The sequence below is a fragment of the Gordionus sp. m RMFG-2023 genome, chromosome 3, assembly GCF_954871325.1.
Source record: "Gordionus sp. m RMFG-2023 chromosome 3, tfGorSpeb1-WG-v2, whole genome shotgun sequence".
Taxonomy (NCBI): Eukaryota; Metazoa; Nematomorpha; class Gordioida; order Chordodea; family Parachordodidae; genus Gordionus; species Gordionus sp. m RMFG-2023.
In genome coordinates, this window is record NC_088777.1 from 23,985,684 (window position 1) to 24,051,753 (window position 66,070).

The 66,070-nt window shown below is 27.4% G+C and overlaps 2 protein-coding genes and 1 long non-coding RNA gene across 5 annotated transcripts; 1 reads left to right on the top strand and 2 right to left on the bottom strand.

Moving 5' to 3' along the window:
* Window positions 1–20,888: 20,888 nt before the first annotated feature.
* Window positions 20,889–49,821, bottom strand: LOC135927515 (cysteine and glycine-rich protein 1-like). 2 transcript variants are annotated; one of them, XM_065463542.1, is made up of 6 exons: window positions 49,686–49,821; window positions 41,939–42,059; window positions 33,115–33,292; window positions 21,614–21,737; window positions 21,388–21,481; window positions 20,889–21,226 (listed from the first exon to the last, which is right to left on the bottom strand). In XM_065463542.1, exons 2-6 carry the CDS (start codon window positions 42,054–42,056, stop codon window positions 21,153–21,155), a joined length of 588 nt encoding a protein of 195 aa, XP_065319614.1. In that variant the 5' UTR covers window positions 42,057–42,059; window positions 49,686–49,821; the 3' UTR covers window positions 20,889–21,152. The 2 variants fall into 2 exon arrangements, with proteins under 2 accessions (XP_065319614.1, XP_065319613.1); XM_065463541.1 differs by lacking the exon at window positions 49,686–49,821 and having other exon boundaries at window positions 41,939–42,145.
* Window positions 39,364–41,603, bottom strand: LOC135927517 (uncharacterized). The gene is made up of 4 exons (XR_010572107.1): window positions 41,576–41,603; window positions 40,093–40,298; window positions 39,712–39,826; window positions 39,364–39,446 (listed from the first exon to the last, which is right to left on the bottom strand). It is a non-coding gene; the product is annotated as an uncharacterized LOC135927517 (long non-coding RNA).
* Window positions 49,822–56,030: 6,209 nt separating the features above from the next.
* LOC135926321 (uncharacterized) lies at window positions 56,031–58,128 on the top strand. 2 transcript variants are annotated; one of them, XM_065462154.1, is made up of 2 exons: window positions 56,031–57,278; window positions 57,342–58,128. In XM_065462154.1, the coding sequence occupies exon 1, from the start codon at window positions 56,790–56,792 to the stop codon at window positions 57,270–57,272; it is 483 nt and encodes a 160-aa protein (XP_065318226.1). In that variant the 5' UTR covers window positions 56,031–56,789; the 3' UTR covers window positions 57,273–57,278; window positions 57,342–58,128. Both variants share the same exon structure in this region, with proteins under 2 accessions (XP_065318226.1, XP_065318228.1).
* The last annotated feature ends 7,942 nt before the right edge of the window (window positions 58,129–66,070 follow it).

Genomic DNA, 66,070 nt, shown 5'->3' on the forward strand with positions numbered 1-66,070 from the left:
ATCATAATTCATATACTATCTGGCTTTATACAGGATTTTTTTTAATTTATAAAGGAACTTAAAATTGAACGTTTAGAATATTGATACACCAATGAAACATTACTTCTATTTTAATAATAATCCTAAATTTAATTTTTAACACGTGATTAAAATACAGGCTTCACTATTCCCAAACTTAAAAAACACAACAACTAGCTTAGAATATTGATAAGAAAAATTTATTGATTAACCTGCAAATTTGATTTTAAAAATCTAACCTGTTTCTTTACATTTTTTGAAGTTTTATGGTTCAGAAACCCATAACTGACATTTTTCCGGGGGGTTACGCCAATGAATGATATATCAAATGGTGGAGTGACATGAATTCATGCAAATTGTTAATAATCTGTGATCAAATTAAAGGTCTTAATAGTTCAATTATATATCCATGATAGTAGTATTTATTAAAAATATCATGCAATCATAATAATAATGTACCTGACTATCCATTATGTTTTTTCTTATATAAATACATTGAGTATTCTTTAGTTGTTGGTGGTACATCGATATCCCATGTTTTATACAAGTATTCGCGACACTGTCTAACCCCGGCTATTGGCTAAATGTGTTTGATTAACAACTTTATAAAACTTACTTGGTCGATTGCCATCTATAGTCTCCTGCTTTCATTGCTAATAGCAGCCGCTCTTCTACTCACATTTTTTGCAACTCCCTTATCAAGAGAGACTTCCCTTCTTCCGGTGTATCTCGGTCTCTTGAACCATCAGGCTTATTTTAGAGATTGTAGCAGCCCAGATGAGATCAACAAAATTTCATGTAAATAGTATCGGTTCTATAACCCCTTCATTCCTCCAACATCAAACGACATTTAATTGTTAGCTATCAAAGGCCCGAATTATGCACAATATGCCGAGGTGCCATGCCTAGAGGTCTGCAATGGGCGGGATTTCGCCAAAAAGCCTACCCACTCGTTTTGAATTTTTTTAAACCCGCCCACCCACATAATTTTTTTAAAAAAATTTGCCCACCCGCCCATTTATCTATAAATTTTGTTTAACCCACCCTCCGGCTTAATGTTTAAAAATTATTTTTGGCTCTTTATTTATTTTAATATATATTTAATTAAACATATAATATGCAATATTATAAAATTAAACTATTATTTTTAATAAATTAAAGTCTGTTCTGCTCATTTTGCCTAAAGAATTCACCCGCTTAGCACTATAAAAATCTTTTAACCCACCCCTCACCTCAATGTTGAAATAGGAAACCAGACCACTCCCGCCTGAAGTATGGGCAGGCATGTGCATAAAAACCGCCCATTGCAAATAAATACTCATAAAACTTTCCCAAATTACTGAAGAGTGGCCCTTGTTTTTATTAAAGAATTGGACTAACTTCTAGAACAATTTATAAAAAATCTATTGAAACATTAATATAAACTATAGTAAGCTCTTCGTGGCAAAATTATTTGGAATTTATAAAATAAGTATTCCAAACATTATGCAATATATTTCCGGTATAATCAGATATTTAAATTTAAAAAAAACGCGTGCAAAAAATGAAATAATGTTTATTAATTTGAATGAATTAAAGCATTAATAAAAGATCTGAATGATTTTTTTGATATCAAATCTTTTTAACATATATATTTTTCACTATTTTTTAATTTTCAGATATAATGTTAAAATCTCCCGACTTCCTTTTTTTCTATTATTCTCCTGATCACTTTTATTATATAAAATAGAATGTGGCTTTGAATCAAAATGAATATTTTTTTAAAAAATTATTTAGGTTTCCAATTAATAATAAAAAGTTGACCCATGCAATTAAAATAGAATATTTTTAAACAGTATATGATCCCTTAGACATTAATATTGATTAAACTCATAGTTCCTAAGTATAAAAACTTTTTATTCATCATTTTAAGAGAAAAGAAAGCTTAAATTTAAAAATAAATAAATTAATTAAAAATATAATAATTTTAGGCCAATAATTATTTTTTCCATTATATAAAACTTTTATTTTGTAATTTATATCCCCAAAAAAACTTAAATGAATTTTAATTATATCATTTTATAATATAAAATATAATTCATATTCTACAGTGTTAAAGTAGCGAGCTACTTGTAGCGCTATCTTTTTTAGTAGCTATAGCTAATAGCGCGCTACTTTTTTTGTAATTATTTAATTTTTTAGCCCGCTCCTTTTTTGAAAGTAGCTAAGTAGCGCCAATTTGTAATTTATATTTCTAATTTGTATTATAAACCTAAATCACGTGTAAATAATTTAAAATGTCATCGCCTATGGATATCCATATCATTGAAAGTGAGTCAGACGATGATATGAAATAGCAAAATCGGAAAAAAATTTCGTCTGCGAAAACTACAAGATTAATATTTAATCTGATAAGAAACTATTAATGATACACCACGCGAAATTTCACAGAATAACTAATTCCATCAAATACACTTGATTTGTTACAATTATTTAATCACAATGGATTCACATAATCATTTTAAAACCTATAAATAATGATCACCATCAAAAATTCACTAATCTAGTGAAACAAATTCTCTAAAAAGATAACCACACTATTAATTATATATTTTCTTATTTCTCTATTCTTACCAATAATCTATGTAAATTACTGTCAAACAGTGGATGCAAATTCACTGCACTGTAGACGCTTATAGGGCGGTGGAGTGCCCACTTAATTGTGGAATGCCTCTCCAGTGTACGATATGATATTAATGAAATGGAAGATACCAGGGAAGAAAATGTTCTTAACCCCTTCGCGCCCGAAATATTTCCCGTGAACAAAAAATTATTTTTCTAAAACTGATTTAAACAAGATACAAATAACACATTTTCAACGTTTTTTATTTAAATATATATATATAGAATTATGAAATGTTACCAATTGTCTTTGGGATATTCTTATGTATAGAAATATACAATTTATTTTGAATGTAAAAAATAAAAAAATTGCAATTTTTATTTAAACATAAAGATATTTTACATTTTATACATTCAAATCTTAAATAACCATTTTTGCAGTTCTTGAATCTTTGTCTGCTTTCCGTCGATGGCTGTTTTATCTAGTCTAATCTCTGTGATTGGATGAAAACTATTCAATTCCCTTCTTTTTCACCATTTTCCTTTCCAACCATCATCAATCCTTTAGCTATCGGAGCTTTAAATACTAAAAGAGATACATGTTTACTATTTTTCTTTTATGTGGCATCTATAGAGCGACCATGAATTTACTATAACAGGAATCTAATAAATGAAAGAAAACTCGCATATAAAAACGCTTCCATTTTATGTCAGTTCTGCAGAGTTCAATTAACATATCATGGAAATCTACCCCGTCCATACCACTGTTACAGTCTTGAATTAGGGCCGGAATTTTTTCAACATTAAGAAATGACTTATCAGATACCAACCATCTTGTTCTTGATATTGGATTTATTCCCATAAATGATGATATGGTGATAATCGATTATCAAACCATTTGCAAATTATAATATTATTAGAATCTTATAATCAAGGGACCCTCTTCCTTTTTTCTTTAGGATTCCATCATCATACAGGTGGCATCCCGATAATCGATTAGATATAAGGGTCCCCGACACGATAAAGTCATTATCTTTGAGAGCAACTGTTAAATTATACGAAGAAAAAAGGTTATCCATGTAAATTTTATGATTTTTATGTGAGGGAACAGTTTCTAATAGTTGTATAACGATATTTCCTCTAATTCCCTTCGAAGTTTTTTTTATATTTGTTGATTTTCCTAAATATATTTCGAAATCATATAGCATTCCAGTTGATCCACATAAAGCGAAAATTTTAATTCCCCATTTATGCGGTTTTGAGCTAATATATTGTTTAAATCCATCTCCCTCTGGTATAATATATGTTGAGGTTATCTAAAAATTATTTATAAAAATTTAAAAAAAAGTATAATAAAAAAAAATTCCCATTTAACTTTTTGCAAATATTATAGTGGCTTTCTAAATGGAAAATAACCTATATTCAATTCTTACTAGAATTTTAAAAAATTTATAGAAAAAATTACATAAAATCCCAATGTTACCAATTTGGATTTACTTCAAAAAATCATAAATAATAGTGTTAATTTTTATTTTACTAAATATGAAATACTAGTAATAATCTATTATAAAAACATTATATACCTTTGATTTATATATATTTATATAGAATGGTTATCGGTGTAAAAGTGTAAAAATTTTCGTAAAATACCTTACTGATATAATAAAATTATGATTTTGACAGGTTAATGATAAAATATGAAATAATAAATATTGTTTTGTAAATCCATGCATCTAAATAGCAACCATGAGTTTTTAAATATAAAAATTAATTGATTAGAAATTTTGATGACAAATGATCTCGCTGGGCGCGGAAGGGTTAATAGCAATAATACAAATTTCCCATTTCCTAAATTTGAAAATTTTTTTAAAATTAATATAAAAACCAACACTGGCTTTAAATTTATTTATTTAAAATGTAAAAAAATATTTCCCAACTTAACCTCAAGAAACACCTAAAGGTAAATTGTCATTTTTAAATTCTAATAGTATTTATTTTATAAGAATGTTCATGCCAATAGTTTCAAGGAGATAGAAATACATCTAAATAATTTTGGTATAAGCGTCTACATTCAAAAAGACTAATTCAATTCAAACCAAATTGATTAATAATGCAAAGACCAATATTTCTCAGAAACTAGCTGATAAAGTTTTTTATTGATTTTATAATTGATACAGTTCAATCAATCTCCTTGGTTCATAATCTATCATTTACCATGATGATTAAAACTATCACCTGGTACAACAGTTTTATGTAGCCAGACACTAATGAATAAGATGGCAGATAACTAAAGTTATGAAAGATGCTCTAAGAGTTGTCGCAAATATCATATATATGTGCCACGTCAGATAGTTGAACACATAACAGAAGGTAAAATCTTATTTATATTTATGATCTGATAAATGTTTTTAGAACGTATTTGGGAATCACAGGCCAGTGGCTAGACCCTAGGACTTTAAAAAGAGGATCTGTATCATTAGTCCTCAAAGGGATAATGGGATGCCAGACATGCATTAAGTTGAATGGTCTCATATCAAACAAAGATGGCTTAGTTAAAACCACAAAAGTGACTTCCACTGATAATTTTTTGAAATAAAAGATATTATAATCCACTCGACGCGTTTTTTAAATCTAAATATACTCAAATGAGTATTTTTGATAATCTTTCTTATATTTAAATTATGTATATAAAATTAAATACTGCCTTGCCCTCAAGTTCTAGTCTTGAGAGATTATCTAGTAAGCGAAACTTATACTTTCTGATCGTCGCTCTAGACTTGGGGATGATAATATTGAAATGATTTTATTATTAAAATGCAACAAAATGAATATTACCATAAATAGTTATTTTTATTACAGAAATTTTTTTATAATCAAAATTAACTATATTTAAATATTTATGTGATTTTTATGTATTATTTATTATACAATTACATTATAAGCAAAAAATAAGACATGTTTATTTCTAAATTTTTTTTATAAAAAGTAGCCAAAACTACTTTTAAAGAATAGTAGCTAATAGCGCGCTACTTTTTTTATGCCACTTATTTTAAATTTTTATCTTGATTTATTAATTAGAGGAAAATGAAAGTGAACAAGTCAAAGTAAAATTTATTATATTGGATATAATTTAAAGTAATATGTCTAAATAAAAATTTTAAAATAGATACATGACTATGTTTTGCTTTTTGACTATATATTGTAGCTCCATGAAGTTAGACTGATTGGAGCACTAGCGATGAATCATATGTCATTTTTTAGTTCTTCGTTAGTGTTTCAATCCGTATAGTAGCCGAATTTAAGGGAAAAATGTTATAAGCAAAAATAAAAACTTGTGCCAACTTCCCAATAAGTCGATTGAAAGCACTAACGATAGATATATATATCATTCTTTAGTGCTTCGATGTAGAGGTTAGTGCTTCAATCACTTTTTATAGCCGAATTTAAGAATAAAAAGTTATTGGCGAAAAATCAAAAATTAAAGAATGATGGCTGTGCCAAAACAAAAACTATAGTGATACTAAACAAACAGTTTACGCCATTATTTAGTGTAATGCATTTAAATTCCGTTATTAATTTAGTTAACCGCCATATGAAAAAAAAGCTAAGTAAAAATTATAACGTCACGATTACGATTTTTACAATAATTACGGAAAGGAATAGGACACGCCATATAGACATAACGTTATCTTCCAAGGATTTCTTACCTAACATAAGACTTACTTTTTTTCATCTCTTAAATATCTAACCAGGCGTCAGGTGCATTATTATTAATATTGGTTACAATTTCTTAACACTATCTTGCCGGTAACGGAACTAATAGATCCCCTCTTTCTTACTCCTCTCTTCTTTACTATGCTAGCTGACTACATAGTGGTACCGTCCACTATAATAAAACAGGCAGGGGCGTCGCTAGCCTTTACAATCTCAGGGAGCTCAACTAAAAAAAAACTGGGGCTTCGCCCCCCATGCCGACTATTTGGGCCGGGTTTTAAATTAATATATTATACTTTTTAAAAATTTACTAACTTTGAATTCTGAATTTCATATTTTGTCATTTATTAAATTATGCATACAAAATAAACTAGCATATAAATAATTAAAACAATATGACATTTTTAAAAATATTATTTTTTAATACAAAATCTATTTATTACAGTATAAAATATTTTCGATTGCTGATATAAAAAATTTGCAGAATTACAAGTGATAAAAAAGGTTAATTAATTCATACATATGCCTCAATTGATAATGGTTTTTAAAACTATATATTATAAAATTAGCAACTTACATTGACAAAAGGTCAAGAAACAAATATAACACTCTGTTACCATTTTTAGACAATGTTTTATAGAATGGACTAATAAGGAAAAATTTATAGGCCTAACCAAATCAACAATTCTTGGAGCAGAGAATATAAACGACCAATCCAAATTATAAAACTATATGGTGGTTAGAGCTTCCTCTTAAATGCATGATGGAAGCTAGATAAGTAATTGAGAAAAAAATTGTTATATATTAAATTTCTAAAAGATTATCTTCCGGGAAAAAGAAAGTATATTAAACAACTACACAGTTGACCATTATTGTTTATAAAATATGCAATCATATGCTCTAAGCAGCTGTAATAATAACCTTAAATTACATAACCACACAAATAATAGTTCTGGTTAATTTGCAGTCATAGCCATGACACTCACTATATTAACTTATAACAGAATTTATTATGCTAGATAAATTGATAAAACAAAAACACTAAAAATCTTTAGAATAAATTATGCAAATGTATTGAAGCCTTAAGTTTACAAGGCAGGGATGCCATATTAGAAATGAAACATTAAGAAGTGATATGATATGATAAAAGAAATTAATTAAGATTTTATATATTATTGTCGCACCACCTCTAGTTGGTATATTATATCTTAAAATAGTAGTAGTTTGTAATAATATAAAAAATATACTAGTATTAAAAATTTTACTCAAAACTGTGTTTCAAATAAGAAAAAAATAGCTTTCCTAAAAACACGTAAAAAAGAGAAGAAATGTTATCTAATTTATTACATCCATTCTGGGAAAAATAATATGTTAAATTTTTAAAAATATTTCTAAATAAATAGATGGCGTTAAATATTTGATATATTTATTATCAAAAGCATTTATTAGTAAAATTTATTAAAATATTAACTGTAATATATTATATAACTGTCAAATACGTTTGTAAAAATGGTATTTAACCTAATTTTTTTATAACCAATTATATCTAATAGAGGATTATGAACTATATGTTTACTTACTTTTTATAAATAAATTTTTTATACTTATTTGGATTTGGACCTTGTAAATAATTTTAAAAAGAGGCATGTTATTTATTTAAATATCAATAATATAGATGATTAGTGATTTTGAACTCGGCTAATTACAATATTAAATTTGTTAATTTTCAATTAATATTTATTTAATTAGGGTTATATATTAATTTAAATAATAAAAGTCAATAAAGCTTCAACTGTTAATGCTAAATTAATATTTAGTGAGTGATATTAATATTCTATTTTTAACACAGAATTTGATTGGAAGCTGACATAGTGAAAATATAATTTATAAGTATTAATCTAATCTAATAATTAAAATAGTATTCATTTAAAAATAATTTAGATAGACTTATTAATTTTTAAATTATAAAATTAAATCTATATATTACTCAGTAGAATTATAAAAGAAATTCAGTGGGCAATCAAAAAAATTTATTTTTAGTTCAAGGGATAAGGAGCCGTTAAAAAAAATTTTTTTCTTCAGGGGGCTATTCAAATTTTTCAGGGGGCTCGAGCTCCTGCGCCCCCCTAGAGATGCTACTGGTGAGCTCAGATTAATTCTGATTGGGATTTAATAGGAAATCTCAAATTCCTAAGATTATTAAAAAATACCGTTGATTTTTATCATCTCAAAAAGAATGAAGGATATAATTCTTTTTCTTCTTAGTAGTTCAATATAAATCATTTGATTGGTAGTGAAAATGATAATATTGACATATCTTCCTTCAAACAAAACAGGCGTAAGAAATTCGATCATAGATTTCCAATCACTAAACTTTAGGATATAAATAACTTAATTTTTCAAGTATTATATTAAATATTTATTCTAGGTGTTATGAGCACTTTCTTAATAAAATATATTATAAACAATTATCTTAAAGAAAAATGTTAGGCCAGCATTTCAACGTTGAATGAACTGGAGATTCCCCAAGAAATAGTAGACTATGAGAATGTATAGAATCAAATTATATACAAAGATTAGTGGATAAATAGTCATCCCATTATCAGATTAAGTAAAATGATACATGGAATCATCTGGAACAAGATGTGATATTTATTATTTTCTCCTTCTATCAACTTTTTTAAAAAATGGGAACTAAACTTCCAGTTTTAGTCAGAAAAAAATTATATGTCCTAGATATACGTGTTGTAATATTGTAATATTATTTTGTTTATTATTTTTATATTTTTTGGGATTAATTGGTTGTTATTTGCAATAATTTCAAGGATGTATTTTATTTTTATATGAAAATGAGAAAAACTAGATCATTTATTTTGAATATATTAATTTTTTTTTTATTTTCGCGAAAAATTATTAGAATTTTTATTATTATCGCGAAAAGTTTATATTTTTTTTGTCGTAATTGGATTTTGATATAAAATAATAAAGTATTTAAAACAAAATAGATTTTATTGGAATTCTACGGAAGTTGTTGGCAAAATATTTAAATCAAAATAGATTTTATTTTAAGGGTTCTATAAAAGTTGGTGCCGGCCAATTAAATAAAGAGCCTGGGACACAAAAAATAAAAAAAACAAAACCATAGTAAAAATAAATAAAATTATTAAGATAAAAGGTAAAATAAAATTTATTATAATAGTATTAATGTATATTTGTATTGGCATATTTTTTTACAATAATAAGTATAATGTATATTCTAACATTTAGTAGTGTTAAAATATTAATAAAATTTTTGTAATTAAAAAGGAATATAAATTAATTAAAGTATATAAATCTGGAATAATTTTTTTTAAATAAGGAATAAATGTTTAATTATAAAAAAATATCAAAAATGGTTCCATAAAGGAATAATTGTATTATAACTGTAGTAGTTGTATTATGGATAATTGCTATTGTGTTACATCGGAGAAAAATGAAAAGAATTATAGAAAGGGATAGATAAAGATCACGGAGGAAATATAAATTAAAAATAATGGAAGGGAATTAGAAAATATTAATGAAAATGAAAGAATACGGTAGAAATGTTAAATCTAAAAGATGAAATATGGAAAATTTTAAATGAAAATATGATAGAAGGTATGAGAAAAAGTGTTAATGAGCTAGATAAGTAATTGAGAAAAAATTGTGAGATATTAAATTTCTAAAAGATCATCTTCCATTTTTAATGATATATAAACAACTACATAGTTGACCATTATTCTTATAAAATATGCAATCATATGCTTTCAGCAGCGGTAATACATAGCCACACAAATAATAGATGCTGGTTAATTTGCAGTCATAGCCATGACACTCACTTTATTATCTTATGTCAGAATTTATTATGTTATATAAATTTATAAAACAAAAACACTAAAAATCTTTAGTAGAAATTATGCAAATATATTGAAGCCTTAAGTTATTTACAAGGCAGGGATGCCATATTAGAAATGAAACATTTTTTAACTATAAAATAAGAACCAGAGTGATATGATATGATAAAAGAAATTAATTAATATTTTATATATTATTATCGTACCACCTCTAGTTGGTATATTATATTTTAAAATAGTAGTAGTTTGTATTAATATCAAAAATATACTAGTATTAAAAATTTAACTCAAAACTGTTTTACAAATAAGGAAAATATAGCTTGCCTAAAAACAGGTAAAAAAGAGAAGAAATATCATACCTTAAATATATTCTCAAGGTCCAAATAAGTATAAGAGATTTCTTTATAAAAAGTAAGTAGACATATAGTTTATAATCCTCTACTATATACAGTTGTTTATAAAATATTAGATATAATGCCACTTTTATAGACGTATTTGACAGTTATAAAATATATTATAGTCAATATTATAATAAATTTTACTAATAAATGTTGATAATAAATATAATAACAACATTCAAGTATTTAACGCCATCTATTTAGTTAGAAATAATTTTAAAAATTAAACATTTAATTATTCATTCTGCAATAGATGTAATAAATTTGATATCTTTTCTTCTCATTTTTTACATGTTTTTATGAAAACTATTTTTTTTCTTTTTCGAAACAGTCTTGAGTTAAATTTTTAATACAAGTATATTTTTGTAATTATTAAAAACTACTATTATTTTAAAATAATATACAAGGTGGTGCGACAATATATAAAATCTTAATTGTTTCATCATATCATTCTGGTCCTTATTTTATAGTTAGAAAATGTTTCATTTCTAATATGGCATTGCCTTATAAATAACTCCTGGCTTCAATATATTTGCATAATTATTTCTTCCAAAGATTTTTAGTGTTTTTATTTTATCAATTTATCCAACATAATAAATTCTGATATTAGTTTACATCGTGAGTGTCATGGATATTACTGGAAATTAACCAGCATCTATTATTTGTGTTGCTATGTAATTTATGATTATTACTATAACGGCCAAGAGCATATAATTGCATATTTTAGATAAACAATAATAGTCAACTGTGTAGTCGTTTATATAGCATTTAAAATGGAAGATAATCTTTTAAAAATTTAATAACTCACAATAATTTTCTCGATTACTTATCTAGCTTCCATCATGTCATCTAAGAGGAAGCTCTAACCACCATATAGTTTTATGATTTGGATTGGTCGTTTATACTCTCTCCTTCAGAAATTGTTGATTTGGTTTAGGCCTATAAATTTTTTCTTATTAGTCCATTCTATAAAACATTGTCTAAATGGTTACAGAGAATTATACTAGTTTGATAACCTTTTGTCAATGTAAGTTGCTAAGAATTATATTATTGCATTATGTGATTTTTTATATGCCTGTTTATTTTGTATGCATAATATTATAAATAACAAAATATGAAAATCTGAATAATTATTCAGAGTTAACAAATTTTAAAAAAGTATAATATATTAATATAAAACCCGAAGGCCCGCAAATTGGTATGTATGGGGGCGAAGCCCCCCATTAAATTTTTTTAGTTGAACCCCCTGAGATTGTGAAGGCTAGCGACGCCTCTGGTTCTTCCAATCGTTTGACCAACTTCACGGAAAATAATTTTCCATAATTATTATAAAAAAAACATTTTGAATAATTTCTAAGAAAACTTTAATGAAGACTAACGTCATAGTTTTATATATATTTAGACACAAGTTTAAGTGGGAAAATGAAAATTAAAAAAAAAAACTTACAGAAATTTTCTAAGATGTTTACAATAACTTATCTTTAAAAATACATTATAAATGTTTTTAAATATAAAGTATTCCAATATTTTAATTTTACTTTTAGTCATCTAAAAATTGGAAATCAGGATATGAAATTAGAATAATTTCTTAATAAACATGAATGAAAATTCGAATTTAGAGTTTTCACTTCATTCTTATTTGTTTAGATTTTTTTATTATCAATTCGAGACTAAAATCTATTTATTATTTATTTATTCTATTTTAATAAAATATTATACAATACAAATCAATTTTAAATTCAATCATTTAAACATAACTATTTACAAACATTGAAAAATAAATACAAATGATAATAAATAACGAGATGAACAAGCTAATGTGAGAATGATGTTCAAGCTAATGATATAGACGAAAAAGGCATACATCCGAATGAAGATAAAATCAAAGCCATTACAAACATGCCAAAACCAACTACAAAAGAGGAGTTAGCAACATTTTTAGGCATGGCTAGTTATTACAGAATATTTTTGTGTAACTTTGCAGATTTAGCAGACCCGTTATATAAAATAGTTAACAAAGAAAAGTGGATATGGGAAGATGCACATCAAAAAAGTTTTGATGATTTGAAAACGTTGATTAGTAGTCCGTCAACTCTAAATTTTTACAACCCTGAATTACATATAGGAATTGCTACTGACGCTTCGAAAAAAGCATTAAGTGCAGTATTATTTCACAATGAAGGCGATGGTAAAGAAATACCTATAGCATTTGCGTCGAGAACTTTAAAAGCTGAAACAATTTATACAAATATTGAAAGAGAAGCTCTTTCTATAACATATGCTGTGAAAAAATTTCAAGAATATTTGATTGGGACAAAATTTACGATAATAACAGATCACAAACCACTAATATATATATTTTCAAAAACACTCAAAGAAAATACTTCATATCAATGCGATTACAAAAGTGAAATTTACCAATGGGAACTTATGATTACTCAATAGTTAGTACACAGACCGGGGAAACAGAATTTAGTGCCAGATTTTTTATCAAGATTACCATTGACAAATATAGAAAGCACGATAAAGAATATACAAGGTAAAAAAAATTGATGAAAAATTATGGGACATCCCAATAAACCTCAATAGAATAGTTAAGGAAACAAATAAGGATGAACAATTAATGGAAATAATTGATAATATTAGGAGTAACAAACCGATAAAAATAAAGCGTACAAAATGGAAATGGAATTGAGCTTGATGAAAGATTGTCTTTTTAAGGAAAACAGAATAATAATACCGATAAACATGAGAAAGGAGATCTTACGTGAATTACACAAGGGACATCTAGGAGCAGGCAAAACGAAATTGTTAGCAAGCGATTATTTGTGGTGGCCTGGTATAAATACAGAGATAGATCAAAAGGTGAAAAATTGTGATTCGTGCAATAAATACACAGATAACCCACACAACATACAAAACCCGTAGGAAAAAGTAACTAAGATTTTTGAACGCGTACACATAGATTTTGCACAATTTGGAAATAACAGTTTTATGGTATTTTTGACGCATATAGCAAGTTTCCAATAATAACACGTATGAAGAACTTAACGACTGAATCGACGGTAAAAGAATTGATGAGAATTGTTAGTTTATTTGGAATACCATACAAAATAGTGACGGATAATGGTACTAATTTTACTAGTTATTTATTTAAAAAGTTTTGTGAAGATCATAGTATCAAACATATACTCACAGCACCGCATCATCAACAATCGAATGGGTAATGTGAACGCATGATAAGAACGATGAAAATGAGTATGAAAAGAAATATGGAAAACAACAAGAAAATAGATGTGGACATTGCGTTGGAAATATTTTTGTTCAATGATAGAAATACGCCTAATGATACAACAAATATGATACCTAGCAAGTTGATGTTTTCAAGAACAATGAGGACTAAATGGAATTTAATTAAACCAATGGAAGAAAACGAAAATATATTAAGGAAAATCAAAATATCGAATAATAGAGAAATAGATGTAGGAAAAAATTTGGTACAAAACGTTTACAGAAAATATTTGGGATAAAGGAACAAGAAGGGAACTTTTCATATAAAATATATAATGGACATAATAATTAGGAGGCATTTAGATCAAATAAAGAAAAGAGCAACAAATATAACAAAAGATAATACTGAAAAAATTTTAAGAGGGGGAAGAAGTGAAAACAAGTTCAAGTTCAAGGTCAAAATTCGAAAATTCTAAGTCAAGTTCAAAAGCGAGAATATGACTTACGACCTAGAAAATTATTGTTATAAATAAATAAAAATTGATAAAAAAAAATATGTATAAATTTGAAAGCGATATGGAAATGGGATGTTCAATACAAACAGCAAATCAACAAGCAATGTTCAACCAACGATGTTTCACAAACGATGTTCAATAAACGATCCAACAAACGATAATTCGATGGTCAAACAAACAAACTCAAGACGTAATAACAAATGACTAATGGAGCAATTGAGAAACAAATGATTGGTGGTGAAAACTGAGGAAAGAAGTCACTTAAAAGAAAAAGGGAAATGTTAAAGATGTTTTGAATGTTAAAACTTTTTGTATATTTTCTTTCTTTTTCTTTTTGTAAAATAATTTAAATGACCTTTGACAAATAAGGTTCGGACGACCTTGTAATTCTTTCTTTTTCGTTTTTTGAAATTATGACCTTTTAAAAACTTTTTATACTTTTCTTTTTTTGAGATGTAAAAACTTATTTTAATTTGTAAATAATAACATTATATTTTATAGAGTTCTAAAAAGATATAATTTGAGAGTGCTAATAAAAAATAAATAAAATACAAAATCCATAGCCTTCCGTAGAAATTATTAATACATATTTATCACAATAGGAATAATTATAAATTTATAAAAGAAAATATATTGTGTAAATAATATTAAAATGGGTTCTAAATAAATATCCCACTTTACTGCAAGTTTTTTTTAATCTTGAAATTTTATTATGAATTGCTGACCCCTGAACATTTCCATATCATTAAAAATTTTACTAATTAATTATCCCTTGAAAATTCCAATTTGCTCTTTGTTTTAAGTGATAAAACTCAAGGGGATTTCCTGTAGAACGAATTTTTATAGAATGAAAAGAGCCAGACCGTAAGGGGAAATAACCAAGAGTGCTGGGTATAACTGAAATAAAGATGTGTGGTAGGATGGGAATATTTATTTTGCTGACTTCTAATTGAAGGATACGGTCGATAGATATTTGGGACAAAATTTTAGAACTTTTTAATAATTGTTTTTATAACCTTTGATAATTTACCTCTTTTTGTATAATTTAACAACAGATCCACAAATTCGATACTATATAATCAGATATTCACATAAAACCCATCCGATAACTCATATTAATCAGATGTTTTTATTGATTTTCATTTTTATCTATCTTCAAACAATGACTGAAATTTTTATAATAAATTCTTTGTTTAACGATATAAATATCTTTATACTTTACATAAAAAAGAGTCCTTTTAACTTTAATATTGGTAACAAAAAAATTATTCCTCGTAAAATTCCTTATCTAAAAATATAAATAACTTTATCCCTTATAGAAAAACCAGTCACTTTTCCCGATTCTGATATTTTCCACAAAAAGAATATTTCTTTAAATGAAGATAAAAAATACATCTCTAGACTCCTTAAAAAATCCTCTCTATTACACTTTACCTGAAACGATGCCTTTTCCTTGTTTTAATAATTTTGTCACGTTATTTTTTCAAACGCTTAGGATAGAAGAAACATTTATATATATTTTGACTCTTCATAAGATTCATACTTTACAATATAATTATCTTTGTATCTTCCTCAAAAAAAAGCATTATTATATAAAGATTTTTAATATTTTTGAAATGAATTTAAAATTTCAATTTTTTAATATACCATGTTTCAATGTTGCTAAAATGCGCTCGCTCCGGGAACGCCGCTATTTATGAGGGGAGCGGGAGCTAGCTCCTTGTTGGAATGGAGCGAGGAGGAACCCCACTCTTTTAATTTTATTGTACTAATTGTTTAAAAAATAATCTATTTGTTGAATAAAATAAAAATAACATATATTCAATTTAAATGTATGAAACCAGTGTTGCAGTCCCAAAATTTGCGATGGGGGCACGTTATTACTCTAAAAAAATAGTAGGGGGCACATTAAAATGGCAAATATTAATGACGAATTTTTGTTTTTCCAAGAATTTAAGACAAATTTTTTTTGAATATTTTTATTTTTTTATAAATAGTTATGTTGATGTATTTCATATAAAATTTGAATTGCAAAAAAAAATGAAGTATATTTTTATAATGATAAAATTTTTTAGATAAAAATGGAGGTAATTTATTAGATTAAACGACGTTATTTTTTAGTTTGTATTTGATAATTATATAAAATAATAAGTCGGAATAGATTAAAAAAAGGTGAAAAAACCTGATTTGCAGGCATGTGACTTGTAATTCAGTCTTAAATATATGGAGAAAATTCCAGACGGAAATGTTTTTTATCATAAGATTTGCAAGAAACGTCTTATTAACTTTCATAAGGTGAAGCGATGATCAAATTCCAATTATATGGAATTGTGTAAATATAATTTTAAAACTCTTTCGAATTATCGGTGTTTTCATATCAATTTTCTCATCCCATTTATTGAGATACAAATAGTCGTAAATAAATTTGTTTAATTTGCTCTTCCCTACAACGAAAATGTAGGAGCTACTAGCCAGTTATTTTTTTCTAAATATTCTATTACCATTTAATATAGTATCTTTAATTACTAAAATTATAGGAATTAGCATCAATTAACCTCTTTTATATTTGTCTATTAAGGTAGTAATGAATTAATTTTCGTTGATACAAGTGTTGTTTTTCATTAACTTATTGAGATATTTTCCGCCTATAGAAATCGTCGCCCTGAGAATTAAATTATACCATCTCGACTTTTTGAAATTTTACAGGCGAGAAATTTTCAAAAATTTTAATTTGTTTTCAATATGATGGTTAACCTTACTTAATTGGCTATAACTTTATTTTATAAATATCAGTTATTAAAATTTATTTATGTTAGAAAAGTCATTTTAACAAAAAGTGGATGTGGAATAACTTAATTCTCAGATATCGAAATATTAAATAAACATTCATTTAGAAATTACAAGAGATTTAGAACTTATCAGTCATATCCTTAAATGTTTATAATAAAGTCTAGACAGATTGGATAATTCAAACATCATAAATCAAGGCGAGATCTTATAAGAATTTAACACTTTTTAACTGGGTGAACAGCCCGTTAAATTTTTCACTGTTGCTAAAATTTGCTGAATTTTTGAAATGCGAATTATTCTAAATTGCCCTAATAGCACGGAGACTGTTAGATGTCCATCGTACATCAAGTACTCTTCCCATCTTTAGCAACTGAATGCTCAATTCAGATTCTATTTGATCCAACGCCTTGACTGTCTAAATAAACTATATAATGTGTCAATAAGGCTTTAAAGTGATTAACGCCTTTAACATCTTCTACTGCATAGAACATCGATAATCTAAAACGGCGATTTAAACAATGCCAGGGTGTAATAATTGGATATAGTGCACAAAGGAATCAATCTATATCAAAATAGGTTTTACCAACTGGAAGAAAGTTCATGAAAAATGGGCATTGAAAAGCATGATAATTACAGAATACATAGAAGACTAAGATCAAAAGATTTTTCAAATTTTTTTATATAAACTAATTAACAATTTGAAATTTTTTTTACCAAGATGACTTTTTAATAACATTACCGAAGAGGAATGATTAGTAAATGAAATTCAAGTTGTCAAAAAATTATTAGTTAAATGTTTAGAAAATAAAAAGATTGTATTACATCATATTTTGTCAAAATTTTTTATATTCAAATGCATTTCCAAATATTCTGCATCATCCACATCGAGTTGTGACATGAGTCAACCTTTATACCAATATAGAGAATTATTAAACAAGAAAAACGTACGAGTAGTGATATAAAAAAAGATAACTTGGTTTTACTAGGACATGAAAAAAAAAATGAAACCAGGGATCGAACCGAACCCGGAGAAAAAAATCCGGGTTTTATCTGAACCCAAACCGAACCTGAACCCTGTTTATAAAATTTTTAAAACACCGAACCGAACCCGGGAATTTTATCAGAACCCGGGTTCAGTGTATTGTTTGAAATCATATATTAAAATATTTGTATAATTTTAAATACAAATATTAATAATTTAATTGAGATTTTATAATATTTTCAAATTTCCAATAAAGTGAATTGTTAATATAGTTTAAACAACTTTATTCATTTACGCCATTTTTAAAATTTTTTTATTCTCAAAGTTTCTTATTGGAATGTTAAAAAATTTTAAACAATTAAATTCATTTACGCCATTTATTTTTAATTTTTTACTTATTCTCAAAGATTAGAAAGTGAACAAGTCAAAGTTAAAATGGGTCAACTTCACGACAGCCCCCCAACTTTTGAATTTAAAAATAAAAAGTGTATAGATCGATAGAAAATGATTTGTACCGATTTGTACCGTTTTCAGTTTGATTTATAACATTACTGTTTTCAGTTTGATTTATAACATTACCGTTTTCCAGCTATTAACCGTTAAAAATATGGCGCCAAAAATAAAAAACACTCGAATTTTATTTTTTTTAAATCTCTTAACGTACATCGATAGAGATATTTTTTCTCTTCCTAATGATGCCTCAAATTAAGTTTTATCTTCATTATTTATTTCGGGAATCAAATTTTAAACCTTATATTATTATTATAAAAGTAAAATTCACGTTTTCAAATGAAGAATATCTGGCAACCCTGGTATATATATATATATTAAGTAAAGCTAGTCCATTCAATTGATTTTCAAATGTCGTACTTCTGAGATAGGTTTTTTTCCTCTGTAATGAAGAAAAAATCTTTTCATTTCATTTGTACTATGAATATATTTGAAAATAACTATAAAATATAGTTTAAAGTATGTTTCCATGGCGTTTCTTGGAGGATTATTATATAATTTATCTCTCTAACCACGATTTTAAATTAATTATCCATCAGATACGGCCTTCAAATACATTTATATCCTTTGGATAAAATTTAACTAAATATTTAATTTCAATATAAAGATTTAAAATAGCCTAAGACGAGTTTCTATGTATTACACTTTAATATTGGAACGATTTTTTTCCTATATGCATGTCGAAGCTTACGAAATCAAAATCATATAATCTTGCTTTCGCCTTAATAATCACATAAATCTCAAAATTTTGAGTCGATACTATCTCTTAGTTTTCCAAATATAACAATATTCGTGTAACAACATCCAAATAATCCATATCATTTATTTTGAAAAATATTGCATATGTTGTATAATTAAATAATTTCTTAATACATATTCAAATGGGGAAAAAATCTGCAGTAATATTGAATCTAATGAATCCGCTTCAGGTGAAATATCTGGTTCAAGCCATTCTGACATTCGTCCAAGGGCAAAATAGGCTCTCCTAGATCCAAAAATGCTATAACACCTTGATGTCGAAAGCTCTATAGTGTAGGGCATGCTTTTTAGTTTTTTCTTCTTGTGGCACATAAGTTTTAATAATTCTATTTAGAAATTCTGTCTAAAAAATAAATACTAACTTCCTGAAGTGCTTATTTCTTCATCGCTCATCAGATTGTGAAGATGAATAATCATAATTTCTGGTATTGCGTTATATATGTTTAATATTAAATTATAATACTTTTAAATTTTTGGTTGATAAACTTTCTTATATCTATCAGTAGTGTTGTTAAACGGCTCGTTTTGGGCCGATTTTTAAAAACGGCTAACTCAATATTTTAGGCAGGAATATATTGCCTAAGCCTCGAGATTTCGCTAATAGATGTCCAAACGGTTGTTCCTTATGCAGACAAAATCTTCAGGCTTGCGTAATATTATTCTAGATTAAATATTGAGTTAGCCGTTTTTAAAAATCTGCTCAAAAACGAGCCGTTTAACAACACTATCTATCAAAGTGGCCTCGTTTATAGTAAACGTGATTTTTTCAAGCGGTTCGGTACATAACGCTGCGTTATTAGAAAATCAAGCCAATAAATATGGGGCATAACAATGAAAACGTTATTATAAACTTTGATAAACATATGATGCTACGTATACTTTAAAAATTATTAACGCTGTGAAGAATTAAGTGTGATGTCGATAGCGTTAAATACCGCACCGCTTGAACAAATCGTGTTTACTATAAATGAGGCCTACGGTGTAAAAAAAAATAAAAAATAGGCTTCAAATTTTATTAGAAAAAAATATTAATACACAAAAAATAAAAATTAATTTGAGTTTTTGCTAAAGCTTAAAATAAAATATAACTATGCCTACGGTGTAAAAAAAATTAAAAAAATGGGCTTCAAATTTAATTAGAAAAAATATTAATAGACAAGAAATATAAAAATAAATTTGAACTTTTTTCTAAAGCTTAAAATTAACCTAATATTTTGCATTTCACAATTCAAAAAACCTTCATATTTTTTTAAAAAAAATATGGCGGGTGGATACCCATTCTGTGCTGGTTACGAGCCTGTTTAATTACCATAAGTCATCTTCTTGCATAAACTTAAAAATAAATTCAATTTTAAATGCATTAAGTTCAAACTTTAAAAAAGCAGTCTATTTATTTACAACTATTCCAAGATCAAATCCATCAATTAGAATAAAAAATTCCTATTCATTTACAAAAATAATTACTTCAAATTTTAAAATTTTAATTTTTTACTATATAGACGATGATATTTTTTATTTCCATATTATGAATGATATATTATTCAATAGTAAAAAAAAATTTTCTAGGCAAAAATAAATTTTAAGTTTAGATCATGAAATTGGTGGGTAAAAGACAAAAAAAAATTTTTTACATCTAAGTAATAATTATATTATATTATTATATCCTTGACTAATCGCAAAGCCGAATTTAAATAAAAACGAATTATAGTACATTTAAAGCAAAATTGGTATATGTGACACTTTTATTGATATTTTTTAGAGATTATTTAGTGCTAAGACATCCAGCTCCAACTCCAAATCCAACCCCTTTCGGGCCAAACAAGCTTCCATAGCAAGCTAAATCGATAAAAAAAAATAATATTAACAAAATTTAAAAAAAACAATAATAAAACAAAGCAATCTAACTCGAATCTGTCTAATTTAAGACAATTTTTTAGTTAAAAAAATGGCTATCAAATTAGACTTGATTCTTATATATAATTGATATATTTGATTACATTTGCAATATATTTCTCCTTCATTATTAGCGACTGTTGTTGAATCTAAAGGCTTACCACATTTAGCACAACGGAAACAATTTTTGTGCCAAGGCTATATCATCGTTAATATAAAATTATATAGTATATAATACTTAAATAAAATAAATTATTCTTAATTCTAAGCATTCTTTTTATAAATGAGATATAAAATAAAAAAATTCTTGAAATATATTTTACAATTTACCATGCCAGCACCAATCAATTTTTCGGCAAAATAAACAGGTTTTCCACATCTGGAGCATACTTCATTACCAGGAGGGGCAGCGTTCCCTGTTGCATCTTTTCCTAAATGTGAAGTTGGAACGTTCCTTTTATATTTTTGAATAAATCATATTTAGCATACATTTTATTTTAAAGGGGAAAAATCCTGAAATGGAAATATTCTTACTATAAAAAATCTATGTTTACGTCAATGTCTTATTTTTTCAACTTTAAATCATATTTTTGAAAGCGTTTTTTTAAACTTAAAAATCTAATTTGTCTAAGAATTTTAGACAATTTTGCCGTTAACCTTTTGCATTATAGATTATATATATGTTATTTTAATAATAAATAAAAGTATAAAATTTAAAAAATATATACTAATTTATTTATTTTAAAATTTCATGGCAAAATTTTCTAAAATTCACAGAGTTGTTTTTCTAAACATGTTAGAATTCACTCAATAAATGATATATAATTGAGATTTGAACGATATATTAATACTTTAGGGAAATATATTTTTTCTATATAGATACCAGGTTATACATATATTCCAATTCAATTTTTTAATAAAATCTAATTCACAATACCAAAGTGAGAACATTTAAGACATCTATTCTATTTTTCAATCAATATTATTATTCATTCAATAACTTAATTATAGCGATTTGCGAGGATATGAATGTATATTTCTAATTTCTAGCGATTTTTCCGTTTTAAGGATTTACATATAACCAAGTAATTTAGAAAGTTTTCAAAAAACGTGGCTGAAATTTTTATTAACATAATTTTTTATGAAAATAAAATTATTGGAATATTTTTTTTACTATTCAAATGATATTCGTGTGTATTGAAATGGATTTATTTCTTCTCCGTTTTATGGCGATTTCCAGGTTTACTCAGGTAGGCCAGTTTTTCCTCTGATTTTTCTTTTCCCTTTTTGACGGTCCTGAGCAAGGTGCATCTCTTTACCCAGTCATCTTTTGTCATACGTTCCACATGCTCAAACCATCTTAGTCTATTTCATCGCATTACCACTCCAATCATTATACCTAAGCTAGCTCGCAATTCCTTGATAGTTTTTCTTTCTCTCAGATATACTCCACACATATAACTAATCATCCTCATCTCTGTTTTTTCTAATTTGGCTTCGTGAGTTGCTTTCATTGCCATGTTTCACCGCCATTAACTAAACAACTCCTCACACAGCTTACGTAAACTTTACCATTTAGTGAGAGACTTTTTTATTTTTTAGAATAGACGAATAAACTCTTCCATTCTTGTCTGACCCTTACAACAACGGCAGAATCTACACCAATCTGCGTTTAGCATATCACCCAAACAGTGGCGTAGCTAGGAATTTTCCTTAGAGGGGGTCCATACATATAAAAGCTGGGGGCTTCGCCCCCAGACCCCTTTAACGGGCCTTCGGCCCTTTTGTCCGGCCTTCGGCCGGGTTTGTCTTACAAATCATAACCATATCTTCGATAATATATAATAAATATATTTTTTAAATGCATCAATAATTTAGTAGATTATTCTCAATGACTTTATAATAATACTATCCAGAAAAATTTCAATAGTAATATAATATCCTTCCACAAACATCAAAACCAGAAAAATTTAATTCATATAAAATTACTTTTAAGTCTTTTGAACGTATAATCTAAAAAAAATTTTGCTCTGGGAGGGGTCCAAACCCGAAAACCACCCCCGTAGCTACGCCACTGCACCCAAATAACAAAACTTATCTATTTTTCCTGGGGTTACCCATTGCCAATATCCAGACCACCATTTTCTACGTTATTATTATTATGTACCCCCTTTATGCACGTTCTACAAATAAAGGTCATTCTTGCCAACATCAGACTTCCTTTTTACCCGCTACATCTATTATGTACCCATTTCTGGCATCTGCTGCATTGGATTGAATTTCTAACAACTCCTTTCCTCCATCTTTAGATTTTCCCCACCAATTATCACCTTTGTCTTTGTTGCATTCATTTTCAGGCCCTTTGCTTTCATAGACATCTTCCATTAACTAATTTTATCCATCAATACTCCCTCACTGTTTGCCATTAATACAAGGTCATCTGCATATAATAGCTCCCAGGGAAGTCCTTCATTCATTTCTCTAGCCACCACATTCATTGCTAAGATAAATAATAATGGACTCAATACGGATCCTTAATGAAGTCCTACCTTCACTTCAAAGCTTCCAGTATCTCCATCATCCGTCTGTACTGCAGCTTGTGCTCCCGCATACACTGACATCACTGCCATAACCAACCATTCCTCCACACCTGATTTTCTCAAGGCCCATCTAGTAACCTCGCGCGGCACTCTGTCATGCTTTCTCCAAATCAACAAAGCACAATACAGTTTCTTTTCCTTCGCAAGTTACTTCTCCTATATTTGTCTCACCATAAAAATTGCATCTGCCGTACCTTTCCCCGATGTATTGGTTTAAACTCATCAACACCAAGCGGTTAAATTCTAACGTTATTCATATAATTTTTTCTACCATACTGAATTCATCAATTTTAGTTTGTTTCCTTATCCGCTTCTCTAACACCCTCTCAAATACCTTCATTGCATGTTCCAAGAGTTTAATAGCTCTATAAGACCCGTAATCTAAAGGATCACCTTTCTCCTTGTATACTGGAATAATTATACTTCTTCGCCAGTCCTCGGGAATAGTTCCTTCTGAGACAATTCGCTTGGCTAAATCTATTAACCATTCAATCCCCAAGTCATCAGAATCTTTAAACATCTCTGATACCACCCTGGTTAAACTCGATGCCTTCCCTTTTTTCATCTTTTTCACTGCTCTCTTTATTTCATCCTTGTCAAATTTACAACCTGGACCTTCTACCTTTGTAAAACTAACATTATTATTCCATTCATTTTCTTCGTTCAAAAGTCCTTCCATGTAAATCTTCCAGGTGTTTTTAATCCACTACTATCAATCATCATTTTTCCTTCCATTTCAAACAACACCTACCACATCCTGCCTTTTTTGCTATCTGATTCGAATCACATTTCCCATTCCTTCAGCGCATTCCATTTCTTTAGCAAACTCCTGCCTTTTTTCTTCTTACGCCTTAGCTATTAATTTCTTAGCATTTCTTTTTGCCATCTTGTAAATATCGTCATCACTATTTTCTTTACTATTATACCATTCTTTGAATCCGTTTCTCATCCACAGCTTTCGCTACCTTAGAGTTCCACCACCAAACTCCTTATGTCTAGGCGGCCCTTTTGTCCATCCACATACCTCCTCAGTTGTCATCACCCAGGCTTCCCACTTGTCGTTTACCCCAGATGCTTGTGCCACCTCCGCCTCCCTTATCGCCAATGTCATATTGAATTGATGTCTAGTATTCCTTTTCAAACCTTCAGCCTTGACACAAACTTTCTTTTAGTGATCCTGGCATCTTTAAAAGTGAGATCTCCTATAACTAGTCGATGCTGATTATAATATTCTTCTCCCGGTATCACTTTCACATTATCACATATAACAAATAATCCACTGCACTTTTGGTACTACTCGATTTATAAGTCACTACTTCTCTGATTCTTTCTTAAACATTGTATTACAGACAATATATCCATAGCATCACTAAAATCTTCTCTAGATTTCTCATGCCGTACTGAATCCTCCATGTACTCCTTCATAGCCCTCACTACTTGCTCCAACATGTCCATTCAGATCACGAGCCAGGATAATCCCTTCTTCATTTGTCAGTCTCGATGTCACCCCCAATAAACTGTCCCAAAATATATCTTTCTCTTCTTAACTTTTTTCAACCTGAGGAACATATGCCGAGATAATAATATATAGCTTTCTACCAAAAATCATTTTGATAACCATTATATGGTTATCTAACCTTCTCACTTCGACTACTTTGTTCACCAATTTCTCCGCAACCAATACCCCAACTCCAGCCTTACCATCATTGCTTCCTTGCCAGAAGAATTTATACTTTTCACTAGTCTTGCCAATTGCTCTTGAGCCATTACCTTTACATCTTGCCTCCTGCATGCAGCACACATCTATATGCCTTCTATGCAATACATCGACCACTTTTCCCGCTCTTGTCATACTCCCAATATTCCATGTCGCCACCCTTACTCAATCCCCCGTAAACTGGTTTCTCCAATTATAATCGTTTAGGGCAGTCATAATCATTTTTATGAATCGTGGTTCCACCAGGTTACCCATCCTTCTTTTTGTCGTAGGCGGACGAGGAGGCCCACGGGGGTACTTTGGACAGTACCCCGCCCATGCTTTGTTGTAATCATATGGAAATTTTGTAGCAAGGTTTTTACAATCGAATGCCCTTCCTGACATCAACCCCTTTAAGTGGTTTTTACACCCCGTGAGACGGTGATCCTATTCTAGACCCAGATCACAGGAAACCTTTTAAAGCTACATTAGCCGCCAAAAGACGTTGCCATTCCACCGCCACGATAAGGCTGAAGGTATGATTTAATAGATTTATTTGAATAATAATAAGGAACGAATATCAAAATAATATTCGATTCGAATATATTAAATCGAAACTAATATTAATCAAATTAAATTGGCATATATTTTATTTTCATAAAATTTCATAGACTGAGATGGTTTGGGTATGTGGGAAAGATAAAGGATGACTGGGTAAAGAGATGCACCATCTCGATGAAAGAGAAACAATACCTTAAGGAAGGCCTAAAATGACGTGTCAAAGTGATAGCGGCGGATATGGGAAAAATGATTTATATAAATAAGGAAGCTCGGAACCATCAAAAATGGATTGAGAAAAACAGACAGGAAGCTGGTTTACCTGGGTAAACCTGAAAACCGCCATTAAACGGAGAAGATATAGAGATAATTAACAATAAAAACCTTATTTATAAATTTTATAAATGCTTACATGCCTTATATAATATGGGTAAAATGAATAAATTATATCCACAATTATTAAAGATAATTTAGTAATTACACAAATCAAAATAACTTAACATTCGGGAATTAAATTAATCGCCATTTTATGATTTTTTCAGATAATTATTTTTTAAAGTTGTATATTTGAATATAAAAGAACTCAACCAAATTTTCTGAAATATAGTTGATTAGTAGTGAAACTATTTGTGATCATACATAGATCCAAAAATATAATTTAAAGTGAAAAAGAGGTAGGCCAAATATTTTTCACCAGACACATTTCGCTTTAATGGATGGTCTGCATCATAGGAGTAGCCAGGATTTTGCTAGGGGGGCTATTGGGATAAATTTTATTGGAGGTCTTTAGGTTGCTTATTGCAGACCTTTGTCTATAGTAGATTTTTATAAAAATAATTTTGGGTTTTCTCTTATTATTTATAAAAATGCTTTTCTAAAATTTTGATTAATAGTCGTTATTACTAATATTTTTTTCAAATTATTCGTGGGGAAAGAGGGGTGGAACGTGTGTAGGAGAATTTTATTAGCCAAAAATGATATTTACGAGAACAGGCAAATTTCCCTTACCCTTGCATCAAACTCTAATTTTGATTCAATAGAAAATATCTGAGCTTTTATAAAAAGTAAGAACTAAACATAGGCCTAAGGTACATGTGGGTCATTGACGATAAAATGTAGCCAAGCATTAGAGCAGAAATGTTTTTAATTCCTCGAGAGTTAAACACTACTATTTTAATGTATCATATATCTTATATGAATTTCGATAAATATTAATGGGTTCGATCAAAAAAGGCCATTTTCGTGGACCTATTTCAAATCGAATGAAACTTGCATGCTGATTATATATGTTGTGAGGACCCTTCCAATTTAATATTTTAAGCTATGACTTAATTACAGAAGATATCGCTATATACATTATTGAACTGCAAATTTGATGGTGATTCCGATATATATAAATTTATAAATATTTTTAAATTAATCTAAAATAAATTTTTTTTTACAATCTTTGCTCAGAAACTGAAAGTTTTTATCAATAATATTATTTTTTTTTACATTTTCTAAATTTTGCAAAACGCCCAATATCCATTATAGATTTTTGAGCAGCACGGTCTAAAATATTATGCATTTATTTATATTAAATAAATTTTAAAAAAAATTATTCATAAAGTTTTGAAGGAATGTAAACACGTTCACGAACGAGTTCCTTTTATGAAGATGAAAGTTAACCGCGAATGCGTTCACAATTTTTGTCAATGAACGTTGAATGTGTTCGATTATTTTTACAAATATTTTTATTTTCTACATGTTTTTATTATATAATAGGAATTAATAAATTAAAATAGTTATTAAATAGCAATATATTTAAATTATATTTCACGCACTCATTAAATTTTCTGTATTTATTTTATGAATGTTATATAGCTCCACCATATTCTTCTACAATTTTAAATTTATAATTATATTGATGTTATTATAAAATTCACTCCACCATATCCTTCTACAATTTTAAAATTATAATTATATTGATGTCATCATAAAATTCACTCTACCATATCCTTCTACAATTTTAAAATTATAATTATATTGATGTCATTATAAAATTCAATCATTCAAAGTTACCATAATTTTACATATTTTTAAAATGGATGCATCAACATTTAATAATTCTATAAATAATTTTAGTATTATAACAATAAATAATAAAAATAAAAAATCTTTTGTTTGGAAATTTTTTGGTTTCTTACATTTAAAAAGAGATAATAAAATAATTTCCATAAATTCGGAAAAATTTTATTGGCTATTGTAGACGATGAGGATTCAAATAAGCCATTTTCACAGTATATTTTTTTAAAATATTATACCCTCATATTAAGCCAAAATCTTTAATAAATTAAAATATAAGTTTTGTAAAATATAATCTAGCTATAGAATTCAAAACTTTTCAATCAATATTAGCACAGGAAATTTGTCAAAACACTTGACTTCTGATCATAATATTAAAGAAGATACTTCATCAAAATCACAAGATTTAAAAAAATATTTTATATCCAAACCAAAATTCCAGACAAATTCTAAAAAATGGCTTTTAGCAAGAAACTATGTGTTATTATGTTGTGCTGACTTATTACCTTTTCAATCAATTGATAATATAAGAATGGAAGATTTTTTGAAGGTATCAAATTTATAAAAATATTGATATATTATTCATAATAGATCTACCTTTATGTTGTTTTTTTTCTATTGAAATAGCATTAGCTGATGAGGAAGGTTTACAATAGTTGAATTTCATAGCCATGCTAATAATATGATTTACACATAGACATGAATGATTTAAATAATATTAAATTTGTCCTAATAACTAATTTATTGTTTGATATAAATTAAAGATATAATGATTTTCTGTTATAAATTTCAAAATACTTATTTTTAGAAATATCAAGTTATCAACTAAGATTCTGATTTGCCAGACAGGACAACACTAAGCCGTACTGCTCTTAATGATGTTTACCAATCAATGAAAGCATATGTACAAGAACAAATTAACTAAGGGCCAAAATTTTGCTCAATTACATTCGATATGTGGACAGATCAATATAGAAGAAGAAACTATATTACATTTACACTTCATTTAATAAATGATAATTTTGAAATGATTTACTTTACCACGCATATGAAAACGTTAAAATTAAATGTCCCAACACGTTGGCATAATATATTAATTATGCTAGAAAGCATATCGGGATTAAATAAGAATTTAATAAATAATGTTTTAAAAAGAATTGGGAAACACTTTCTAAAATTATCAACCTATGAATCTGATCTGGTATAAGGACTATTGGCATTTCTATCAAAATTTAAAGAAACTGTAGAATTTCTTTCAGCACAAAAGGGCCTACGTTAAACTTGGCGTTACTTTTTAGAAGTGAAATTGAAACACATTTAATAGTAAAGTGATAGTTCTGAAATAATTTCACTTAAGGAAAATATGCTAAAAAAACTTGCGTTACGATTTCCGGTTTGTGATCTGCAAGTAATAATATACATGTATATTCATTTATTTAATTTATTTTTTATTTAAAAAATTATCTAGGTATTGGCTTCTCTTTTAGATCCAAGATTTCAAAAATTGACAATTATGTCAAAGTATATAGAAGAGCAAAATTGCACAACTTCAGAATTTATAATAAAACATCTTAAACTTATAGAGAATGATGATATTAAGGTAGTAAATATAGCGACTGAGGATCAAGAGGTATTATCAAATTCAAGTTATTTGACAAAACTGGCAAATAAACATTCCACAATTAACAATTATGATTCCACATTAGGTGACTTAGAACAAAAATGCCACATTCTACTTGGAAAACAACATTTACAAGAAATGGGTGTTTTAAATTTTTGGAGAGAAAAGAAGAGTGAACTTCCCAATCTTTCCAGGCTGGCGAAAAAAATTCTATGTATTCCGGCGACTAGTACACCCAGTGAAAGAGTTTTCTCTACCGCTGGATTGACATTGAATTCGAGGAGGTCATCATTATACCCGGAAAATTTAAATAAAAATTTTTTATACATGACAATTATAAAATTGAATTTTTTTGGGTGTATAATGAGTTTTCTCATAAATAAAGATTAAAAAAATATGCCAAGATATGTGTAGTGTATATTTTATTTTAAAAAAAAATTATATAAAAATTTATAACTGCGCCGATTTACTCCGTTTTTGTTGACGGCGGCTAAAAATCGGCGCGCCGCCGGCCTTTGATAAAATTTTTGAAAATCGCGCCGGCTGCCGATAGTTTCGTCGGCGCACAGGTCTACTTATAACTCATATCCTAAACAATAACCTTTCATATAAAAATGTTCATAATTATTTCAATAATTAATTTACCTCCCAATGTCTGATATTTGGAACATTCAGAAAATCATATAATGAACGATTTTTTTTAAAATTTTGAAATATAATTGTTTTTAATAAAGAGGTAAAATTTTCTTTAAAAGTTTTTTATGAAATGGTTAATTCGTTGACAAATCGGCCTAAATAATGCGATTTTCTGACGACCATTTTAAAAATAGATGAAACTTGGCATGAAGGTTAAATAGATGGTATATTTTATATCAAATATTTCTCGAGATTAAGCCTTTTCCTCTTTTAACGAATATCAAAATACTTAAAATATTATTGGCCTAAAGTAACAAATTTTTTTATCATTTTGTAGCCCTTAAAATTCTCTTTAAGAAAATGCAGAAATTATTTTAAAAATATCTTCGTTATCGTTGTATTTCCGGTAAAACCAAAAATTATTTTGAAAAGTGTCCCGTTTAAAACAATGAAATTTATGAAATAAGTTTATTACCAATATATTTAAATATTTAAGTAAAAATATTACTAGAGAAAATAAGAATCTAAATTTAATTTAGTTTTTATAATTTTAGGAATAAAAAATCAATTATAAAGGGTGTTTGAAATGAAAAAACTCATCATGTATGTCTATTAGAGATCTGAAAAAGTAGGGCCTATTTTTTTTAAAAAAATCGGGTTTGGGCTGGGTCGGGCCTAATATTAAAAAAAATACAGGCTTGGTAGGGCCTTGGAAATCTTTTTAAATATATCTAAATTTCAATTTTATGTTGAATTTTTTGTGCAAAATAATATAACATATATAATTTATTTTGAGTAATTATAATATTTTAAAAGAATTAATTTCTATATTTAAATAAATTCGGGCCGGGCCTGTAAAATTTTTTAAAAAAAATACCGGATTTGGGTCGAGCCGACAAAACATTTTTAAAAAAAATTAGGCCGATGCAGATCACTAATGTCTATAACCAATATATTTAAATATTTAAGTAAAAATATCAATGGAGAAAATAAGAATACCTCAGTTAAAAAAAAATATTATATAATTATTTTTATAGAGAGCGCCCTCTATAATTGATTTATTTATTCCTAAAATTATAAAAACTTAATAAAATTTAATTTTATATTTTCTCCATTAATATTTTTACTTATATATTGGTAATAACATATTTGATGCGTTTCATCGTTTCAAACGCCCTTTATAATTAATTTTTATTTTCTCAAAATTATAAAAAAACTTTTTTTTCTCCATCAATATTTTTACTTAAATATGTAAATATATTGGCAATAAACATATTTCGTGAGTTTCATCGTTTTAAATGGGACACTTTTCAAAAAATATTTTGTTTTACCGAAAATACAACGATACTGAAGATATTTTAAATAATTTTTGCATTTTATTAAGGAGAATTTTAATGGGTATAAAATGTTATATAATTTGTTATAGACCAAAAAGTATTTGAATATTTTGAGATTCGTTAAAAAAGAAAAATGCTCTCATCGAACTTTAAGACCAATAACTCGGGATATATTTTAGGGCATTAAAGTTTGAATTTGTATGAAATATACAATCTTTAACCTTCATACCAAATTTCATCCATTTTTAAAATGGTCGTTTGGATCACTTGTCGATTTGTCATGGAATTACCCGAATTGTAAATCTTTTGACAGCAACACAAAATTAAGTATATATCTTTTTAAATGATATTAAATAATATTTAGATATTCTTAGCATACTATTTTATTGATAAAAAAATTAGATAAATTAAATAACTATAAAAAAATGGTTATCCACCACTATAAATTTATATTGATTTAACAAACATATTTACCAATTTTTAGAAAATTTAAAGGTCAAACAAATACCAATTAAAAAAGTCAGCCTTTACCTTTACAGGACACTTGAGATATTTTTTAAAGATTTTAATTATTTTTAAGATAAGAATTCAAGTGCTATCTAATGATACCAAATAGAGGTCTCTATCATTTATATATTTTTAGTAATATATATTTTCATTGGGTTTTCCGAATTAAGATAAACGTCATTTTTTAGCTTTGACCCACCATATCTCCGAAACTAATTATATATAATCATCATGCAAAGTTTGATTTGAATTGAAAGAAGACTACAAACCCTGATCAATTTTACGTGAAATAACCCTAATAAAAATATGCAAAGACTTCTATACTTCCCTAAGCCAATTGAATTCATACCCTGCACTCTTACCCCAAATCAAAATTGAAAAAAAAGAGAAAAGGAAATCCAAATAAAAACTCTCCCCCTTCTTTCAATTTCATTCTAATGATGATAGCATTTTAATAAATTTTTTATCTCCCTTTAATTTTAATGACGAAATTACATCATACTTCCCTTACTCCTTATGAGTGGCAGAAGTCCCTAAGCGGCTTATTTTTTCTTTGAAATGTAAAATATCCGAACAAATCCGATGACAATATTAATATAGACGCAACATTAATATTAATGAAATGAATATTGATAAAATTGATTGCCTTTTTTAAAAGAACCTGAACCAACATATCAAATGTGCTAATTTTTATTATTTAAGAAGAAAATAAAAGATTAAAATAAAAATATGCAACTTTCTTAAAATATTTTATTAAACACTTCTTTTAATTTCACTAAAATAATTATTTCAGCCTCGAGACAATATATTACGTCATTTCGCCTCCTTCATAATTGCCCAAATGGGTTCCAGTGTCCATGCTAAGTGCTCCAGCTCCCCCACCAAAACCGTAACCTTTAGGACCGAATTTTCTACCGTGACATTGCTTGCAATATAATTTTCCTTCGTGTTCGGTTACGTTAGTACTCTCGAGCATTTTGTTGCAAAGATCTGAAGTCATTTTTTTATTCAAGTTAAAATTAATATAAATTTGAAAATAAATTAGGTAACTTGTTTATCTTTAGGATTCAAACATTCAATTCCTTATAGAGCAATATATTTTGAAGTTGGGCCTGGTAAAAAATTATAAACCCTGTCCTAAAAGTAGCTTTTTATAAAACCTAGATTATTAAAAAATAATTTTAATAAATTATAACAATTAATATGTTGGTATATGTCGGTAAATGTTGTAAAGTTATCCTTTAACATTCATTATTACTTGCTCATATTTTTAATTTCCTTTTGAGAAGCTTACAAAATATGACCAATATTATTTTTAATAATTTTTATAATTCGGGCAGTAAAATTATCAAAATTTTAAAAAATCATCAAGGTCAAGTTTTAAAGAGCCTGTCCGGGTCAAAAATAAATATAAAAAATTCGGGCAAGTTTGAAGTCAAACAAGAAAAAAAAATTTGCTTGCCTTAAAAAATTAATTAAAATAAATTATAATTGATTTTTTCGATTATTTTTATCAATAATTTATGCCTTTATATCTTAAATTTATAAATATCCCCTCCCCGCAAACGTTTTAAATATACAAACATTATTTACAATTAATTTAGTTTATTTTTAATCATATGACTAACAACGACGATAAATACGTATAAATGAAATATGAAATGATTTGATTCTTATATTAATTATTCGTAGTGGTGTTGTGTTAAACGACCCGATGGGACAATTTAAAAAAACGGGATAAAAATTTTAGCAAAATATTTTAACATAAGATTTGAGATTTGGCAAATAGAGGTCCAAACCTTTATGCCATCTATGTGTAAAATCTCCAGGCCTATGTAATATTATTTTAGCTAAAATCTAAATAGGGCCGTTTTTAAAATTTGACCCAAAAAGGATTTTTAACACAATACCACTATGACAACATTAATTATTGGGGTTGAAAGGTTTTTAATCAATATCTTATTCGATTATTATACTTATTTAATTTTTTTTAGCAAGAGGAGGGGGCTAGGTAAAAGGTAATTTTAAGAAAAATAAAAAAGTGTGATATTACAAATGGAATGATATAGAATAAATATAATCCAGGGTAGAGGTCTGCATTGGTGGGGGTTTCAGTCCGCGGCGGGTTAAAAAAATTTGAAACTATGGGCGGGCGGGTTAAAAAATTTAAACAATGGGCGGGCGGGTTAAAAAAATTTAAAATTTTTGTTCAAAAACAAACTAAAAATAAAACTTAATTATTTAAATGATCAATAACTTCTTTTTTTTATTGTACCATTCGTTTTTTTTAAGTGAAGAACACTTACCTAACTATATTATGTAATAACACTACAATAAAACTTTTTTCTTAGAATAAATAAACTTTTTTGTGTATTAAAAATTTAAATTTCCTTTTATGGAAATGTAATAAAACTTTTCTTTTAAAATAAACAATCATTTTTGGATATTGAAAATAAAAATTTCCTTTTTTGGGTCTGCAATCTGCATTTTATTATTTTATTTTAGTAATAATTGTATATTTTATATTTGCCCTTTTCATTTTTATTTTATTATATTATATAATACATAAATTTTATTTTTTATAACATAATTTTTAATAAAAATATTATTTTTATTTAAAATTATATTATGAATAAGGAATATATCTAAAAAAATAAAAAATAATTTTTACAAGCTAAAAGATAATGAATCAGACAATAAATTCAAATGTTCAAAGTGGAAACAATTTAAATTCATTTTTGATGAAAATGACAAAAAGCTAGATTGGATTAGCTGCAATGATTTAATAACAGGCACATCCTTCTTCCTTCGACATCAATGTTCATTCGTAAATTATGAAGATTTTATAGATAATAAAAAAAATAACCGGATATTTTCAAAAAGACAATTCTCAATTAAACAAAACGATAAAATCGGGTCTAATTGCCATAGAGTGTAATGCTGAATTTATTTTTATTAGATGCTTAAAAAATTGAAATAATGGCCATAATTAAATTTTATAAGCGGGCTTGGGTTAAAATCTTTTATAAATAATGGGCGGGTGGGTAAAAAATTTTAGACTAATGGGCAGGCGGGTTAAATTTTTTTATAACATTGGGTGGGAGAGCTTTTTGTCCAAAAACCTGCTCAATGCAGACCTCTAATCTAGAGCGTATTTCTAAAAAATAATCAGTTGATTATTATTTTTACAAATTAAAGTAAAGCGTTATTTTTACATTACTCTTTACCAGGGATTCGAACCTAAATTTTGAAAAAAAATCTGAACCCGAGCCGAAACTGAACCTCGCTTATAAAATTTTCAAAACCCCGAACCGAACCCGGGAATTTTATTTGAACCTGGGTTCAACCGGGTTCAATGTATTGTTTAAAATCATATATTAAGATATTTGTATAATTGTAAAAATACAAATATAATTTAAGAGATTTTATAATATTTTCAAATTTCCAATAAAGTGAAGTGTTAACAAATTTTAAACAACTTAATCCATTTACGCCATTTAAAATTTATTCTCAAAGATTCTTATTGGAGTGTTAATAAATTTTTAACAATTAAATTCATTTATGCCATTTATTTTTAGGAAAAGGTGAACAAGTCATGTAAAAACTATAATATTGGATATGTTAATTTAAAGAATTCTCAAAATCTAACTTAAAAATTGTTAAAAAAAGATGTAGGGCAGTTTTTGTAAACTTTTGTATTTTTAACTATATTTTGCCTATAAATAAAGTAAAAAATGTATTTTTTATACCAAATTTATGTCTAGTTTTTTAACTATGATATAAATATAAAAAAAAAAATTCAATTCAAAAATTCTTAAAACTGAGCTGAACCTGGAACCAAACCCTATATTGAAATATTTTCCTGAACCGAACCCGAACCAAACCCACCTATTTATTTTTTTTACCTTAAACCAAACCCAAACTGTACCCGGGCAAAAATTTTGCAGGCTTCGCATCCCTGTCTTTACATTATATTTTTATTATGGTATTAACAATTTTTTATTTTTGTCTTTTTAAATACTCGCGCCGGGCCTGAATTAGAACCGAATATTTTAAATTGCCATATAAAAATTAAAAATAAATGTAATATATTTTAAAAAATCAGGGCCGGGTCTAAAAATCGTCTCTGATTTTTGTTAAAAACCTTAAACAATTTCCAAATTTGTTCATATATATATATATATTACACTCATGCCACCCTCAAGTAGTGTTCACAGATTAATAATTCTAAATAGTGGTCTGTTTAGTAAGCTATTCAGTTTTCTAAAGCACCCTAATAAGAAGGAGAATGCTATTTCAATTTTAAGAATGATAACTATTTAATTTTCTAAAGTTTGTAATCAATAGAATGTTAAAGTTTAAGAAATTGAGTTAGGAATAAAAATTTTAAAATTATACAGGCAATTCGAACATCATATAAAAAAATTATCATACCCCTATTTTTACGATTCTTTAAGAAATTATTAAAAAGAAAAATTTTTTACACTAAACTTATGGATTGTTCAGAAAAAGTCAGCGGAATATCTATAAAATTATTTTTAAAATCTAAAAAATAAATTTATTTGCTAATATAATTTTGTGTATCAATTATATCGCATAAATATATCATAAAATAATCGAAATTATTATTATTTTAACCCTTCACTACAAAGGTGGGGTAAATAGGACCCCACAACTTTTATAATCTTTGTAATACAAAAGCTAGAAGATATTCCGACCTGATTTTTTCAGTAGTTTAATATTTTGTAACAAGGAATACAACTTCCAAATTTCATGATTATTGATTTGATAGTTTTTGAGATATATGCTATTTGTTGAGCTTGGGGTAAAATATACCCCACCTATGTAATGATGTAATTTTTTTTTTAAATCCAATTTTTTTTTTGTTACTAATTATATTTATGTATGTCAGGTTAATAAATATAATTGAAAAAAATATAATTATATCTATTTTTTGATTGATATATATGACTTTAAATTTGAAAATTTTATATTATTTATTTTTTCGGTGGAGTAAATAATCATAAATTTAACATATGATTTTTAATTTGAATTATTCTAGTGACATTTTATACTTTGAAAATAGAATTATATGCTGGCAATCAGCCTGAAGGACCTTATAAATTGAGAAATAAGCCTTTTGATGTGGTTGAGAGGTTAATTCAGCCCATTTTTAAGAGTAATAGGAATGTCACCACAGATAACTGGTTTACCAGTTATGAACTTGCTATACATTTATTAAATTCCCATTCATTAACAATAGTAGGAACTTTAAGAAAAAATAAATAGCAGTTTCACATCATTTAATTTTAAAAAAAGATATTTGTTCAAGTTTATTTGCCTGCTAATATAATATGACATTAGTATCATATGTACCAAAAAAGTATAAGCATGATGCTTTCTACCCTTCACTATGATAACAATATTGATACATCAACTGGGGATTTGAAAAAACCAGAAATTATCACATTTTACAATCTCACCAAAGCTGGTGTTGATGTTGTGGATCAGCTATGTTCAAATTATTCAATATCCAGAATAACAAATAGATGGCCATGACAATTTTTTATAACTTGTTGAATATATCTTGCATAAATTCTTTAATAATTTATAAATCCAATAATTTAAAGGAGATTAATAGATCAAAGTTTATAAAATTATTAGCAATGGAGCTAATAACTCTATTAATGAGTAATAGATATGAAAACCCACATGTTAATAAACTACTAAGGGATAATATTGGGAACATGCTAAATATAGAGGAATTAAAACCTATTTCAACCAAACAAAAAGGAAGGTGCCCCTCTTGTCTAAGGGTTAGGGACAAGAAATCCTCATTTATTTGTTCAAATTGTTCAAAATTTATATGCAAAGATCATATTTATGTAACATGTCGTGAATGTTTTATTAAAAAAAATGCATGAACTTTAATATCAAATATTTTTTTTAATATCTGATGTTTTATTATAAAATTCATTTAATTATTACTATAAAATATTGAATTAATAAAATATATAATCAAATTTGCTTCCATTCATTTATTTTTGGTCATATCATATGATTAAGGAAAGTTCCAAAAAAAAGATTTTTTTTTGAGCAGCTTTAGTAAATATATCAACTTTATTTATAAATAAATGTAAATCTAAAAATTTTGTATTTATTATCTCTAATATTTTTACAATAAGTATATAAAATTTTAGTTCTTAAATTTTATTATTTTCTGATATAGCTATTTAAAATTTGGGGTAAAATAGACCCCACCTATGTAACCGCGGGAGTTTTTTTCACCTATGTAGTGAAGGGTTAATAAAAAGAATATCTGTAAACTTTTTTTGAATAAAAAGAAAGTTGTGATTTTTTATACAAGATATCCTTATGTTTTTACGCGGATTATTTTTGACTTATAAGATTTAGAAGGTAATATAGAATTAAATTCTTCTAATGAATGAGTAAAAGAATGATATTAAGTTATTTTGTTTTCTGGAAAGACCATCAATAATTAAAGAAAATTTATTCATTGATATAAAAAATATTAATTAAAAAATGTAAATCGCATGTGCATATTTAGTTAAAGCTTGGAAGGAACATATTTAATTGATTTTTTTCTAAAATGAATGTAACGATAAAAATAGGGGTATTGTCATTTTTTTAATTTTTTTTTTATGTTTAAATTGATTGAAAACAAAATATAAAAAATGTTGTATACATATCTTATGCTCTCTAATAAGAGTTTCTGTTCGAAAACAACGACAAATCCTGTAAATATATTTATTGCCTGAAAATATAAAATATTAGAAATAACAAATAGTAAAAGCAGATGGTAAAAATTTTAATATGTAAAGGCTAAAAATATTCAAATTTTGATTAAATTCATTTTTTTACAATTCCTGTATTATTTTATTTTGTATCATTCTGTATTATTTTATTTTGTATCATTCTAACTAGTAACAGCACTGATAAAATTCAATTTTTTTACAGTTCCTGTATATTTTATTTTGTATCAAATTCTATCTAGTTAGAATAACAACATTGATCAAATTAATTTTTTTGATACCTTGGTTATTTTATTTTGTATCAAAGTGAAGCTAATCAGATGATTGGGTGAGTCTTCAGATTTGGTGGTGAGTCTAGTCTACTTGCGATACTATTAAAACATAATTATGAATACTGGAGAGTGTTAAGAGATTTTGCTCATAGATGGCCTAAATGTTTTGATCTCTATTTATCAAATCTCGATGCTTACATAATATTATTCAAAATCTTAATCGGGCCATTTTTAAAAATCGACCCAATGGAGAATATAATTAACTTTTTTGCAAAAATATATATTATACACTTATTCTTTATAGGCTGTTTAAAGGAAGCTATATAGTCGGCTAAACAGAATAATGTTTAGAAATAAGACAAACCTTCAAAGGCGGAAGAACCTAGTTAAACAGAAAGTTCAAAAATAATCCTAGCGTTGACACAGTCTCAGCACTTATTGAAAGGGTGTTCGGCATAGCAAATGCTGAGATATAAAACCTTTTAAAAACAATTAATATTAAAAATTATTTTAAAATAAGCATATAATTATTTTAAAAAATTCTTTTTCAAAAGAACACTTAAAATTATATTATGATACTTGTATTTATTTGTTTTAAAATAAAAATTAATTAAATTCTGATGCAAGGCTCTGATTTTGTGCATATATCTTTTTTAAAAAAACATAAGTTGAGTTTTATATAATGTCCAAGGAAAGAAAGAATCATTGGATAAAAATAGTTAATTTAGAGTATTTAAATTTTTACTCGGCAATATCAATCCGATTCAAATGAACATTTTTTGGAAAAAAGAAACGCATGTGTCCAAATTAAGGAAATACTGAAAACGATCTAGCTCCAGACCATCATCTGATGATAAATTAGTAGGCTCTAGGAATGTTTGGTATTCGGGCCTTCGTAAGACTATGGCTAATTAGGAATTAATCGCCGCATGTCTAGCATATCTGCCTTGACTATATATACAATTTAGACTTTTTACATTTTATACATGTATGTTGTTGAACGATGTCATATCCAATTCGGTATATAGCAACTCTTAATTGTTAATTTGATAAGAGATTATTTAAATTATGACTTGGTAATGCTTCCAACCATTCATAACCTACTCCAAAAGGAGGATTCAATGAGAGTATTTTAAGTAATTTTTTAATTAAGACTGTGGGTATAACTTCTGATATGGCCAAAGAGGATCAATTTTTAAAAAATTAATTTAAGTTATATCAATTAATCAGTTAAAAATATAATGAAATGTTTATTCATTACTGCTCATATTATGCAACTAAATTATTCAAAATAACCAAATTTCAAGCCCGGGCAGAAAAATGATATAAAAAACAGGGCCAGGCTTAATAATTTAGAACCGGGCTTGAAAATAAGAAATTTAAATCTGGGTCGGGATTAAAATTTTGACCTCTGCTTCTCTGATAAATATATAGATTGATGAAAAAGGAAAACAATTTATGCAATCTTTTTTCTTGGTAATAGTTTCGAATACTTTTCAAATAAAGAAATAAAAATAAATGGAGTCACCTTTTTAAAAATAGTAACGTAAGGCTGTTATATTTTAAAAAAAGTCGTAAACGTAATGTTGTTACTATTTTTACAGAGTAACGGAAAAAGGTAAAGACCTTACTTGAGTAAGGTCAAGTGCTACTATTGTTAATTTATAAAATTTTAATATTAATTTATAATGGATTAACTTACGTTTTTTGTTATATAATCTATTATGATAAAATTTTAAGTTTTCTTGATTAATTTATTTTAGGCGTAAAATGTTTTTAATTCTTTTATGGTGGGACATAAAAAAGATTATTTTGACTCCTTGGTAAAATTAGTAAAGATACCTGTTCATTTACTACTATTATGGTCCATTACAAACATCATTAAGTTTTAAAATCAAATAGTACCGACAACCATAAACGAATATTTAATAAGCACTAATAAAAAAACAAAGTATGAAAATGATATTAAACAATTTCTCCTATAACAATATTAAAATAAACATAAAAATTGTTGGAGTAAGCTTAGAAGAATAATGGATTCGATTTTCTATTGAAAGAATTAATAGATTATATAACTTTTATTTAACATGATTTTAAAATAAGCAAAAAAAATGAAATTGATTTATTATTATCAATTTCCATGATGGCCATGAATCTGCATAACTTTATTTATAAATTATTGTACAAAAATATCGTTTATTTTTACAAACGGCTAATATTGCCTAAACCTCGAAATTTCGATAATAGATGTCCAAACCTTTGTGCCATCTATGACTAAAATCAGGCTTGCGTAATATTTTAATTTTGATTTAGCCGTTTTAAAAAATCGGCGAAATTCGAGCCGTTTAACAACCTATTTTATACAATAAAATAAATGAGAATTACTAAATAGTTGTTTTATTATATAATTATTATTTTAAAAGTCAAAGTCCTGTAAAACGAGGTTAGATTCCAATAAATTTAACTATTTATTTAATAATGTTTATAATCTGAATCAAATTTTATTATAATCTATATAAATGGTAAAAAAATTTGAGGAAAGTTGATTATATGACGTTAACGTTAACAAATAAAATATAAAGTAAATTTACCGCATTTGAAACAAAATTTGTGCCAATGATAACCGCCGGCCAGCCTTTCTTCCGCGGCATAGACTGATTTACCGCATTTAGGACATTTGGGGTGTTCAACTGCTTTGAAGGGAGGCATTATCTGGTTTTTAGAATGTAATCGTTAATTTAAAAAAATAGATATTTGGAATCGGTTTTTATTTGGTTATAAAAAAATTTATTAAAAACAAATAAACGTCTATTGATGATATATTTTGCTATTCTATAATAATTTTCGTTATTGATAAAAACAAATGTTTAAGCATATGTTTTAAATACCATTTCTATTTTGTTTTTCTGATAAAATGATAATCAATAACTATCAATGTCAAAATATTTCAAAATATGTAGGCTATAATTAATTAAGCGCAAAAAAATAGCAATTCTTATTTTTATGCAATGCGTACAAACCCCATTACTTTTTTTAATCTGTTTTTTCACATCACATAAATTTAAAAAAAAAGAGAATCTAAGTTTAATATTGTACATTGAATTGGTATATTTATAATAAATATATTCGATTTATGTATGAAGAAATCACTATCGTTTATTTAAAAATTTAATTAAAAATAATATTTAGATTATTTTAAAACGTATCGTTTTTGACAATATAATTTTTAAAAAATAAACATATATCACTTCCATTAACATAATTTACAATGATTTATAACAATTAACATTTAAGATCCGACAAACTAGATTTATTGTGTAAGTCCTTAGGAGAATCAGTTAAACTATTATTTTTTTAGAAGAAATCTTTTTTCAAATTCTATAATATTTTTTTGCTTGATATTTATTAGTTTGATCAGAGTTCATTTTGAAATATTTCTTTGTGATTATTATTGTTCATAGCTAGAGAATAATTTGATTCAAATTATCAAATGGTGAAATGGTATCAGTAAGCAATTTAAATTAAATTTATAAAATTATAGAATTAAATCTAGACACAGTTGGTTTTTAAAACTATCTTCATATGATAAGATCGATTTTAAAAAATCTAAAAAAATTTGTAGAATTTTGAATGAAATGGTTCGTTTTCTAATTCATAAAATCTTTATATGGATTAGAATAAAAGATTTTTAATTTTTTTGGATATACCAAGTACTTTTCTTTTAAAAAATTATTTAATTAAATAAGCTTATTGGATTACAATATTTAGTACAAAAATTGTTTGTTATTCATTTTATTAAATATATGATGGCTGTTTTTTTTACTAGAACTGCACAGATTCATTTTTTACTTATCCTATATTTCTCTATCGCGATAATTTAATGATGTATAATTTTTATCAGAGACTGCTACCCCGCCTAACGACCCGGCCAGAAAAATTGCCTTAATTTAAAAATCCGGCCAGGAATTTTTTAAAATTATGTCAATCAGTTGGAGAATCATATGAGGTGTTTAATATTCACTTTCCGCTCCTATTTGCGATTTCCCTTTGAAACTGCAAAATACAGACAGTTTATATAAAATAATGAAATTTCAAGAATTCCACGAAAAAATGAAAAAAATAAAAATCCGGACCCGGCCAAATTATTTTCTAAAAAATTTCGTGCGGATTGGCCGGACCTTATTGTAAGCGTTATAAAAAGTGGTTAGTAATTTTGACCTATTCCGAACAGGGTTTTATTACTATTACATATATTAATTCGGGGGGCGGGCCTCTGGTTGAATCCCTTAGATGACATTTAATTATGTGTTTATCTATGTACTGCATGGCGTATTATATTGGTTCTATCTGTATTGATATTATTATTGGTAGAACTTTAATTTGGGCAATAAAATTAATATGGAATATATCGAAAATCCTCAAATATTATCTTCTTCTCTTCCTTACACAATTTAGCACCAAGTGAAATCCAACTACCTCTTAAATTAAAACGTCGTCGATTTCCTATTCTCCCACCTTTTGTTATTACTATTAATAAAAGTCAGTGTCAAACCTTCGATCATGTAGACATCTCAATTATTTAAAAAATAATTATCTTAATTAACCTTCAAATTTATTGGAATTAAAATGCTCAAATAACTACCTCAAGTAATTATTAAAATATCAACTAAAAAAATAAAGATATATCACTTTATCACTTAGTCATTTGATAACGCGACACTTTATCATGATATACTTAAAACTTAATTTAATATAACTGAAAAGTTAAATTTTGATAATATCTCATTTTTTGACTTTCATCATGATATACTTAAAACTTAATTTTATATATTTGAAAAAATTAAATTTTGATAATATCTCATTTTTTGACTTTTCCGTCTAAATTCCAATATTTAAAAAAAGAAGTGGCAGGATCTTCAGGATCCTTTAAATTTGTTAAAGCTGCCCTCAAGGCATCATAAAGTAGAAAAAATTTACAATAGCTTATATGACGTTAGCCAGCTTCTATCTAAACAAATAAGATATTACCGAGTGGTATTCTTGATGAGTAAAAATCGTTGCGATTTTGTCAGTGCATTACTCTGATGAGAACCTCATTTTAACACCATTAAAATATATATAAATCTTGTCTAATTTCCCTGAAACATTTCGCAGTTTTTTTATTGACATAATTGAACAATGATTAAATTTAATCAATGACAATAATTTCAAATAAAAGCTGCCTTTGGCGACTCCGCTCTAATCAAAACCTGCACTACATTGATTCTTCCATTCATGTTTGAGACGCCATCATAGCTTTGCCCAACTAGGAATTCAAGAGGTAAATTCATGGAGCCAAGTTTGGATATTTTATTCTTTTTAATATCGAGACCAGTTGTATTTCCCGTCAATATATGTCTATCAGCCTTTCAATGGGCTAGGCGTCTCCCTATTTTCAACATCTTACTATCAAAGCTATTGCTTCTGATTTCGAAACATCATATGTGCCATCAACTATGATTGAAAAGCACATGTTAAATTCAATCTCATTTTGAATTTTTTATAACCATATTTTTCATGGTTTCAATGAGAATATTTATGTTATTTTATGATAATAGATTTGAATATAATTTCGTTTTTTAATCCCTTATTTTTTTTTCTATCTTCTTCATTTTGCTGTATATACATTTTAGGTACAGGTTCAGAATCTGCAATGAGTTTAAACCAATCATATTGCCTTCTTGTTGCCTGTTCCCTCAGAAGGCTTGGTTACTAGATATTAAATAACTTAGACATCTTATTATTATTCTTATGATAGAACGGTTATTATCCACACATTCTTTCTGGGATATTATAAATTGTAACATGGAATTTTAATTATGTGAAAGCCTTCCATTATCGGCCATCATATGTGCCTGTGAAGATTCATGCACAATAATATCACGATTAAATTTCATGATCATTATCAGAGTCAGATACTATTTTCTTCTAACACATTTTCGTTATTATTAATACAATTTTAAAAAAATTATATTAATTAAAGGGTTATGATGTAGGCTCAGAAGGTCCCAGGCGATCCTGGTAAGGAACGTAAAAATTTTCCGGTTTTTCTCCGATGACTGATGTGTAAAGACATATGGTAGGATGAATCGGAGCTTAGAGATGACACCCCGGTCACCGACAAGCTTGGACAGCCGGGTGCTAAGGATACTTGTCCAATAAAAAAAATGAAGGACACAAATGAAAATATGAGTATGAAAGCTAGGGCGTTCCCTCCAAGCGACGCGCAGGGTGTAGACCTCCATCCTTCGAAAAGTAAAATAAAGGTCAAAGCAAAGAAGACAAGGTTAGCAAGTTTGAATATTGGGACACTTAAAGGTAAGACGAGAGAATTGGCATCAATGTTGAACAAGAGAAAGATATAGTGTGCATACAAGGACGAAATGGAAAGGTCAGAAGACTCTAATTATTGGTGAGGGGTATAAATTGTACTATAATGGAATTGTTAGCAATAGGAACGGTGTCGGCATCAACCTCAGTCAAGATCTAACCTCAGTAGTAGAAGTCAACAGGATCTCTGATAGACTAATGAAGATAAAACTCTGCATTGGTCAATCAATACTACACATCCTTTCAGTATATGCTCCTTAAACGGGTTGCAAAGAAGAGGAGAAAGATGACTTTAGAGCTATCCTTGATGAAGCTGTAATGGAAATTCCTAAGGATGACCTAGTCATAATAGGTGGTGACTTAAATGCATATGGGAAAAGCAAGAGATAGCTACAAAAGGCATCATGGTGGTTTTGGATACGGAGAAAGAAATGATGAAGGAGAGCATATACTGAAATTTGCGCAAGCTTTCGACCTTACCTTAACCAATACCTACTATAGAAAAAAAGACAGTCATTTAATAACATATGAAAGTGGTACAAGGAAAACACAGATAGATTACATGCTAATCTCTAATATTAAAAGATGTAACTGCAAAGTCATCCCAGGAGAAGATATCGCCGCGCAACACAAGCTACTCAAATAAATCCACTCAAAATAAGATAAAACCTGAACCATGCATCAAATGGGGTAAATTAAAAACAATGATAGATGCCTTCACAATCATGCAAATATTGAAATAATCGATTCCTCACAAGTCAGTGAAAGAAATGTGGACAGACCTTTCATCCAGATTAATAGACACTGCCAAATCGACACTAGGCTTGACAAGGAGGCAACAAATCATACAAAGAACTATGGTGGTGGAATGAAGAGGTACAAACCACTATAAAGGAGAAAAAAGCCCTATATAAAATATGGTACAAATCCAAAAACCCAGATGACAAGACAAATTACAAAAAATCCAAGAGAATAGCTAAGGCGGTGGCTAGGACCAAAGCTATGGCATACAATGAGATGGGGCATAAAACTTATTTCACACTGTCTTACACTCTACGAAAAAATAATAGAAAAAAGGTTAAGAGACATAATCGAAATAGGAGAGACTAAGTTTGGCTTTATGCCTGGAAGATCAACAACTGATGCCATCCACGCAATTAGGCAAATGAGTGAAAATTACAGGAAAAAGAACAAAAAGTTATACATGGTCTTTCTCGATCTAGAAAAGGTTTTCGATAGAATCCCAAGAAAACTTATCTGGTGGGCGCTACACCACAAAAAGGTTCCCGAAAAATATATAAGAATAATATAGGATATGTATATGGGCCATACAACAATGGTCTGTAGCACAACTGGTATTTCAACAGGCTTCACAATAACCGAGGGAGTTCATCAAGGGTCGGCTCTCAGCCCACTATAGTCTATACCACAAACAGTCCCGTGGAATATGATATTTGCAGATATGTGATACTTGCCGAATCCAAGGATGAAATGAAAGAAAGATTAGTGAGCTGGATAAATATCTTAGAAAAGCATGGACTAAAGGTAAATAGAGAAAAGACGGAGTGATCGGAGGAGATGAAACAGAGAGCATTGATATAAATGAATGGCAGATATCGGCAATTGAAAGCTGCAAATATTTGGGATCCACTATACAAACAAACGGCACAATAGAGAAAGAGATAAAGAGTAAAATTAATCAAGGGTGGTTAAAGTGGAGATCTTTATCTGTAGTGCTCTTTGACAAAAGAATCCCACACAAACTAAAGGGAAAAATTTACAGTTCGATAGTACAACCAACTATTCTATATAGTTCGGAAACATGGCCAACCAAAGAATCAGACGAGAGAAGTCTACAAACTATGGAGATGAGAATGATTGCTGGGGTAACAAGAAAGGATAAGGTGCGAAGTACAAGAATACTAGGAAGTTTAAAGGTAGTGCCCATTAAGACTAAGATAATGGTAAACAGACTTAGGTGGTATGGGCATACAATGAGAAGGCCTATGAACTACATAGGAAATAAGGTTGAGAGTTTGGAAGTATTGCGTAAACGTAAAAGAGGAAGGCCAAAACTTCAATGGGGCCATAAAGTTAGAGCCAATATAAAGAAGTATAAATTAGATAAACGAGATAGTATGAATAACATAAAGTGGAGAGATATTGAAGGAACTTACTACCAGAAAAGGTGAAAGCTAAAGAGAAAAAAAAATCCAACAGCATTGAATTCCTACTTTTTACTTCTTTTTTCTTAAATTGCGATTTATTACCCTTTATAAGATAAGTATAAGCAATTAAATATTTAATAAAAAAATTTCTATTGCTATTTGTCCAATTTTGAGTAATATTTTTAAAAGCTTCAAAGCTTTTTTCTTTATAGCATTAAAATTAAGCCCATCATGTCTTTTTCAAATGGGGTATGTCCATTTATCATCTCTTAAATTATGCGATGTGCAATTTTTAATTAAACATTTGTATTTTTGGTTAATATTTTTGGATATATTTTGAAATTGGAAAAATAATTTATGACAAAAAATTTCGGATAACAACCTAATTTACTAAACATCGACCAAATGTTCCGTCAATACCTTTTTAATGAAATAATTAGTGGAGGGGGGGGGGTCAAAGATTATTCGCTTTCGTTTCTAATATGATGGCGAATAAAATATCTTCCATAAATGAAAAAAAGTTATCTTATTGTAAATGTCCTAAAAATTGGCTTTAGATGTTATGCATAAACTTAATATTAATATATGAGCAATTTATAATATGTTATAGACGGATGAAATTTATTTTTATAGCACTTATTTTTATAAAATATATCTTAAAATCATTAAAATTAATAATTACATAAAATCTAAACGTTTCAAAGATGATATTTTTAAAAAGTAAAATTATTCGAATATTATTCGTTCAAATTAATATTCGTAAGAACAAATCGAATAACAATTACTATTCGATACGAATAATTTATTCGAATGGTATGCCACTCATAGGTGTATCCAGGATTTTCCTACGGAAGGGGGGGGCACAATTAGGCAGGATTTTCTGCTATATATTTTATTAGAGGTCGTTTGGTTCACTTATTGTTTTGGCTATTTATTTTTTAATATAAAAATAATTTTGGGTTTTCACTTATTTTTTGTTATTTTAAAAAGTGATTAACTTTTATTAATTTTTCTTTCAAAATCTTCCTTATAGTGATATATTGTTAGGTAAAAATTATTCGATTATGGTAGATTTTCGTTTTTTTAGGGGGTTTCGCCTCCAAACTCTTTTATCCGGCCTCCGGTCGGGTTAAAAAGTAAATAAATTTCTAGGCTAAAATAAACTAATTACAGATTTCATTTTCAAACATATATAAAAATAAATAGGAGGATTCTTTTATCATTTTAAAATTTATATAAATTGGCTAATAGTGTATGGCTGCTAATTATATAACTCTTTGAACACTATACATGATATTTTTATATAAAATTTTTAAAAAATGATTTCTGAAGAATAAAAATTGAATTATGTGGGGGATTTTATCGTATCTTTCAATTTCAAAAATATGGCAGAATTGAGTACGAGTCAAGTGTGGTAGATATTGACTTTTTAAAAAATTGTGATGTCTACTAGTTCATATGGTACTTTTTATTGTCTATATTTTTATAGATGGATGAGGGGTAGGGGGGGGGGGGTGTATGCGGGGATGGATTTTATTAGCTTAAAATAATAATATTAAGAGAACAGGCCAATTTGCGGAGTGGCACCTTTGATTTCGAGCATGACGTCACTTTACTAACTTAAATTTTATATAGTAAAAATACAAGTATTAAATTATTTAGAGGCCATAAAAAATTTTACAAGGCGTTTAGTGTACTTTAATAAGATCAAAAAAATAAAAACTAAATTGATTAATAAAATAAATTATATTTTCATAATTTATAATTTATAAAAAATATTCAAGTATAAATAATATTTTACTTGCTAAATAAAAAGAATATTTTAAAAATCTAAATAAAAAATTTGAATATCCTCCTAGAATAAATAAAATATATACAATAAATTCTGGATATTTTTAAACACATGTTAATTATAATGAAAATATTTAACAAATCTCATATGTTGTGCTGTTCGCTTTTTTAAAAATTTATTTATTTGTTTTCTTTAATTTTTTTTACAAATTAAGTTTTATTATTAACAAAACAATTAAATAACAATACTAGCTTATACTAGCGTGCACCGCTAACGCTAGCACTATTACTTATTATTAGTACAGTAATAAAATAGTATACAATATATAGTGGGAATAAAACTTATTTTTATTTACAAAATGTCATACATCATAGTTAATTTACAATATTTCCATATTATATATTACACGAGTTGTCCTTGTTATTTTTACCTAATATTGACCTAATATTCCATTTTTATCGACATTTTTAAACATTAATTCACCTTATTGAGTTCTGATAATATTATAACTTTATTTTAATATTGAACAGTGGTGAACCTGAACACACAATATTTTTTATTATTCCTTATTATTCTAACATTGCAAAAAAAATAATCGAAAATTTTTTTTTCTTGAATCATCTTATTTATTGCTCATGTAAAAAAAATGAACTTTTACATATAAGGTAATAGAGAAGGAAAGTGCAATTATAAAATTTAAAAAAATAATAAAATGAGCAAATGGCAAAAAAATGTATAAATTATTTGTAAATAATTTTATTATGTTCTTTGTCTTTCAGCATATTTCATTTTATTCTATATATACGCAATATATTCTTGATTTTTTAGTTATCCCTAGGTTCAAAATTCGAACTCGAGAGCCTTTACCTTCGAAGTCCGACATATCAATTTTTTAATGAATGAAAAAAAAACGTAGCATAATTTATTTTATAATTTAAGCAACTTTGTAGAGTGGCATTTGGAGGCCCGACTTCCTTTTGAAATTGGAACAGAAGTTGAAACTAGGTCAAATCTAGAGTTCCACGTCAATTTAGCAAAATTTTTATTGTGAAACCCTTTCGCTTACCGTGAATGGAACTAGACTATTTCGCGAATCAAATATCGCAATTTTTTTTAGCGAAACCCTTACCGCTAACTCTTTTGTGCGAATACATAACAGCGAAACTTTTATCGCAAATAAATTATTAAATTTTATAGCGACGTCATTATTGCCAATTATAATTTTTTATGCTACCCTGTCCTATGCTTTTCCTCGAAATGAGTTTTGTTAAACGGTTCGATTTGAGCCGATTTTTAAAAAAGGGATAGGTTTCGTCAGAAAAATATTACACAAACCTGACGATTTTTCTCATCGATGACACAAAGGTTTGAACATCTATTAGCGAAATATCTAGACTTAGGCAATATTTTTCTAACTAAAATATTGAATTAGCTGAATCTCGATTTAAAAATGAACTATATCTATCGCAATTTTTGTTTATTTATGTAAAAATTTAATATGGGAACTCAAATTGTCTAACAACTTATAAAGTGTAAATCTTATAATTATTTATATAGTACATTTATCCAATTATTGGATAATATATATTATAAAACAGCGTCAATTTACTCTGAGCCATCAAGTGACAAAGAATCAAGGTAAGAAGGATATTATAAATGAAAATGAAAGTAAAGCAAAATTAATATTTAGTAAATCATCGAAAATAAAAAACTAAAGTATAAACTGGAATACAAATAATTTATTTTCACAATATCCCTAAAATTACAAATTTATCTTATTCAATATAATATTTTGAAAATTTTTTTATTATAACTTTGCAGTTATTTTTCAATTGAAATACGGAAATAAATTATGAAAAAGATATATTGAATTAGATAAAATGGTGAACTTAAGTCACAGAATTCACAAAATTATTAACTCTTTTAAATCGAAACAAAAAATCACAACGTCAAAACGTTCTTTATTTTGAATCAAATATATTGGTAAAGCGATAGTTTATCCCAACATGAGCTGTAGATTTCAATTGAAATAATATTATTGGGGAAACAGGTCTAAGAACCTGAATTCAAACCCAATTCGTCGGACCCCGGAATATTTCAAATTTAATGATAAAGGAGATTCTGGATGTAGAATATGTAATTTAATATTATCAGAGAGTCATAATAGCTATTTAGAGGATCACTCGAAACAATTTGATGAATGTTTGGGTAAAAACGAAAATCTTGGAAACTTCGACTATTACCAAATCTGATACAAAAGATTATAATATTAATAAAATTGAAAGATATTGTACAAAAAACCTATTGTTTAATGCCCCCCTTTTTCATTCAATGAGGGTTTAAAAAAATAATTGACCCCATCATTAAAGCCCTGGGTGTGTTCACAAATCTTTTTAAAATTAAGGTCTTAATTACAGATGAGTCTAAAAAAAATAGTGGTAAAAATAAATGAAACAAAAATATATTAGTTTATTTAAAAATTGATTCCGCTAAAAAATACCAATAGAAGCATCTAGGAATCATTATTAGATATGTCGAAGTAAATTATCATATCAAGAAATTTGGTTGAAAGAAATGAAATAAATAGTTAAAGGAAGATATTATTTAAAAAAGATTTTAGAGACCCTGTATAAATTCGACATTCTATTAAAAATCTTTACACTATAACAATCGATAGTAGTGCAAATATTATCTAGTCTATAAGATTATTAAAGGAATCTGTAGAAGGGGAGAGTTGGGATGAAAATTATATGAATGATGATATAATATTTGAAGAAAGGGCAGATCTAGACCAAATATAAGATTTAACTCCAAAAGTTTATTACAATACAGTACACACATATCTAGCTATTAATGATTCATTAAGGACAAGTTATGCAAAATCGATTAATGACTTAGCAAAGCAAATGGTAAAATTTTTACCAAGTTCAACGATTGCTGGAATCTTGAAATCACTGAAAAACTTATGGCAATAACTGACTGTACAGCAAGATGGTCATCGGTTTACGATATGCGGGATCGATTGTTAAAATGGAAAGATTTTTGTATATACTTTGTTACAACATCGGAAGTTATTCTAGAGGAAAGAGAATGGTATTCAATGGCTAAATTAACTATAGTTTAAAAACCACTTAAAATGACAACGTTGAGACTACACTGCCTCTCCGAATTTCATGGTATTTGGATAAAATGCCGCTTAGTATTGAATAGACAATCATTTTTCCAATGAGAGTTACATCCTTTCAACTTTCCCCTATTTGCGGGAAAGTGGGATGTAACTGATTACCTAGGCCTTTATGGCTTAGGTATTCCTAAGGCTTTACCTTTGAGATCTAGAAAGGATACTTATTTAAATAAGATTCATTATGCTTCATTATATTTAGACCCCAGGTATCAAATTTTATTAGCCCTTGAACATGACGAGGGTTATAAAGCTCAATTCTGTCAATTATGTGAAAAACACAAATCATTAAATTATTGAATGGATCAACATTAATTTCAGCTACAAATGATCTTGATAATAATGATATTGAAAAATTGTTAGTAGAAAAATAAATGAAATGTATACATCATCAAAGTGAACAGATTATAACATTATTATATATTTTCACATATTAAAATAATTAATAAGGATGCAAAACTTCTGGGATTACACGTTGGCGAAAATTGTTCTATGTCCCAGCAACACTACAATATATATATTATATTACACTTATTAATTACTAAGATATCGTTGAATGATCATTCTCATCATTAGAGACAGCAGATGGGGGAGGGAGGCAAAATTGGTAATTTTAGAGACTGACAATTTAGCCTCTTGAATATTAAGAATTGTAATAATCCATGCATGAATTTTGAAAAAATGTTTGGCAATGGAATGTCTAGCCATATGCATTATAACAAACATTTTGACTATTAAATTTGATATAATATTATTCGACCACCTTCGTCGAATTAAAAATATTTAAAATTATAACCTTGGAAATCGAATTCAAAATAAATTATTAGCTTGATAGGATCGCAGAAAAAATTGTTAATGCTATTAAAAACGCATTATATTTTTCCGTAATGTTAGATTGTACACCAGACACAAGCCACTTGGAACAATTAACCGTAGTTATTATGTAAAAATTAACAAAAACTCCTCTGAAAATAAATGAGCTGTTGACCTTCTAAAAATCGATTTCAATACTGACTAAATTTTGGTAGAAGCATATTTTTCATTATCTAAAAAATTCGGATTAGAGAAAAAAAAGTAGTGGACAAGGTATGAAAATGAATCAAATATGATAGGATGTTATGAATAAATTCAATATCAAATATTACGAAAGCGTTTTTTTTGCCTTGTGGTTTCCATAACTTAAATATGCAACTTGGTGACATGGCACGATCATCATTAGTTGCAAAATCATTTTTTGGCATTTCCCAAAGAATATATACTCTCTTTTCTGTTTAGACTCAGCGATGGCAAATTTTAAAGGATCATTTAAATAATTTTACTTAGTATTAGGTGGAGAATGAAAAAGCCAAAAAATCGGCTGGTGAACTAACAGACGTATTTAAAAGAACTAATGACCATAAATGCTGCATAGAAGCCATTTTATTGGCCAAAAAATTAAAACAATTTACATTTTTGGTAACTTTGTCATATGGTTTGATTTATTAACTCAGGTGAATTTATTAAGTTAAGTCATGCAAAGTGAAAATATTGAATTGGAAAGGCCATTATACTTATAGAAAGTAGGCAAGATTTTTTAGATCGCTTTAAGGAAACGGCTTTCAAAATTCCCTTGACTCAGGAAATGCTTTCCTGCAGTAATTAATTAGTAGAAGGAAAATTCAAAAACAATTTTTTTTACAAAGGAGATGACACGCCTATACATGATCCTCAAAAAGAATATCAGATTGAATTTTTCAATGTATTACTAGATCAAGTGAGAAATTCGCTTGAGAAAAGTTTCCAGCAGTTAAAGCTCTTTAAAGATCATTTTGGATTCTTATTTAATTAATATACCAGAATTGATAAATGCCCCCGAAAGAGAGTCCTGTGATAAATTAAATATTTTATTCACAGATTAGGATATAGAAGGCGATATTGATTCTCAAGATGCTGTTAATTGAATTAAAAATGTTAGTGAATACGTTAAGTAAGCAAGCATCCCAATAAAACTCCATTGGAAATTTTACACTATATTAACATTAATATAAAGGAAGCCTTACCAAATATATCCATTGTATTCAGGGTTGGGCAAATTCTCAGAAAATTTTATTCGGATACAGATACAGATAATTTATAAAATTTTGACAAGATACTCTGGAAAAATTTCAATAAAATACAAGATACTTGTTTCTTTTTAAAGAAGTATCGAAGATACAAGATACTTTATATAAAAAACTTTAAATAATCAAAATCAAAATGTATCAAGCTTCTTATTTTTTAACTATAATATAAATTTATAAAAAATATGAAAATAATGTGTAAAAAATAACAAATTTGTTATATAAGATATGCGATATAAACGATATTTTTTTAAAAAATTGAGAACAAAAAATTAATTGGTAAATATCAATAAATCAACATAATCAGCATTATTTTTTAATAATAATATGTCGTTCAATCTTTGACTATTTGTTCTATTTACCATATTTGTAAAGCTGAATAATCGTTCAACGGGGACAGAGGATTATAATATTGTGTTAAATTTAATAAATATTTCTTCTTTTATATATTTATCATCATCTTCATCAATGGAAGATATTGTTGACATATTAATTTCAATATTATTTTTAAAATAATTATAGCATCATGTATTAATAAATCCTGAAGGTATTTTTTCTAATTCACCATCAATCCAACGATTTTTAAAGTAGAGATAAGAAATAGTGGCCAAAAATGCGCTTATAAATTTATTGTCAAATTCATATATTTATCTTTAATTTAAAGAATTTTCTACTGTAATAGCTAATGGTTTGCAAAAATAATAAAATTATCTGAAATATTATTGTGTTGCTACTTTAAAATTCAAAGTATTAAATAGGTATTCTTATTGTTGAATATGTTGATCGATGTTATTTTATTATTTATTTTGGCAATTGATTTATTTTTTTTATATATCAATTTGTATTTAAATTTAATCGGTGAAAATTTTATATTAACATTTTTTTTATACATCAATTTGTATTAGTTATTTTTTTTATTATTGTTTTAAAAAAAAGATATATAAAGATAAAAAAATGTAATTTATCTTTAAAAATAAAAATATAATTTATCATATAATAAAATTTAAATTATGATTAAAAATAAAATGATAATCAATATAAAATGTGAAATAATTATCAATGATAAAACGTGGAATTAATTCAATTCCAACATGGAGGCCAATCTACGTTTGAACTCTGCGTAAGTACTATCTCAAAATTTGATCTTGATTTTGCAATGTACATTTATTCTATTTCATGCCTTTATCGATTATAATTCTCTTACGATGGATGCTTTGAACAATTCCACATATATGACTGAATTTGTCAAGCTGCTATTTCCCCAAATTTAGTAGCGATGACAGCGCCTACATAGGGAAATTGCAGAATTTCTTCAACACCAGCAAGATCTCCAACGGAGAAAAGGCCGCTTTATTTCTCCGAAGTTTTCCTGATGATGAATTCAATAATATTGGGGCAATTTGCACTGAGGAAGACTTCTAGGACCCAACGAACTGCTTGACAAATTCAAGTTACAACATCCATAGAAGATTGAGAACGCTAATTTATCATTATTTAATGCTGAAACACAAGGCAAGGAGGAGACGTTCTCGTCTTGGGTCACGCGTGTAGCACGACTCAACAAAGAATGTAAATATGGCTTTCAGAGAATTATTGAGAAAGTGAGAGTATCTTTGTATTCCAAAGATGTCAGGAAAGCGGTCAAGAGCTCTATGACCATAAAAGACATTTACAATCTAGGTCTAGAGGAAGACACCGCGGACCTAAGTGGCATCATGGGCGAGATGAAATTGTTACATTTGAATGAATGACCTGGTGTACAAGAGGTCAATCACATGGGCAGAGTAAAAAATAGTTACGTAACAACAAATCTCATTCGGGACTCTCACGCACATGGTAAATCTCTTATCAAGCAATCCCAGTTCATCAATGACAATCGCCCCGCACAGTATTTCGATGATCGTTACGATTTACGCTACGACTATTGGCGTGACAAACGATTTGATGAACGTTAAGATATACGCTACGACAACGACCGCGACAAACGATTCAACGGACGGTACAGCAACTTCCACGACAATCGTTTTGATAAAAGCTACGATAATTGTCACTATAACCGCAACTGTTTCGATAATCGCAACGATAACTACTACGACGATCGATGATACAATAGCGGGTTCAACGTCCATGGCAATCGCCACGACTCTCATTGTGATTATCATCAAATCCCTAATCGACGGGATGACTGCTATAGAGGTGATAACCGAACCAACTATCCCCGTCGTGGTCAGCACAGACACAACCCTCAAAATATTAATGGTTTTCCGAAATATTCGCCAAGGCCCAACCAGTACAAAAATGACAAGGTGTCGTTGAATGATGGTTAAAAACATTCTCAGAAATTTTTTATTCTTAATTCAAATTGTTCTTTTTACATTACAATAGATCTTCTGATTACAAAGATCGTGATTGTCAATTGAATACGAACCATGCTATGAACATCGAAGTAATTGATGATGACGATGACTCAAACACAGACCATAAAGAATATAATCTGCAGAATTTGGAAGTGTACAATATGGGGGTCAAGGATACCACATATTACGCGTACAACGTGGCAGTGAGCATCAACAACATACCCAAGTTGATGCAAGTTGACACCGGTACCAGGTACAGTATACTTCCGAAGCTGACAGCTAAAACTGTAGGCATAACCACGATACATAAGACGGACATGAGACTCACTGGTTATGACGGCAGCGCTATCAAGATATTAGGTCTTGCCAATGTGAACGTTAAGTATGAAGGAAACTCACATACACTGGAGGCCATTGTAGTGGATTGTGATAAGATCCCCCTGCTAGGACGTATGTGGCTCCACACCTTCAACAACATTTTAAAACGTTCTTAGTTGGTAATGTAGAGAATGATCTCTAGAAGATAATCTCGACAACAAATAAAGACTTCGAATCAACTTACACCTACAAACCCAAAATGGTCAGACAAGAGAAAGTTCACTTGAGGTTTGAAAAGAAGACTGCACCATGAACATGGGTGGCGTATTGTGTGGTGATCATGAATGTTAATGACGTTACCACTCAACTTATCCAAGGAAATCATAAGCCGAATTTCTTTGGAGGGTGGAATGTTGAATATGTTGATCGATGTTATTTTATTATTTATTTGGCAATTGATTTATTTTTTTTATATATCAATTTGTATTTAAATTTAATCGGTGAAAATTTTATATTAACATTTTTTTTATACATCAATTTGTATTAGTTATTTTTTTATTATTGTTTAAAAAAAAGAAGATATATAAAGATCATAAAATGTAATTTATCTTTAAAAATAAAAATGTAATTTATCATATAATAAAATTTAAATTATGATTAAAAATAAAATGATAATCACTATAAAATGTGAAATAATTATCAATGATAAAACGTGGAATTAATTAAATTCCAACACTTATATTTTTAAATTTACGTAATAGCCAATAGTATTCATCATACCATATCAAACACTCATTCATCAAAGCATCCATTGAAATAATATCTAACATTCCATCTTATACATCATCAGAGTTGTTAAAAGATCGAATCGAAAGATCGACGATCCTGTATTCTATCGAAATTTGTCAATTTTACGAGATTTATGATTCTGACTTAAATTAAGGATCGAGATCATTTTGTTTAAAATTCGATCCCGATCTTTTTAAAAATTAATTTTTTACTTAAAAAGCAATAAATAAAATAAAAATTTTGAAAATTAAATTAAAATATTATTTTTTAAAAAAATATCTATCTTCATATTTTATCAACTTCCATTCCACCATTTATTTTATAGATATATTTATTCATTTCCTAAATTTTACGAGATTTAGAGCTCTTACAAGTTATTATAATATTATTATAAATTTATATTAAATTTATAATAATATATTAATATTTATTTTAATAGGTAAATGTAAATGTTCATTATAGATTTAGAAGATTCTATTGCTTCTATTATTGATGTAACAGCAGATATAAGTGAGAATGAGAATCTTTTACCATTTTTGAAATTACGTAAATATTTTACTTTATGTGAAATGGATGAAAGCAACTCTTATAATATGATCAGCACCCAGGCTTGTTAACCGATCTTTTTAAAACGATCGAATCCCGATCACGATCTTTTCAAAAACAGAGGATCGAAATACAGGATCGACCTTTTTTTAAAAAAAAGATCACGATCGCGATCACGATCTTTTTTTCTATTTAAATTTCTATAGGAAATTTTTGACCGATGCAAAATTAACTAATATATGTTATAAATTATTGTAATTGAATAATAATATAATATAACCGATGCAAATTAATATAAAAATATATTACATATGGTAGAAATTTATTGTAATTGAATAATAAATATAACAATTATAATATATTTATTTATAATTAAAATTAGCTTTTAATAATAAAATTTTTTCTAAATTATCATCATTTAAACATCCGCGTCTTTCATTTAGAACATGTTTAGCTTTACTAAACAAGCGTTCCACAGAAGCGCTTGATGGCAAAGGTGTATTATATTCAATAAATATTTATTTAAAATTAATATAAGTATTAAAAATATTCATGGAATCATCATTTGAATAAAAAAATTTTTAACGGAACAAGCATTTTGTACAGTATTTTTCCCCCAAAAAGCATCAATGTCATCCATACATTCATTTGAGGTATCCGCATATGGTTGTTCCTGCATATTTTCCAAAAGGGCAACTAATCTTTCTTTTACCATCATATTTTGTGGCAGATTAATATAAGGCCAATTAAATTTAAATTTAGGGTTAATCATGGCTGCCAAAATGTTACTGTCTTCATACAGTGAAGGAAATCTATATTATGAAATGATAATTAATTTATTATTAAATAAGTGTTCATTTTATTCATATAAATCAAATCAAGTACCTGAAAAACTTAACCCTTTTAAATTTTACAGTCAAGTCTGGCACATCATCTGTATGGTATTTATTTATATTTGGGTCATATCATAAATATTGATTAAATGTAAACTTAATACTTAATATACAAAGAAGTTAACATTGTAATTTATTTACAAAGAATATTAATCTAAATATTAGCTTAAAATTCAAATAATCTAATAAATTTTTAATGTCTTCAAAGGCCCATTAATATTTTACTAGATATCAGAGGTTTAGTAGAACTGGCCTGTTAAAAATATTTTACTAAATTTGCCAGATCTTTGCAATTTTTTAATATATTTTGCAGATATCTGATAATATAAAATAATTGCATAAAAAAATATTACCTTTTATCAATACCTCTAAGAACACTATCTACAAGGGGCTGACAATACCGCAGGCAGCTAAATTTCGTTAATTTATCTATCAATATCGATAGAACGGGAGTTATATATCCTTGCTCCATATTATCCTCCCGTTCCAAGATTTTTAACGAGATCGCCAAAGGTTCCATAACCTTATTTAGAGAATATCATTGTATTACTGTTGCATACTCTTTAACAAAATAACATTCCTCCTGCCTAAACATTGCAAATCCAATTTGATCACATACTTGTTCTACTTCTGAAAACTTTTCAGAAAGCATCTTATCTATTAATTTCATGGATTGGTAATGAGAATTTCATCTTGTCTTGTTGGGAGCTATTAAATAACTTCCCAATTTCTCCAATAAAATATCCGCCATTTTTGACGACATATTTTGTTTATTAACTAAAGCAAAATATTTTGCAAAAGTGGATCTAGATATTCGTTTAAAATTGAGATCACTATCTGCCATCTCCGCATCTGTTGTTGCAATAAGGTTAAGATTATGGCAACAACAATGTTGATGTTTTGGTAGGCTGATAGTAGGAATAATTGGGTCATCAACGGATAATATGTCATCCAAATTTATCAATTCCATATCCTCACTATTATCTTCTTGATTTTCTCCAAAAACTCTAGAAAAAATAAATTTATTTAAATATTTTTTGCTAAATATAAATATTACTTAAATGCCTTGACAAAGTTGGTTCCATTGTCAGTCACCATCTTCACCACCTTATTATGAATTTTATAGAACTTGTGGATACCCATGATTTCGTGGGCCAAAACAACATATGTTTGCCTCCCAATTATCCTCCTCAGTGCCAAAGCGGCTGACCTTCTCTTGAGGGTTAACGGATCAGGCCAATGTGCAGTAAGTCCAATAAAAGCCCTAATAAAATAAACATTATAAAATTCATATAAATATAATATACCTTCGATGACCACTCCAACAATCAGCAGTGGTGTATATATAAGAAACTTTAGACAAATCTCTTATAAGATTTGTCGTCATATAAGAGAAGGAAGTAGATATCCTGTTGCCCAGTGTTTGGCGACAAATAATTTCAGGAGAAAAAGTTTTACTCATTTTTTCAAATGAAGGATCATCAACCAGAGACAGTGGTTGGAAGGTGTCAATAATAAAATTCATGATAACCTTGTCTGCTGTTTTTTGCGATATAGCTGGAATGTTTAGATTGTTAAAATTTAATTTAGATTGTCTGGATTTGCAACCAGAACCACTTTGATTTTGCCAGTGATATATTTTTTTGTGTAGAGAATTCGTTGAGGTGTTTGATAATCTTTTTAAATTCACTGTGCTTTTTCTTTATAAAAGAAAAAAAAAGTATGTATCAAAGTTGGATGAAAATAACTTCTCCTGAATCAAATTTCATTTTTAAAATTTTATATGGAAATTTAAAGTTAAAAAAAACAATGTACAGTCTGAATGTAAAACCTATATAAACGAAAAAATGATAAAGGGTTCAACACAAATTTTGTTAAACATATTAAAGTATATTATTTAATTTATATATGGTTAAAAAAGGTTCATATAGGTTTTTTAAATTTTAAGTTTACAATATTGTCTTTGTCTATCATTATTAAAAGTTGCCCAAGATGATATGGGCTAAAGATTTTGATAAAATATTTTCCTATATATGAATATAATTAGCCTTTTTGGCATTTAAGAACTATGGATTAAGGGTTCAACAAATTTTGTTAAACATATTAGAGTATGTTTTATTAGTGGTTAAAAGGGTGTAGGTTATCTTAAATATTTACGTTTACAATATTGTCTATCATTATTAAAAGTTGCCCAAGATGATATGGGCCAAAGATTTTGATAAAGTATTATTCTATTATGAATATAATGAGGCTTTTTGGCATTTAAGAACTTATGGATTGAGTCAAATGATACAAAAAATACTTTCAATTTAAAATATATTATTAAAAAAAGCCCTAAAAATTTTGTCAAGTGGATTATATAATCAAGCTCAAACTGAAACTATAATACTAATTGATTAGATTTAACATATTATAATAAAGAAATAATAGTATAGATATTTATTTTTCTTTTGGTGAAACATTGCTAAGTTCAATACAAATAACATTGAACTGGATGTTTTAATTATATTAAAGAAAGTCAAAATACATTATAAAGGCTTAATTATTAGTTATTACACTTCCATTTATTATAAATACTCTTCTTTTGAAAATTAAACTAATATAATAGTAATATTAAAAAATAAATGCCTAATTATTATATATAAATAACAAAACCAAGATTAACTCTTCATCAAATATTTTATTAATTATACTGTATCTAATAATTCATTTTTATAATTCTGTAGGACCTGCTCAACTCAGGAATGTAATAAATTAAATTTAAACATGTTGACATTAAGATTATCAAATAAAAAAAATTTAAAAGAATTACTTGTAAATGTCTCTTTAAGTTCGAGGATGATATTTTGGAAGATGATTATCTTCTTACAGAGACGGCATTTGGTGCTGATCATATTATAAGAGTTGCTTTCATCCATTTCACATAAAGTAAAATACTTACGTAATTTCAAAAATAGTAAAAGATTCTCATTCTCACTTATATCTGCTGTTACATCAATAGTAGAAGCAATAGAATCTTCTAAATCTATAATGGACATTTACATTTACATTTACCTATTAAAATAAATATTAATATGTTATTATAAATTTATATTAAATAACTTGTAAGAGCTCTAAATCTCGTAAAATTTAGGAAATGAATAAATATATCTATAAAATAAATGGTGGAATGAAAGTTGATAATGGAAGTTGATAAAATATGAAGATAGATATTTTTTTTAAAAATAACATTTTAATTTAATTTTCAAAATTTTTATTTTATTTATTGCTTTTTAAGAAAAAATTAATTTTTAAAAGATCGGGATCGAATTTGTCGTCAAAAATGGCGGATATATTATTGGAGAAATTGGAAAGATATTTAATAGCTCCCAACGAGACAAGATGGAATTCTTATTACCAATCCATGAAATTAATAGATAAGATGCTTTCTGAAAAGTTTTCAGAAGTAGAACAAGTATGTGATCAAATTGAATTTGCAATGTTTAGGCAAGAGGAATGTTTTTTTGTTAAAGAGTATGCAACAGTAATACAATGATATTCTCTAAATAAATTTAAATTTTATAGGTTATTGCACCTTTGGCGATCTCGTTAAAAATCTTGGAACGGGAGGATAATATGGAGCAGGGATATCTAACTCCCGTTCTATCGATATTGATAGATAAATTAAAGAAATTTAGCTGCCTGCGGTATTGTCAGCCCCTTGTAGATAGTGTTCTTAGAGGTATTGATAAAAGGTAATATTTTTTTATTCAATTATTTTATATTATCAGATATCTGCAAAATATATTAAAAAATTGCAAAGATCTGGCAAATTTAGTAAAATATTTTTAACAGGCCAGTTCTACTAAACCTCTGATATCTAGTAAAATATTAATGGGCCTTTGAAGACATTAAAAATTTATTAGATTATTTGAATTTTAAGCTAATATTTAGATTAATATTCTTTGTAAATAAATTACAATGTTAATTTCTTTGTATATTAAGTATTAAGTTTACATTTTAACAATATTTATGATATGACCCAAATATAAATAAATACCATACAGATGATGTGCCAGACTTGACTGTAAAATTTAAAAGGGTTAAGTTTTGCAGATACTCGATTTGATTTATATGAATAAAATGAACACTTATTTAATAATAAATTAATTATCATTTCATAATATAGATTTCCTTCACTGTATGAATAAGGTAACATTTTGGCAGCCATGATTCACCCTAAATTTAAGCTTAATTGGCCTTATATTAATCTGTCACAAAATATGATGGTAAAAGAAAGATTAGTTGCCCATTTGGAAAATATGCAGGAACAAACATATGCGGATACCTCAAATGAATGTATGGATGACATTGATGCTTTTTTGGGGAAAAATACTGTACAAAATGCTTGTTCCGTTAAAAAAATTTATATTCAAATGATGATTCCATAAATATTTTTAATACTTATATTAATTAAAAAAAAATATTTATTGAATATAATACACCTTTGCCATCCTTGTTTAGTAAAGCTAAACATGTTCTAAATGAAAGACGCGGATGTTTAAATGATGATAATTTAGAAAAGATTTTATTATTAAAAGCTAATTTTAATTATAAATAAATATATTATGATTGTTATATTTATTATTCAATTACAATAAATTTCTACCATATTTAATTTATTTTTATATTAGTTAATTTTGCATCGGTTATATTATATTATTATTCAATTACAATAAATTTATAACATATATTAGTTAATTTTGCATCGGTTAGAAATTTCCTTCAGAAATTTAAATAGAAAAAAAGATCGTGATCGCGATCGTGATCTTTTTTTTAAAAAAAGGTCGATCCTGGATTTCGATCCTCATTTTTTGAAAAGATCGTGATCGGGATTCGATCGTTTTAAAAAGATCGGTTAACAAGCCTGTACATCATAAACATATATACTAGGATTAACATAAAATCTTCCATTACCATCTATTCATCATAAACATATATACTTGAACTAGCTAATATATTATAGATTCTTACACAATATTATATTAATATATATATGTCTTTACCATCAATCATCGAGGAAAAACCTGAAAATTTTTACGGTTCCTTCAGGATTGAACCTGGGAACTTCTGTTTCCAGCAAGCATCATAACCCACTAGGTCACTCCGGCGATACATATTTAATACATAATACATATATATTCTATAATCTATCTATAATATATATAAAAGCCTTATCACACTGTGACAGTCACACTTTCACAATTTATAATATATATTTAAAAAATCGTTAATTTTGTAGAGTTATTTGTGGCCCAATCGGCAAGAGCGTCGCTTACAAATCTAATGTACTTAAGTTCGAATCTTAGCAAAGATTTTTTTTTCTCAATCTGGCAAAATATTCAAAATTAATCAAATAGATACGATTCAAAGTTTGTTGCTATTTTAAAATCAAACTATTAAAAATTTTTTTTTTTAATACTATATTTTTATTCAATATAGTTTTCTCACATCAAATATAAAATAAAATAAAACAATATTATAAAAAAACGGAGGTGGGACTACAAGTTCCCAAAAAACATGCGTAATTATATTTTAAAATTGTGATTTGAAGGTTTTGTTTTAAAAAATAAAATTCTTTAGGTTCTGATGTAAGGGCTCTTGTCTTATCCCTTATATTTTTTAAAAACTTTAAAGTTCCGCTTGGCATATGTCCAAGGGAAGAGATAACAATCGGTGTAAAAATATAATTTGTGAATTTGGAATATTTCATTGTTTTTTTTCTCGGCTATATCAATCGGATTAGAATTTAAATTTTTTGGGAAAGAAGATACGCATGTGAAGTCCCAAATTAAGGATTTCCCTAAAGACTAAGGCACGGAAGTTAAACCATCTGGTCTTAAGCCATCATCTAACGATAAATTTGTAGGCTCCAGGAAGTTTGGTATTCGGGCCCTGGTAAGAGAACAGCTAATAGCTAAATTAATTGCTGCATGCCTTGCATGCCTGCCTTGACTATATATACAATTTAGATCATGTCTCCCTTTGGAGTCAACTAATATTTTACATTTGATGCTTGTATGTGGTTGAACAATGTTACATCCAAGTCGATGGCCTATGGCAACTCTTAATTGTTCATCTGATAAGAGATTACCTAGGTTACGACTTGGTAATGCTTCCAACCATTCATAACCACTAGTACAGTCAGCATTCTGTAATAGTTGAATATACT

What these genes read in the sequence shown, in the direction of transcription:
- LOC135927515 (XM_065463542.1), bottom strand. Translation starts at nt 42,056, where the DNA reads ATGCCTCCCTTCAAAGCAGTTGAACACCCCAAATGTCCTAAATGCGGT. An exon ending in CAAATTTTGTTTCAAATGCG is followed by an intron (nt 33,293 to 41,938) that starts GTAAATTTACTT and finishes AAATGACTTCAG; the next exon opens with ATCTTTGCAACAAAATGCTC. An exon ending in TATGAAGGAGGCGAAATGAC is followed by an intron (nt 21,738 to 33,114) that starts GTAATATATTGT and finishes AAAATATAAAAG; the next exon opens with GAACGTTCCAACTTCACATT.
- LOC135926321 (XM_065462154.1), top strand. Translation starts at nt 56,790, where the DNA reads ATGGTAAATCTCTTATCAAGCAATCCCAGTTCATCAATGACAATCGCC.